The 72,089-nt window shown below is 44.2% G+C and overlaps 3 protein-coding genes across 3 annotated transcripts in view; 2 read left to right on the top strand and 1 right to left on the bottom strand.

Moving 5' to 3' along the window:
- Nucleotides 1-35,242: 35,242 nt before the first annotated feature.
- LOC133446504 (mucin-5AC-like) lies at nucleotides 35,243-49,085 on the bottom strand. Its single transcript, XM_061724548.1, has 5 exons — nucleotides 48,753-49,085; nucleotides 40,730-40,908; nucleotides 40,541-40,607; nucleotides 37,545-40,447; nucleotides 35,243-37,442 (listed from the first exon to the last, which is right to left on the bottom strand). Exons 1-5 carry the CDS (start codon nucleotides 49,003-49,005, stop codon nucleotides 35,685-35,687), a joined length of 5,160 nt encoding a protein of 1,719 aa, XP_061580532.1. The 5' UTR covers nucleotides 49,006-49,085; the 3' UTR covers nucleotides 35,243-35,684.
- Nucleotides 49,086-53,582: 4,497 nt separating this feature from the next.
- Nucleotides 53,583-64,463, top strand: si:ch73-109d9.2 (uncharacterized protein LOC565042 homolog). Its single transcript, XM_061724537.1, has 4 exons — nucleotides 53,583-54,164; nucleotides 58,193-58,317; nucleotides 59,631-59,736; nucleotides 62,192-64,463. The coding sequence occupies exons 1-4, from the start codon at nucleotides 53,903-53,905 to the stop codon at nucleotides 63,316-63,318; spliced, it is 1,620 nt and encodes a 539-aa protein (XP_061580521.1). The 5' UTR covers nucleotides 53,583-53,902; the 3' UTR covers nucleotides 63,319-64,463.
- Nucleotides 64,464-67,246: 2,783 nt separating this feature from the next.
- LOC133441241 (zinc finger and SCAN domain-containing protein 12-like) overlaps nucleotides 67,247-72,089 on the top strand; it is a 10,237-nt gene continuing 5,394 nt past the window's right edge. Inside the window, exons 1-3 of the mRNA XM_061718616.1 lie at nucleotides 67,247-67,385; nucleotides 68,044-68,496; nucleotides 70,647-70,744. Of these exons, the coding sequence (XP_061574600.1) occupies nucleotides 67,247-67,385; nucleotides 68,044-68,496; nucleotides 70,647-70,744 (690 nt within the window). The remainder of the gene's footprint in view (nucleotides 67,386-68,043; nucleotides 68,497-70,646; nucleotides 70,745-72,089) is intronic.

The raw sequence follows: 72,089 nt of genomic DNA, 5'->3' as shown, positions 1-72,089 counted from the left end.
AAGTTAGACGTCGAGTTCTTGAACGCTGAAATGACCGTTTGTTTAGGCAAACAATGAAGACACTGCATATTGTAGCTGGTGTTTCCCACCGTTTTTAAGGTGAACATGGTTTTAATCTGAGGCCAGGGGTGTTCCTTTTCGTCTGCGTCTGCATTGCTGATGAGTGACATTTTGGATTAATTTTAACTGTAGACAACAATCCTCTCCCGCCGACTGAGAATGAATATGGTCACGTGACGAGACTACACGGCGCAGCTACGTTTGATTGGTGAAACACAGTCACGTGGTAGAGCCTGGCGGACCCCTCTCTCGCTGTGACTAAACCTGAATTATGGTTCCGCGTTAAATCGACGGCGTAGGTTACGCGTCGCCGCGTACCCTACGCCGTAGGCTCTGCGTTGGTGTGACGCGGAACCATAAATCAGCCTTCAATAAATGCGCCGCTCTCTCACTGAGAGAGAGGGATTGATGCGTACGCGGATAAAAGGGATAAAAGAAAAGTAACGAGCTCAACGTTGCCTAATGTAGCGGAGTAAGAGTACAGTTTCTTCTTCACAAATCTACTCAAGTAAAAGTAAAAAGTATAGTGATTCAAAACTACTCCTAAAAGTACAAATTTTCCCAAAACTTACTCAAGTAAATGTAACGGAGCAAATGTAACTCGTTACTACCCACCTCTGCACTGGTCACATCAGAAACTGGGCTATAGGGCATTTGAAACTCAACCTTGTATTTGTGCAACTTACGGTTTCTTGCCACAACCACACCTGGTATCACAAAATGTTTCTGTGAGACTCTGTGATGGGCACTCTTCACCCTGACCAACACATGATCATGTATCCTATATATCGAGGGGTTAAACTTCCCAGATAGGGTCTTACGTCTTTCGACGTATGCAATGTTGGGTTGCTTTTTTTGCCCTTTTCCTGATCCTATTTCGTTTGTCCTCAAATAAAAGTCTCTGCCTTTGGGTGGGCAATGCTTTGTTGCCTGGTGGACAGGGTTCTTCAAGAACTTCCTGATTGGTCCATGCAGGACTTTGCCTTCCATAATAAACCTGAAAAGGAGACATCCAACTCAAAACTTCCTTTGGGTCTTCATTCATTATCTTTGCATAAATTGGCAAGTGGTTAACCCAGTTGACTCCTCCTCTTTGGTATTGGACTAGGTCATACATTATCTTCTTCCTTAGGACACGGTGACTTCTCTCCACTTTACACTGGCTCTGAGGATGGTATGGCGAGCTGAATTATTTTCACTTGTAAGAAGTTTTTTTACAGCACCTTTGAGCTCATTGTAAATTTCCTCAGGGTGTCTAGCAATCTCTGCACTGTGTTTACCTTTCAGTGGTCTTAGCCATACATATCTACTGAACACGTCTATTACAGTCAGGATGTACCTATATGTGACCCGGCCATACTTGACCCTCCATCCAGCCATGTCAACAAGGTCTACCTGATTTTACTCTTGAACTGCTTTGGCCCTGATCGATTTTGGAATGGATTTGTTCCGGAATGTTGCTTTGTGAAGTTGGTAACGTTTTGTTTGGTACAAGTTGTTTTTAACACTTGCTCGGCTGATGCCAAAGTACTTTCCCCTTAGGAGTAGGCTTAATGTTCTTACACCAGAGCCTTTTGTTTCATCTAGAGCCTTATTTACAAGTGCAGAGATCGATGACTTCCTGGGTACCAATTTTCCATCAAATGTAAGTGACTGAACATCTTCACTGAGCGCGTAACGTTGCTTGTTCCGCCACAGTTGAACAAGTGCAGTAGGTCTCATCGGACATTGGTCTCTGTCCATGTCCTCTGCATTCCAAAATGATGCAGGAGAGGATAAAGACTGTTTGCAGTATTCTCATTTTTTCCAGATATGTCAAATATCTGCAATGGCATTAGACTCACTCATCTCATCTTCTTCCGCTTTATCCGTTCCCGGGTCGCGGTGGCAGCAGCCTCAGCAGGGATGCCCAGACTTCCTTCACCCCAGACACTTCCTCCAGCTCATCCGGGGGGAGTCCTAGGCATTCCCAGGCCAGCCGAGAGACATAGTCTCTCCAGCGTGTCCTGGGTCTTCCCCGGGGTCTCCTCCCGGTGGGACATGCCTGGAACACCTCCCTAGGGAGGCGTCCAGGAGGTACAGGTACAGATGCCCAAGCCACCTCAGCTGACTCCTCTCAATGTGAAGGAGTAGCGGCTCGACTCCGAGCTCCTCCCAGGTGACTGAACTCCTCACCCTATCTCTAAGGGAACGTCCAGCCACCCTGCGGAGGAAACTCATCTCGGCCGCTTGTATCCGGGATCTTGTCCTTTCGGTCACTACCCAAAGTCCATGACCATAGGTGAGGGTAGGGGCGTAGACTGACCGGTAAATCGAGAGCTTCGCCTTTCAACTCAGCTCCCTCTTCACCACGACGGTTCAGTACATCGACCGCATAACTGCGGACGCTGCACCGATCCGTCTGTCAATCTCACGCTCCATTGTTCCCTCACTCGTGAACAAGACCCCGAGATACTTAAACTCCTCCACCTGAGGCAGGACTTCTCCACCCACCCGGAGAAGGCACGCCACCCTTTCCCAATGGAGAACCATGGCTTCGGTTTTGGAGATGCTGGTTCTCATCCCTGCCGCGTCGCACTCGGCCTCAAACCGCCCCAGCACATGCTGAAGGTCCCGGTCTGATGAAGCCAACAGGACAACATCATCTGCAAAAAGCAGAGATGAAATCCTGAGGTTCCTAAACCGGATCCCCTCCGGCCCCTGGCTGCACCTAGAAATCCTGTCCATAAAAATTATGAACAGGACCGGTGACAAAGGGCAGCCCTGCTGGAGACCTACTGCCGGCAATGCGAACCAGACTCCTGCTTCGATCATACAGAGACCAGACAGCCCTTAATAGAGGGCCCCGGACTCCATACTCACTTAGCACCCCCCACAGAATGTCACGAGGGACACGGTCAAATGCCTTCTCCAGATCCACAAAACACATGTAGACTGGTTGGGCAAATTCCCACGAACCCTCGAGCACCCTGCGGAGGGTATAGAGCTGGTCCAGTGTTCCACGACCGGGACAAAAACCGCATTGTTCCTCCTGAATCCGAGGTTCAACTATCGACCGTATTCTCCTCTCCAGTACCCTGGCGTAGACTTTCCCGGGGAGGCTGAGAAGTGTGATCCCCCTGTAGTTGGAACACACTCTCCGGTCCCCCTTTTTAAACAGAGGGACCACCACCCCGGTTTGCCACTCCAGCGGTACTGTCCCCTTCCTCCATGCAATGTCGCAGAGGCGTGTCAACCAAGACAGCCCTACGACATCCAGAGACTTGAGGTACTCAGGGCGAATCTCATCCACCCCCGGTGCCCTGCCACCGAGGAGCTTACGAACCACCTCGGTGACCTCGGCTTGGGCGATGGATGAGCACGCCTCCAAGCCCCAACCCTCTGCTTCCTCAGTGGAAGGCATGTCAGTCGGGTTGAGGAGATCCTCGAAGTATTCCTTCCACCGTCCGACAATGTCCCCAGTCGAGGTCAACAGCTCCCCACCCGCACCATAAACGGTGCCGGCAGAGTACTGCTTCCCCCTTCTGAGGCGCCGAACGGTCCTCCAGAATTTCCTCGAGGCCGACCGAAAGTCTTCCTCCATGGCCTCCCCGAACTCCTCCCAGACCCGAGTTTTTGCCTCCGGGACTGCCCGAGCCGCGGCTCGCTTGGCCTGCCGGTACCCATCTACTGCGTCAGGAGTCCCACCGGCCAACATAGCCCGGTAGGACTCCTTCTTCAGTCTGACGGCATCCTGTACATCCGGTGTCCACCACCGGGTTCTAGGATTGCCGCCACGACAGGCACCGGAGACCTTGCGTCCACAACTTCGAGCCGCGGCGTCGACAATGGAGGCAGAGAACATGGTCCACTCGGACTCAATGTCCCCCGCCTCCCCCAGGATCTGAGAGAAGCTCTCCCGGAGGTGGGAGTTGAAGATGTCCCTAACAAAGGGCTCAGCCAGACGTTCCCAACAGACCCTCACAATCCGTTTGGGTCTGCCCGGTCTGTCCAACCTCCTCCTCCGCCAGCGCATCCAACTCACTACCAGGTGGTGATCAGTTGACAGCTCTGCCCCTCTCTTCACCCGAGTGTCCAAGACATGCGGCCGAAGGTCAGATGAAACAACAACAAAGTCGATCATTGACCTCCGGCCTAGGGTGTCCTGGTGCCACGTGCACTGATGGACACCCTTATGCTTGAACATGGTGTTCGTTATGGACAAACTGTGACTAGCACATAAGTCCAACAACAAAACACCGCTCGGGTTCAGATCGGGGAGGCCGTTCCTCCCAATCACGCCTCTCCAGGTATCACTGTCATTACCCACGTGAGCGTTGAAGTCCCCCAGTAGAACAATGGAGTCCCCCGTTGGAGCACTATCAAGTACCCCTCCTAGGGACTCCAAGAAGGCCGGGTACTCCGCACTGCTGTTCGGCCCGTAGGCACAAACAACAGTGAGAGACCTTTTCCCGACCCGAAGGCGCAGGGAAGCGACCCTCTCGTTCACCGGGGTGAACTCCAACACATGGCGACTGAGCTGGGGGGCTATAACCAAGCCCACACCAGCCCGTCGCCTCTCACCCTGGGCAACTCCAGAGTAGTGGAGGGTCCAGCCCCCTTCAAGGAGCTGGGTTCCAGAGCCCAAGCTATGTGTGGAGGTGAGCCCGACTATCTCTAGCCGGTATCTCTCAACCTCACGCACAAGCTCCGGCTCCTTCCCCCCCAGCGAGGTGACATTCCATGTCCCCACTGTGAGGGTTTTGGTCCAGGGATTGGGTCGTCGAGGCACCCCGCCACGACTGCTACCCAGCCCACAATGCACCGGCCTTTCATGGACCTTCCTGCGGGTGGTGGGCCTACAGGAAGGCAATGGCATTAGAGACAAAGTTATTCCCTTTTTAACTCTAAGCAGAGGGTGATACAGTATGACCTGATACTGCTACAAAAGAAAGTTAAATAAAGTATGCAAGACACAGGCCCAATATACTGTTAAAGTCATCAACTATATAGACTCTCTCCTTCAATTTTCTGACGTTTTCAATAGCTTGCCTTAAAAAATCAGAAGGTAAAACAGTGTTTTCACAGAAATCCGCTTTTTAGCTGTATCTCAGCATTTTTCATGGTAAAGCAGGCTGATGAACCCATCAGGTTATCGTACATATTTTTCACTTAGTCTTCATTTTGTTATTAAGTTTCATTTTTGTACCAGGTTTAGCTAATGTGGAATGATTAATCTTTGAATGTACATTTAAGATAGACTACACATAAACATACACACAAACATAACTCTAAATTAATCTTCAATACACATTATAATACAAGTATATGCACATGCATCATATCATCATATCTTAAGAGTTGTAACACTAACACTATTTAATTCATTTTCCTACACTGCAACACCTGTTGGATAAACCTAGCCTCATTTAGCCATCTTATTGCAGATATTACTTGCAATAATACACAAAAAAACACAATATTTACTGATATATCTTATACGGTAGCCTACAACTGTGCACATGTGATGTTAGCATTTTTGCTAGCTAGCTATTTTTCTGTTGTTATGCTCTCAATGTTTATATGTCCTTAGCTTATTATATTTATGAAGAGGGGTTCCAACGAAATTAAGAGTATTAACTAGCTAAATCATATAATTATTTACCTACCTTTCCACACAGTGCAACAAGTTCCCCAAGTCTGCAGAGAAAGTCTAATGTCAGTCACATCACCTGGTTATCGTGACATGACTTTGCGACCTAGTGGTCAACCATGGGTACTGTGAAAGAAAACTGTTTCTTTGAGAAAGAAATTTCTGAATGTGTATTTGTGCTGCCAATTTATTTGGAACTTCAGATACTATAGGTGTTCTGGAGATAACCATCAAGTTGGACAAAAAAACAAATCAACTCCATTGCTCCTCCGAGCCATGCTGGGATTATCACATTCCACACTGTATATTTCCAATGGTTTGTCTGAGGCAGGAAGTTGACTGAAACATAAACTGGCTGGCAGACACCATTCAATACACACATTTGGTTATGTTTTGGAGGTTGTTGATAGCCTACAGTGCTTACTTCGTCTGTTTGCAAACATATCATGATAGAAGTGAGTGAGAGATCGAGAAAGAGAGAGGTGAAAGTACATATCTTGGATGAATAAATATGATGACTGTGTCATCCACTATAGGCTACCTATTTTTGATTAGCAAACTGCACAAAAACTTCACAAAAGCCTTTATTTCCAAGAGCTGCTGTCATTTTTATGTGTTATTACATTATCGGCACCAGTTATTACATTTTGAAAGGTTTTTTTTTAATACCAGGCCAATAACGTAATAACCAGCCAATAATGTAATGCCTTATTACATTATCTTATTACATTATTATATTACATTATTGGCACATTATTACACTATTTGCTTTATTACATTTGAAATGGCCAAAATTATTACGTTATTGGCAGTTATTACGTCATTGGCCGTTATTACGTTTTTGGTTGTAACAGGGTTAAATAAGTCTTTTATATAAATTATATTTTTGTCGATCCAATTTTGTAAATAGAGTGATTTGTTCCTTTTGTTCCTTAAGGATGATTTATGGTTCCGCGTACACCAACGCAGAGCCTACGGCGTAGGCTACGCTAATAAATAATATCACTTTTTTCAGTTATTAGTATGGGGCTTCAAATTTCCACAAGCAGATTCTCAATTTCTGGAAGATGCTGTTCAAACATAATTTTTTCTTTGGAATAAGTAAGGGATAATCCATATATTTATGTTAATGTTCACCTCGAAGGGCATTATCCCGCTTATACCACGGTTACCCAAAAACGTAAATATGAAATCAGTTAATTATGCTTTAAAGGGGACCTATTATGAAAAACATGTTTTTTCTTGTTTTAACATATATAAAGTGGTCTCCCCTCACCCTGCCAACACAGAAAAGATGATAGGCTACCCCATGAAAATCTGCAAGGTCTGCCCCCCCCCGCCCAACTGAGTCCCCCAGTGTCATGTGGTTTCTGTGAGCCGTTTCGATTTGTGCTTTTTTTTTACGTAAGCAAAATGCAAACCACGCCCTCGGTCTCCTCCGCTGCTGAAACCACGCCCACAACCAGCTCAGCCGGCCGGGGCGTCCGCCCTTGTTTACAAGCGGTGACTGTTTTCCCCCGGTTTGAACAGCGAGGGAGAGTAGAAATGAGATTTTGCATCGACATTTACCCTCATAAAAGGATCAGATCCCACAGCACGGACCCGGCAACTGCACACGAGTCCGCGGTAAGTTCCTTTTTTTTATATTTGTACATACATTTATATTTGTATGATCTTTGCATGGGCTAAGTATTTAGCTTAGCTCCGGAGCCCCGGCACCGCATACGGACCGGACCGTCGAGGAACTCCGGGTTACGAGCTCCAAACCCGGAGATCCGAACCTGGGGGCTCCGGGGGAGCTGGGGGAGCTGGCGGCTCAGTACCGTAATACATTTTTCTTCTGTGGTTTCAGATCTTTCAAGCACCTGGAGCTGTTCACATTCAGAAGACGCGCGGTCCTTCCTTGAGCCAGCAATAGTGCATACATTTTATTTATATATTTTAACAATAAAGTTGCCATTTGTGAAAATTCAGTGTTGTGATTTCTTTAGTGTTACATGATTCATTTGTCTTGTAACATAAGAAGTGAAATGATGAGGAATCGGAGTAAATAACTGTGGTGTAACTGTTTAGAATTAAATTCAATCTTCCTGTGTGAATTAGTGTGAAGACGAGGTGACTAAAGGCTGATTTATGGTTCCGCGTTACACCAACTCAGAGCCTACGGCGTAGGGTACGTGTCGATTTAACGCAGAACCGTGGACACGCTTTGCTACGCAGCAGCTGCTATTCTCCCCGGAGCGACGCTTTGTCTCCTCCCCTGCTACACGTCATTCAAGCAGCCAATCAGCGCAGAGCCTCATTATCATACCCCCCCCCTTCCCTTAGAATGGAGCACAGAAAAAGGGGTTAGATAGACCCTCCAGAAAAACGCAGGCAAAAATCCTTGATTCTGCGGGCTAAAATCATTGATTCTGCGGGCTAAAATCATTGATTATGCGATTAAATGTGCGGGTTTTTTATGTGCTTTTATGCGGTGAAATTGCGGAATATGCTGGAAGTTGCGGAATATGCAGGAAGTCGTGGAATATGCGGAAAGTTGCAAAATATGCGAAATATGCAGGAAGTTGCGGATTTCTTCCCTCTTAAATTCAGCGGGCTGTCTCGTCTGATCTGAGGTCGTAGGAGAAAAAAAAAAGGAGAGCGCAGGTGGAGAGGAGAGGGGCGGTGGCGGCCCGGGGGCCGGCCGTCTCTCTCCCTCCAGCCCGCGGCTCAGTGCTCGGGTGATTGCCGGGCGCGCCGGCGCGGCCAGGGGACGAGCCAGAGCTCCGTCACCCCACGCGTCCGCCGCCAAGATCCCCCAAGTGGATGGGAGCGTGCGTCCGCCTCCGCCGGCCTTCGCAGGCGCAGTGGTACGCGGTCAGCACGGAGACCTGAGTCCACCGGCAGCCGCGCCCACCGCGCAGGCGGGGGGCTCGACGGAGACGGCACTCCCTTTTTCCTCTCACCCCCGCGGGTGAGAGCTGCTGTTTGTGGGGGTGGCGGTTTCTGCGAGGGGTGCGGAGGTCCCCGGGCGGGTCCCGCACGTCGCGACCGGGTGTCCCGACATGTCACTCACAACACTTCCCCCTTTCTCCAAACTTTATGCGAAAATGTGCGGCGATGATGCGGTGAAATCAAGCGAGCCCCGCATAATCCCCGCATAATTCGCATATTCAGCGTGGACATATGCGATCATCGCGGGAAATATGCGCCCTTTCAGGAATAAATGTATCCCCGCGTAATCTGCGCCATTTGGCTGATTATGCAATGAATTATGCGATCGCGCAATCGCGTTTTTCTGGAGGGCCTAGTTAGTCGCGGTAAAACTATAGACACGGCCCACAGGCTGAATTTCTGATTTATGTAGAAAAAACAAGCTTTAGATTGTTTTTAAGACATTCAAGGCCTGTTTAAAATATACATTAAATGCCATAATATGTCCCCTTTAATGTGCTTTCAGTTGAAATCATTAGTTTTATAACAAGCCACAGCGGAGCGGCTGAGCGACTATTTAATCTCTCGTCTGCAGCCGTTGTAACCTGAAATCTAAACCAAATCCACTAACCAGCTCCAAGGATCAGCCAAAACAGCTTCAGAAAAGAAAGGATGGCAATGTCTGTCCTTCTACACATGGAAAAGAACGACATACGTCGACTGGGCCTCTGAGACCGGAATCGGACACAAGGGTGTTGAAAAAGGCTGTTTCTCTATTGGATCTTACGACTGCAGTTATCAACCCTCTCAAGTTGGACTATCCTTCACAGTCCAAGCTGAAGCCAGTACAAAGTAAACCAGCTGTGCCGCTGTTTTCAGTTGATCAGGTTACTGCAGGTCCACCACCTAAGGTCACCCCATTGTTTCCACCCACAAACTCTGACAACTGATTCTAATGCTTAGTGATGATATATGTCTGATACATGTTTGTTTTAGAGATGAATGAAATACATTTAAAAAATAAAACAACTCTTAGTTACAAAAATGTATAGTCTTGTGTCTGCTTTAGGTAAACATGTGTGAGAAAGTATAAATTTGGATTTTACAGGAGTCTGACACTTTCCATGCTCTCTCTGTATTGGCAGTACACAAGTTTTTACAGACTGTTTTTACAGTGTGAAAGTAAATGTACAATAAAACAGTCTGAACAGTAACACATCCACTAATATTAAAATACAGTATAATTTAATGCAGATCTTTTTAATAGAAAATTTGGACTGTGAGGCTTGTTTACACTTGGAACAAAGTTATTACTCCAGATACAATGTTGGATAATCTGGATACAGAAGCAAAACGAACCTTGAAACTTCTGTTGGATTAACACATAACTAATGATTTTACTGACGTGTCATACAACTTAAATATTTGGTATAAAATGACATTATGATTGTATGCTGTCAATTGTAGATTTACAGAGTTTTAAATGCGTTAAATGTGAAACCCTGATTGTTTTCCCTTTATAACGTCAGAAAGCTTTTAAAATTATAGGGAATCTTGTGGACATTAAGATATGGTAAATATATCCACAGTGAAATGTACTTGTTTTCAAAGGAACCACATCTTACCTCTTCACTGGTTAAGTAGCTTGATGTCAGGCAGCTGATGTCAGGAGAGAAAAACATGATTCTTGAATTGGTGTTTTATTCAAAATAATTACTCAAAGAAAAATATTACTTGTGCGGTAGCTGACTTTGAAGTTGTTAAAGGGTAAAATTGACAAATAGGCAACGAGACAGTGTTCCAGTCATCGGGTATACTATTCTGGAAGTTCTCTTTGAAGGTTAGAATATTCTGATAGTCCCTTTGACATCAATCAATCAATCAATCAATCAATCAATCAATCAATCAATCAATCAATCAATCAATGTTTATTTATAAAGCCCTTTACAACACACAGGGTGACCAAAGTGCTTTTCATAAAAATCCACATTAAAACAAAACAATTTAAAAACGACATAATTAAACCATAATCATCATAATACAAGCCAGTTCTATACTTTTATACCATTAATTATGGCATCTTTAATAATGCGTACTGGAATATTTTTGTAGATTGTTAATTTTTTTATCATAAAAACTGCTTATAATCAAATTGCTGTGTTCATTTGCATTTGTATATTTAAATGTTTGCTGTATATCTAGATATTACAGCTTTTTCTCAATATTGGCTGCACAAAAGTGACTTTTTTTTATCAGAATCTGATTTAGATTAACAGATTTATTTATTAATGTAGTAAATTAGTGAGCTTCTAGTGGGAGACTAACCATCTGAGGGCACATGAGAACAACCTGAAGCTTAGTGCTTTAAATACAGCAGTGAGATTGGTGAGGACTGCAGGAAGAGTGTGCCCACACTTTCAAATCACCCCGTATGATTCTCAAATAGGCAATGTAGAGACCTTCTGCTTCCTGGACTCCATCATCCCCCAGGACCTGAGGTGACAGCTGAACATCAGCTCCCTCATAAAGAAGGAACAAAAGAGAGTGTAACCTACAACCTGGGGCAATTGAGGAAATTTAAACCAAAGATAATTGGTTCATTTCTACGCTGCCACCGCTGAGTCCATCCTCACCACCAACATCCTTGTTTGGTAAGCTACTGTGCTGCAACTGCAAAGACAAATGCAGGCTGCAGAATATGATTATTTCTGCAGAGAGGTTGATTGCCTCAGTCCCTTTTTCCCCTCCAAGACCTTGAGGAAGGCAAGACAGATTCGTGAAGTCCCTTTACAGGTATGACAAACTGCTTGAAATACTCCTGTCTGGCAAGGGGTTGGAGTAAATTAGGGTGAAAACTTCCTACCACGAAAGCAATTTTTTTTTCACACTCCTGCATCCCCCAGGTGATGGATGGATGGATGGATGGATGGATGGATGGATGATGGATAGATAGATAGATAGATAGATAGATAGATAGATAGATAGATAGATAGATAGATAGATAGATAGATAGATAGATAGATAGATAGATAGATAGATAGATAGATAGATAGATAGATAGATAGATAGATAGATAGATAGATAGATAGATAGATAGATATTTGTTCACCAAAAAAAGATCGGGATCTTCATAAACGGGTGCACACCCCTCTGATGATTCTGAACTATGGATTAAATTTTATATTATGTTCTCTGGTATAAAGAAAAACCCTGGGAAGATGGATTTTACACTAATTTATACAAAACCCTGCCGGGTTATTTGCAGGCTTTGTAGTAACACAGACAGAACACAAGATGCCCCTATTTCTTAAGTAGGATCTGAAGATATTGTAATCTACACTTCCATACTCTTAACAACATGGACATCAACCGAACCAACTCACCAAAGCATTTATAACATTTAAGATGGCACGTATGCTTGTGTGCATTGGTTTTTATTACAGCTCATAATGCCAGAGAGGCCCCTGAGCCCTAATCATAGACTGTATAAACGCCAATGCACAGACTGCTCATGCAACCCACCTTGCTCAAAGAGGAAGCGCTGACAGAGAGGATGGAGTTTTTTTTTGTACATCTCTTTGTGGATTCCCTGTGGGAGTTTTTTTGGTTTACAATTAAACTACGCTGTGTTTTTGGCTAAGTTTAACTCGCTCGGGTTCAAAGAAAGAAATCCATAACAATTATGCAATTTGGTTGTTAGGGTAGCACTTTGACCTGATTGTTCAAAGATTAAGAGATTCATATTCTGTGTTAATCATAAACTGTCGTGTTTGTCGGGTATTGAGACAGAGAGGATGAAGTTTCTTATCAAAAGAAAGCCTGAAAGTCAGGGAGAAAGCAGCCGAAGTTCGCAGGCACCAGCGCCACAGCACGACGGTCAACAACAACTCCAGTACCAGTCTCCTAGTCCAAGTCATTCCTCACCAGGTCAGAGTAAAAACGATGTAGCAGATAAGGCAAAACCAGATGGCCACAAACAGTACTACCAGGGCTCTAAATGAACACCAGCCAACCAATTAACATGGCCAAATGCTGGTTAAATTCAGTTTGGCTGGTAGAAAAGAAAGTTTACACACTTTGACTGATAGTGATTGTATGTTCGGCTAGTACAATTAACATCTACCAGTCAAACTTGGCTAATGATGAAGAAAAAAGTTAATTTATAGCCCTGAGTACAATGTACAGTATGTACGGATGTCCATCCATTCCCAAATAGTTAGTACCCAAGTAGACTTGGTAAAGTGTTCAAATATTAAGTAGCCTATATAGTATGTATGTTGAACATACTATGTATGTTCAACTTTAGCTGTAATCCCTGTAGGTAATGATGCCATATGGATCTAGTTTTTATTTGTGTTTTATGTATCAAAATAAATAAATTGGTAAGGTCATGTGGCATTTTGAAAAGAAAAATGGTTTACAATAAGGCTATGATGGGTAAATACATTTAGTGAGACTATGATGGGAATCAAATTGGTTCAAGAATGAGTCCCAGCCTTGTGGCACACAGTCCACAGTAATTTCACACTAATTCCACAGGCCAGAGTGCTGTTTCATAGTCCAGAAGATGCTCAATGGCAGGGAATCAAGTATTCAGGGATGTAACCTTGTGTATAGTTGATGGACACTCCAGCCATAGATATAAAACACTGGATGTCACAGCCTTTTGATGCATGTTTCCTGTTTTTTCAGTCAGTCAATACGTTTTACGGCCACCTGCTGGATAATGCTTACTGCATTGTCACCAATTTATTTTTGGATGAAAATAGTGGTAATACTGTTGGCCCCTGAAGGTTACATTTGGCCTCACAATGGCCCCTGTTTCAGAAAAATCCTAGAACCGCCAGTGCATCTGCAGTCATCTGCTGGGGGGCCACAGCTATAACCCTCTACAATCACTTTCTGAAAAGACTGCAATCATGACTACTGCGACAATAAATTTCCCCTTGGGGATACAATTCAGTTCAATTCAATTTTATTTATACTGTATAGCGTCTATTACAACAGAAGTTGTCGCTTTCCAGAGACCCAGAACATGAACCCCGGGCAATTACTACATAAACAATGGCAGATAAAAAGATAGATAAGAAGATAAGATAAGAAGAAACCTTGACCAGGTCTTGGATCATAAGTGGGGACCTCCTGCTGAAGACCAGCTGGGTAGAGCAGGAAAAGGGAGATCAAAAAGAGAGGTGGAAAGGCACAGATGTATTGTCAAAAGTACAGATATATTACCGTATTTTCGCGACCATAAGGCGCACATTTTTTTTTTTTTTTTTTTTTAAATGTGCCGTGCGCCTTAAGAAACGGTGCGCCGTGTCTATTACCTAAATTACGGTAATGTCAGGCCGGCCACCATGAGAACGGTAAAAAGAGAAGGGGGCGGGTGAAGCTGAATGAGACCATCCACTGAGCTGATTAATGCGAAACAGATGATTAAAACTTTTAAGTATTTGCTTGATGTGTAAAGTGAAATAAAATACAATCAAACTAAGTTTTGCTCCGCTATATTTTTAAATAAGCACACTTGTTCTGCAGCGTGTGTTTTGCATGTCGGGAACCGAGCATGCACCTGCCGTGGGTTTGCGGGGTCCGATCGCCGGTTCCCCGCGGCAAATCCGGCTGAAATGCCGGTGGTCTTTCCCCGGGAGCCCCTACTACCAGTGCAGGCCGGCTCCTCCGGTCCCGGCCGGTCAGAACCGGTCACTTTCCCCGGTTAAAGCCGCGGTGATGGGCGCTGCTGCAGCCAGACTTCCTGGTTCCCAAAGCGGGTCCGATGACCTGGTTCCTGCCCGCTTTAAGAGCAGAGATTTCTGGGGTACGCGTCAGGTCGGATCAGCTTCCATCTCCGAGATTTGCAGCCAAATCTGTCGGTTACAAACCCGGTACCGGATCCCGACATGCGCGGGTGTGTGTGTTCGCGGAGCGAAACACACACATTCTTATTTATGTGGCGCTGGCCTGGCGCAGCTGATGGACAGAAACTGTATGGGGATTTTTAAAAGAAAAACTTTGCATAAGACGTTTCCAGCCAGAGTCATTATAAGGACGAATGAAAAGGGGTGTCTGGATGAAGGGATGATGATCAAGAAGCTGATTCCAGGTCTGGAAATTCGGACTGGCGCAGCTGAATTACCGGAGCGGAGCTCCGGATACAACCCGGTACCGGCTCCCCGACAGCGCGTGTGTGTGAGCGGGTCCAGCGCGAGGGTCCCGGGACGCGGGACCGCCGCGGGACCAGCGCGGGGGGGGCGGACCGGGACCCGGGACCCGGTCCAGCGCGAGGGAGAGGACCGGGACCGCCGCGGGACCAGCGCGGGGGGGGCGGACCGGGACCCGGGACCCGGTCCAGCGCGAGGGAGCAGACGGGGAGCGGACCGGGATCCGGGACGCGGGTCCAGCGCGGGGGAGCGGAGGAGGACCAGCGCGGGGGGGGGGGTGGGGGGTTGCGGACCGGGACCCGGGCCAGCACGAGGGAGCAGACGGGGAGCGGACCCGGTCCAGCGCGGTCGGGATCCGCAGCACAACGGGGTATGAAAAGTTTATTTAATCTTGTGCTGGCCTGCCACGCTGATGGACAGAAACTGCGGCTATGGTGATTTTTAAAAGAAAAGCGTTGCCTAAACAGACTTTTACAGCCAGAGTGAAATGAAAAGGGCTGGATGGATGAGGAGATGATCAGTGGCTGAGACAGGTTTATGTGCAGCGCCCCGGTGTTTTTTTTTAAATTCTTTAATGCAGAAACAGAATATGAACCTTTGAAGGGTTTGATTGATGTGAAAAGTGAAATAAAATATCAAACTAAGTTTTGCTTCCGCTCTATTTTTAGCGTGTGTGTGTTTTGCAACACGTGTGTGTGCAGCTCCGTCTCCGTAGACGGCGCCTTTTGGGTCGGTGCGCCATATGTGTGTTTTAAAACCAAAAATGACACACAAAACTGAGGGTGCGCCTTTCCACACAGTGCGCCATATGGTCGCGAAAATACGGTACAAGTAACACATTTTCACTCAATTTGAATTTGAATGTACTTGTTTCAAATGTTTCCATCATGACAACAGAAATACGGATAAATGAGTAGCGCTATTAGGCATCATAGGCTAGCTAGCATAAAACAATCCAAGGTACATTAGCTGGCTTGTGGTAACTGACTGGGGTCCAAGTTGTGACGGTTTTTGAATTAACGAAGGGTTGGATGGCATCTGCTGTGGTAAGATGGCAACAGTCAGAGAAGAGAATTTAAGACTTAAAACTCAGTCTTCAAAACCCATGGGTTATGTCACAGGTGCAGTTGTTCTTATACAGTCGACGGTGGTTTGCCACATTGTCTTTACATTTAAACTGCAGCGGTAAATACAATCAGATATTTAACCATTATGACCATCTTATCTCCTCAAAAACACATTCATTACCCTTAAAGAGCTTGCTATTCAATCAAGAAATATCAGCTTATTATCTGTGCCTCTAAAGCACTCCTTACATTTGTATATAATCATTTTTCTCAAGTCAGGCATCGACGGAGGCACCAAATCAAACCCGGTCAATGGCACCATAGGGCAAACCGTGACTTGGTAAACATTTTTGAAAATAAAGACTTTTTAATTAATTATTGTGAAATGGTTAACAACTAATTTCAAACAATAAAAGCAAAAAACAATATTTGTCAGAAGCCTGTTTGAACCCTCAGGGCAGATCCTTCATCTCCGCGCTGCAGTCTGTCAGGAGCTGCTGGTTCACCTGTGAGGCTCAAAGGCAAGACTTCCACTTGTGTCATTCATATCTAAAAATACAACTCCGATGTCGAGCAAATTTCCGTCTTTACTGTCAAATGCTCATGCCAACAGCAGCTGTAGCCGTCTGCTGCATCAACAGTCAGAGACAGGGACGTTTGAAGCTCAGCCTCTCATTAAAAACTCATGAGGGGGAGATAATATTACTACATCCTGCAATGTTACCGAACTCAGCACTTGGCATTTGTGAGCAATCTTAGCAGTCAGGTGATGAGTTATCTATATTGGCAGGGGGGGGAGAGAAAGTTGTGTACAGTTGACGTGAAGTTGGTGTTAGAAAGTGCTGCAAGTGCTGAACATTCAGTTGCAGTAACTGTGGGTAATGACATCTTATATATTATATCAATCGATCAGGCTGGGTTGGAAACTGTGGTTAGGTTTTAAGCATGGTTCCGGAAGTTAGCTGTTCAACTTAAAATTCTAACCCTGGGGGAGTTGAGGATACAGGGATTGTGCGAGTGTTTTTATTACGTATTCAGTATTTTATAATGCGCAGTGGGCGCATGTGCAGTTTTAAATGTTTTTTGTGAACAGACTGTGGAGGCGTGTAGAGCACAGCACAATGAGTCAGAAAGAAATTTCCCTATGGGGACAATAAAGTGTTATTGTATCGTATATATCAATTTACTGAGACCATCAAGGATGCGATAACGGCTTCATCTAGTGGCGGGGCCTCATACTTGCAGGTTCAGTGCTGCTAAAGTCACTGTTTTCTGTGCATGTTTATGCATTTATTGTCTGACATTCGAAATGATCTTACTTCACTGCATCAGGGTCTGGTCCACTTTTTGCCATGAAGGTGAAAACGAATTGTCAAGGTTATGGAAACAACCTCCAGGAAAATGTCAAGGTTCAAGATGAATAAAAGTTGGGTGATGAAACAGGACGATGGCCCTATAAATGAAAGTAAATCCAACAGCTTCAAATAAAACAAAGAGAAAAGAGAAAATTCACCTTTTGGAGTGGCCCAGTCAGAGCCCAGACTAACCCTGTAGAGATTTAGAGATGCTCTGGAATGACATCAAGAACCGTTCACACCAGACATCAGGAGTGTTAACGGTGATCGGATTCAGCCTTTGCGATTCATATAAAATATATGGCAAATTAATTCAATTAAATTTTATTCATATAGCATCAATTACAATACAAAATGTGTTGTGAGATCTAGCCTGTTGGCCCGTTGGGCAACAGTCGGGAGATGACGTCACTGGATGACGTCACTTTGTGAACGTTGACAGTTCGCGGGTGTTACAATTAGGCTGGGGCTGTTTTCTGTTTTTCTGTTAACGGTTAGTGCTAAATAAAAGCCTTGTGAGGGATACAAGTCGTGTCTTCCCTCATATAATGACAAAATGTATCTAGACACTTTTCAGAGACCCAGGACATAACATTGAGTAATTATTTAAAGAAACATCCATCCATCCATCCATCCATTTTCTGCCGCTTATCCGGATCCAGGTCATGGGGGCAGCAGTCTCAGCAGAGATGCCCAGACTTCCTTCACCCCAGATACTTCCTCCAGCACTTCCTCCAGATCTTCCGAGGGGAGTCCGAGACGTTCCCAGGCCAGCTGAGAGACATAGTCTCTCCAGCGTGTCCTGGGTCTTCCCCGGGGTCTCCTCCCGGTGGGACATGCCTGGAACACCTCCCTAGAGAGGTGTCCAGGAGGATCCGATACAGATGCCCAAGCCACCTCAGCTGACTCCTCTCAATGTGAAGGAGCAGCAGCTCGACTCCGAGCTCCTCCCGGATGACCGCTTGTATCCGCGATCTTGTCCTTTCGGTCACTACCCAAAGTTCATGACCATAGGTGAGGGTAGGTGCATAGATTGACCGGTAAATCGAGAGCTTCGCCTTTCGACTCAGCTCCTTCTTCACCACGACGGTCCGGTACATCGACCGCATAACTGCGGACGCTGCACCGATCCGTCTGTCAATCTCACGCTCCATCGTTCCCTCACTCGTTAACAAGACCCCGAGATACTTGAACTCCTCTACCTGAGGCAGGACTTCTCCACCCACCCAGAGAAGGCACGCCACCCTTTCCCGGTGGAGAACCATGGCCTCGGTTTTGGAGGTGCTGATTCTCATCACTGCCGCGTCGCACTCGGCCTCAAACCGCCCCAGCACATGCTGAAGGTCCCTGTCCGATGAAGCCAACAGGACAACATAATTCGCAAAAAGCAGAGATGAAATCCTGTGATTCCCAAACCGGACCCCCTCCGGCCCCTGGCTGCGCCTAAAAATCCTGTCCATAAAAATTATGAACAGGACCGGTGACAAAGGGCAGCCCTGCTGAAGTCCAACATGCACTGGGAACAAGTCTGACCTACTGCTGGCAATGCAAACCAAACTCCTGCTCCGATCATACAGAGACCGGACAGCCGTTAATAGAGGGCCCCGGACCCCATACTCACTGAGCACCCCCCACAGAATGGCACGAGGAACACGGTCAAATGCCTTCTCCAGATCCACAAAGCACATGTAGACTGGTTGGACAAATTCCCATGAACCCTCGAGCACCCTGCGGAGGGCATAGAGCTGGTCCAGTGTTCCACGACTGGGATGAAAACCGCATTGTTCCTCCTGAATCCGAGGTTCAACTATCGGCCGTATTCTCCTCTCCAGTACCCTGGCGTAGACTTTCCCAGGGAGGCTGAGAAGTGTGATCCCCCTATAGTTGGAACACACTCTCCGGTCCCCCTTTTTAAAAAGAGGGACCACCACCCCGGTTTGCCACTCCAGCGGTACTGTCACCTTCCTCCATGCGATATCGCAGATGCATGTCAACCAAGACAGCCCTACGACATCCAGAGACTTGAGGTACTCAAGGCGAATCTCATCCACCCCCGGTGCCCTGCCACTGAGGAGCTTACGAACCACCTCAGTGACCTCGGCTTGGGTGATGGATGAGCACGTCCCCGAATCCCCACTCTCTGCTTCCTCAGTGGAAGGCATGTCAGTCGGATTGAGGAGATCCTCGAAGTGTTCCTTCCACCATCCGACGATGTCCCCAGTTGAGGTCAACAGCTCCCCACCCGCACCATAAACGGTGCCGGCAGAGTACTGCTTCCCCCTTCTGAGGCACCGAACGGTCCGCCAGAATTTCCTCGAGGCTGACCGAAAGTCTTCCTCCATGGCCTCCCCGAACTCCTCCCAGACCCGGGTTTTTGCCTCCAGGACTGCCCGAGCTGCGGCTTGCTTGGCCTGCCGGTACCTATCTACTGCGTCAGGAGTCCCACAGGCTAACATAGCCCAGTAGGACTCCTTCTTCAGTCTGACGGCATCCTGTACTTCCGGTGTCCACCACCGTGTTCTAGGATTGCCGCCACGACAGGCACCGGAGACCTTGCGTCCACAACTTTGAGCCGCCACGTCGACAATGGAGGCAGAGAACATGGTCCACTCGGACACAATGTCCCACGCCTCCCTTGGGATCTGAGAGAAGTTCTCTCGGAGGTGAGAGTTGTCAGCTGACAACTCATCCCCTCTCTTCACCTGAGTGTCCAAGACATACAGCCGAAGGTCAGATGAAACGACAACAAAGTCGATCATTGACCTCCGGCCTAGGGTGTCCTGGTGCCACGTGCACTGATGGGCACCCTTATGCTTGAACATGGTGTTCGTTATGGACAAACTGACTAGCACAGAAGTCCAACAACAAAACACCGTTCGGGTTCAGATCGGGGAGGCCGTTCCTCCCAATCACGCCTCTCCAGGTATCACTGTCATTGCCCACGTGAGCGTTGAAGTCCCCCAGCAGAACAATGCAGTCCCCAGTTGGAGCACTATCAAGTACCCCTCCCAGGGACTCCAAGAGAGCCGGGTACTCCGCACTGCTGTGACCTTTTCCCGACCCGAAGGCGCAGGGAAACGACCCTCTCGTTCACCGGGGTAAACTCCAACACATGGCGACTGAGCTGAGGGGCTATAACCAAGCCCACACCAGCTCGCCGCCTCTCACCCTGGGCAACTCCAGAGTAGTGGATGGTCCAGCCCCTTTCAAGGAGCTGGGTTCCAGAGCCCAAGCTATGTGCGGCGGTGAGCCCGACTATCTCTAGCCAGTATCTCTCAACCTCACGCACAAGCTCTGGCTCCTTCCCCCCCAGCGAGGTGACATTCCATGTCCCTACTGCGAGGGTTTTGGTCTAGGGATTGGGTTGTCGAGGCAACCCGCCACGACCGCTACCCAGTCCACAATGCACCAGCCTCTCACGGTCCTTCCTGCGGGTGGTGGGCCTACGGGAAGGCAGGCCCACGTCACCGTTTCGGGCTGAGTCCGGCCGGGTCCCATGGGCAAAGACCCGGCCACCAGGCACTCGTCTTCGAGCCCCAACCCCAGGCCTGGCTCCAGGGAGGGGCCCCGGTGACGCTGATCCGGGCGACGTAACGGTCCTGGGTTTTTTCTTCACCATGATTAGCTTGTGAACCGCTCTTAGTCTAGTCTTAGTCTTAGAGAAACATTGGCAAGTAAAAAAAATTAACAAAAAGAGGAGAGCAGAGTCACAGACACATTATCAAAGGTACAAAAGAGCAGATATATTAGTGTAACGAAGCGCATTTCGTTACTTGTACATTTTGCACATGTGGGTTATTTTCTGTGGCACAATAACAATGTATATGAATAACGGCACTTTGCACTTTAGTCACGATAGCACTTTATTTACCAAGGCTTACACAGTACAGTTTGCACATTGCGTATTTGCACAGTTTATGCAGATATTGAACTTGCTTTATTTATTGTATATTTATTGAGTTATTAGGTGATTGCATGCCTTCGGGCAGGTGCGGCACTCGGCTCCGCCTGCAAGAGAGTAGAGCAAAGTTCAGCTTCAACAGAAGACTGTGTAATTGCAAGTATAAGTCTGAAGCGTGTGCAGAGTATTGATGAATATGTGTGGTGCAATATCGTGTGGGATAAGTGGGAATGCTGTGTGTGTACGAAGTTGTTTGTGTTAACACTTACCTGTCTGGTGCTGTGTCTGCTCCAGGGTGCGCGTCCAAAAGATTCCCCCGGGTGCATTGGCACGGTGATAAAGGTTCCGGGAGAGACCAAGTGGCCGGATAGGAAAGGGGGGGAATTCTTGAAGTGTTAATGGTTTTGCTTATTTATTGTAAATATATTTTATAGGTATTGGCCGGAGTAAATCAGTAACAGATAACTAGTGGAGCTTAGAAGCTAAAGGTAAAGGGGAAAGTGTCACTTGGTAAGTTAGCCATTGGACAATATTTTAAGTTTACCTCTGTAGTGGAAGAATCTAGTGTAGGTGATTGGGAGCACAGTATAAAAGGCACCATTTTACATCTGACTGTTGGACTGGTCGAACCTATGGTACTAAGCTACATCTTGTCTGTTACTGTCATCAACGTGAGTGAATAAAAAAAAATGTGAATCTGGGGAAACCTGACCATCTCGTCAACCTTTGTTCAACATCATCCAGCCGCTTACCGGTCGCCTCTCACAAGTGGTGTCAGGAGTTGGGGCCCACACCAAAAAGAAAAAAAAATAAGCATGTTGACAAGGAAAGGAAAGACAGATGAACAGCAGGAACCAGATGATGGAGCGTGCACATCAGCTGATACAGGTCCTGGGGCAGAGGCTACAGCAGAAGAGAAGCTGGAAGAGCTGACAGGTCTGTTGAAAAACCTTGTTCGATCTCAGACTGTAAAAGAACGAAAGATGGAAAAAGAGTCTGCTCGGCAAGAACAGCGATGGAAGGCCATGCAACATCAATTTACAGCACAAATACAGCAGCAAGTAAACCTCATGAGAGAAGAAAATGGACATGAGCATGAGAACCAAGTCGACGATGACGATGATGATGGTGATAATGACGATGAAGATGATGGTGAAGTTCTAGGTGAGATGACCAGCCAAAGTTTCAGGCCAGTGAGGGAGTCCCTAGCCCACAGGGAGCCTAAACTGCTTCCTTTGTCAGCAGAGGATGACATCGAACAATTTCTGACTACATTTGAAAGAATGGCCTATGTTTGCCGCTGGCCCAAAGGGGGATGGGCCATGCGCCTTATTCCCCTACTCACTGGCAAAGCTCGTAGTGCCTATGTTCTTATGGACATTAAAGACTCTGAAAACTATGACAAAGTTAAAGGGGCAATACTGACAAAATACGAGATTACTCCAGATACCTACCGAAGACGATTCCGTTCCCTGAAGATTGATCCAGGTGAAACTCCACGAGAACTGTATGTTCGGCTGAAAGATTTGTTCTCCAAATGGGTGAAGCCAGAAATATCAACTGCAAAGGAAATTGCAGAGACTATTATCCTGGAACAGTTCCTGAGGATGGTCCATCCAGAGCTGGAGATATGGCTTAAAGAACATGACGCCAAGACAGCAGAGGATGCAGCTCGCCTTGCAGAGGTCTTCATGTCGGCCAGAAGAGGGAGCCGGAGTGCCACGTTTGGCTGGGAGAACCACCAGACCTATCCAAGTAAGTCCTATGGGGGTGAACAGGGGTCTGGTCAGCCACAAAGTAGGGGTTTCTCTAGTAATCAGCAGTTTGCTCCCCAAGCCCTAAGTCCTGTTAAAAAGCCAACACCAGGATCAGTCAAACGGGAAGTCAGGTGCTACCACTGTAATGGCTTAGGCCACAGCAAACAATTTTGCCCAACAATGAATCACACTAAGCCAGCTCTCCTGGGTTCAGTTCCAAGGCCAGCCAGAGTAGAAACTGTGAGTAAGGCAGGCAGAACAGCACCAGTCCTGATAAATGGGCAGCGGGAGATAGCCTTGCTGGATACAGCATGCTACCAGACAGTGGTTGTGTCTAGTTTGGTGCCCAGAGAAAAGTGGAGTGAGGACAGGTCGAGGATAGCATGCATTCATGGAGATGAACATGTTTACCCCACAGCTGAGGTCTATCTGACAGCAGGAGGCCAGACATTTCTTCTGGCTGTAGCTTTAGCGCCAACACTGCCTTATTCAGTAGTTTTAGGCAACGACGTGCCCACTCTCTATGACCTGGTGCAGCAGGCAGATGTTGAGATGGACATGAGGGCTGATGAGGTTCAGAGGTCCCAGGCAGAGTGTGGACCTGACAGGTGTGAAGAGGAGGTCAAGAGCTCAGAAACAGTCAAACCCTGTAATGTCACGACAAGAGCACAGAGTGTAAAGGGAATCCTCAGGGAGTTGCCTTTTTTGGGGGAAGACTGGGAGGCAGGCCCGGTAAAACCATCAAAGCCGAAAGCACAAAGAAGGAGAGAAAAGTTGCTCGGTGCCCCTAGGAAAGAGACAGAGGGCCCAACCAAACCCCCTGGTATGCTAGATTTGGACTTTTCCCCAGATCTGGAGATGTTGCAAAAACAGGACTCGACACTGAAACAGTGGTTCGACAAGGTGACAGAGGTTGAGGGGGTCAAGCAGGGTAACTCAGGCTGGCTAGATGAGGCTACCTATGTGCTTAAAGAAGGACTGTTGTACCAAAGGAAGGGAAATACTGAGACTTTAGCACTTCCACAGCAGTTCAGGAATAAAGTCATGGAGCTTGGTCATTCTATCCCATGGGCCGGTCACATGGCGTTCCAAAAGACCCTCAATAGAATTGGTGGTTGGTTTGTTTGGCCGGGGATGTATAGCCAAGTCTCCCAGTTCTGCAGTTCTTGTGAAACATGCCAGCTCACCTCAGCTAAAGGAGTAGCACGTGCCCAACTACAGTCATTACCAATCATAGACACTCCGTTTGAGAGAATAGGCATGGACATTGTGGGACCCTTAGAGAGAAGCTCCTCAGGTCATCGCTATATATTGGTGATTTGTGACTACGCAACCCGTTACCCAGAAGCTTTTCCTCTTAAAACCATCAAGGCCCGACAGGTAGCAAACTGTCTCTTACAGTTCTTTTCCAGGGTAGGCATCCCTAAGGAGGTCCTCACAGACTGTGGGACAAACTTTCTGTCAAAGCTATTGGGGCAAGTGTATCAAGTGTTAGGAGTAAAGGGCATTAAGACCACCCCTTACCACCCCCAGACGGACGGTCTGGTTGAACGCTACAACCAAACACTGAAAAACATGCTGCGCAAGTTTGTCTCACACACAGGTGCTGATTGGGACCAGTGACTGCCGTACCTGTTGTTCGCCTACCGAGAAGTTCCACAACCGTCGACAGGATTATCCCCATTTGAACTTTTGTATGGCCGCCAAGTGAGGGGGCCCTTGGACCTGCTGAAGGACTATTGGGAGAGCCCAAAGCCAGAAAGTGACAATGTGGTGGCATATGTGGTCAAAATGAGGGAGAAACTGGAGGAAATGACAGCATTGGTACAGGAGAACATGAGGTCGGCTCAGCAAAACCAGAAGGTCTGGTATGATCGGAAGGCCAGAGAGAGGGTCTTCAAGCCTGGCCAAAAGGTGCTGTTACTGTTGCCAACCAGTGACAGCAAGTTGCTGACAAAATGGCATGGGCCATATGAAGTCTCCAAACAAGTGGGTAAGGTCACTTATGAACTGTATATGCCAGAAAAGCGGAAAAAGTACCAGAACTATCATGTTAACCTGCTTAAAGAGTTCCAGGGTCGGCCGGAGCCTGTGATCCAACAATTGTTTGTGCGGGCTGTTCAGGATGAGGACACAAATGAGAAATTTTTTCCGACAAACACCACTGCAGCAGAACCCCTGGAGGTTGATATGTCACATCTGTCTCCCACTCAGCAGGCAGAGGTAAGGCCACTACTGAACCCAGAACTTTTTAAGGAGACACCAGGGTTCACCTCGTTGGTCCAGCACAACATACGGCTGATGGAAAATGTTCCAGTCCGGCAGAAGAGCTACAGGATCCCGGAGCGATTGATTCCTGTTCTGCAAAAAGAGATCAAGCTGATGTTGGAGCTGGGGATAATCAAGGTTTCCTGTAGTGAGTGGTGTAGTCCTATTGTGCTCGTGCCAAAGAAAGATGGTTCTCTCAGATTCTGCATTGACTTCAGATACCTGAATACAGTTTCTAATTTTGATCCCTACCCCATGCCCCGAATCGATGATCTGGTGGAGAGAGTGGGCAGAGCTCAGTACATCACCACGCTGGACCTGAGCAAAGGCTACTGGCAGCTAGCCTTGGCACCAGAGGCTAGGGAACTGACCGCTTTCAGGACGCCTTTTGGGATGTATCAGTTCAGGGTCATGCCATTTGGGCTCCAGGGGGCGCCAGCCACATTCCAAAGACTGATGGACCACGTGCTGAGGGATGTTGGTGACTTTTCGGCAGCGTATTTGGATGACGTGGTGGTTTTCAGCCAGTCTTGGGAGGAGCACAGGTTCCACCTACAACAAGTCCTACAGAGAATCCAAGCAGCTGGCCTGACAATTAACCCTCGCAAGTGTGCTGTGGCACAGAGAGAAGTAGCTTACCTTGGTTACATCATTGGGTTTGGGAAGATCAAGCCACAACTGGGGAAGGTTGAGGCCATCCATTCTTTCCCGGTCCCCACCACGAAGAGGAAGGTTAAAAGTTTCTTGGGCCTGGTCGGTTGGTACAGGAAGTTTGTGCCTCACTTTGCCGACAGGTCAATGGCATTGAATGACCTGACCAAAGCCTCAGCACCCAACAAAGTGCGATGGACAGAGGAGTGTGGCAGAGCCTTCCAAGACCTCAAGGATGCCGTCTGTGCTTACTCAGTGCTCCACAGTCCGGATTTCGACAAGCCTTTTACCCTGCAGACAGATGCTTCTGGAGTCGGCCTGGGAGCGGTGCTGCTGCAGGAGGTGGAGAGAGAGAGCAGACCGGTGGTGTTCTTGAGTCGGAAACTGTTGGACAGGGAGACAAGATACTCAACGGTGAAGAAGGAGTGCTTGGCGATGAAGTGGGACACCCTCAGATATTATCTGCTGGGACGACATTTTTGGTTGGAGACTGACAACCGAGCTTTGCAGTGGCTGCACCGCATGAGGGATGCCAACATGCGTATTGCAGGGTGGTACCTGGCCCTGCAGCCGTATGACTTCACGGTTCAGTATAGGTCAGGGAAGTTCAATGTGGTGGCAGACTGTCTGTCAAGGATGTCTGAGGACTAACCCCTCGTTCACACTGAAAGAGTCACGGGCGTCCCGACGCCAGCATCTCGCCGCTTGGTGCATTCACACTGAAAGCATCAGTGCCTGCAGCGGGGCGGGGGTGGGCGGGGTTTCAAGCTGCGCTGCAGAACTGAAGGGAACAGCCTTCCCATATAACGTACACATCTTAATTTTACTATTTCACCATAGATCACACTTTGGGAAGCCTTCTTTATATCTTAGCGTTATTTCCGCGTAGATAAGAGTGAGTTTGATGCTCCTTAACAAGTTTGGTCCGCGGATCAACATCAACCGCCATAGCCCACTCCCGGTGAACCATAAATCCGCCTAGGCTGATTTATGGTTCCGCGTCACACCAACGCAGAGCCTACGGCGTGGGGTACGTGGCGACGCACACCGCACCGCACCACAAATGAGGCGAAGCTGCAGTCTGTGCGGTGAACACAGACACACTGGGTCGGAGCGGATTTAGTCATGATGTTTAACCTGTGTTTTGTGATTAATAAGCACGGGTTTTAATTATTTTTTGTTGGATCAATGTAGCAAATAAAATCGTTGGGACCATCCAGCTCCTCACCCATCAGATACGTGTTTCACATGGGCAGTTCAGGTAAAAACGGCAGTCAAACCAGCAAAATGTCAGTTTGCTGGATGAAATATATGAATTCCTGATAAAATTAGTTTGTTAGTGCACATGTCTGCTCATGTACGCATGTGAATCAGTGTACGTTTGTGTGTACATGAAAGTACAATCTGCATTGAGGTTTCTCGCTTCGGGAATCCTGGTGTGTGATTGGACGACGCCTCGGCGTCGCCGCTGCTCATTTGCATAAAGTTCAGATTTTTCAACTTTCAAATTGACGCGCCAGTCCCGCCGCCCGACGCTCCTGCCGCTCCCGCCGGTCCCGCCGCCCCCGCCGCCTCTCGACGCCCGTTTTTCATAGACAATGAATGGCAGCCAGACGCCTATGACGCCTGTGACGCTTTCAGTGTGAACGCAGGGTAAGGTACTGTTCTCCTTCGGGAGAGGGGGGAGGAAATGTAACGAAGCGCATTTCGTTACTTGTACATTTTGCACATGTGGGTTATTTTCTGTGGCACAATAACAATGTATATGAATAACGGCACTTTGCACTTTAGTCACGATAGCACTTTATTTACCAAGGCTTGCACAGTACAGTTTGCACATTGCGTATTTGCACAGTTTATGCAGATATTGAACTTGCTTTATTTATTGTATATTTATTGAGTTATTAGGCGATTGCATGCCTTCGGGCAGGTGCGGCACTCGGCACCGCCTGCAAGAGAGTAGAGCAAAGTTCAGCTTCAACAGAAGACTGTGTAATTGCAAGTATAAGTCTGAAGCGTGTGCAGAGTTTTGAGGAATATGTGTGGTGCAATATCGTGCGGGATAAGTGGGAATGCTGTGTGTGTACGAAGTTGTTTGTGTTAACACTTACCTGTGTGGTCCTGTGTCTGCTCCAGGGTGCGCGTCCAAAAGATTCCCCCGGGTGCATGGGCACGGTGATAAAGGTTCCGGGAGAGACCAAGTGGCCGGGTAGGAAAGGGGGGGAATTCTTGAAGTGTTAATGGTTTTGCTTATTTATTGTAAATATATTTTATAGGTATTGGCCGGAGTAAATCAGTAACAGAGAAGTAGTGGAGCTTAAAAGCTAAAGGTAAAGGGGAAAGTGTCACTTGGTAAATTAGCCATTGGACAATATTTTAAGTTTACCTCTGTAGTGGAAGAATCTAGTGTAGGCGATTGGGAGCACAGTATAAAAGGCACCATTTTACATCTGACTGTTGGACTGGTCGAACCTATGGTACTAAGCTACATCGTGTCTGTTACTGTCATCAACGTGAGTGAATAAGAAAAAAAAAAAAAGAAAATAAATAAACAGAAAGAAAAATGCTTTAAACAGCTGGCCCAAGGAGGAACCGGAAAGCAAATGAATAATTAACCAAAAATAAACAAAAGAAATAAACCAGTAAAACAACAACCAAAGAGACAACACAACAATTGCGATGGGGCTTCAGTCTGATGGTGCGTGGAGAGCTGCAACCAGAATTAAAACAATGGCGTAGAAGACAGAGTGAAAACGAAGCGGCTGCACCAAGGCTGGAGGACGGAGGTTTAACTTGGATGGCCGTGATGGTCAGCAATAAGCGGTGCAGTGCATCTTCAGAGTGCAGGAGGAGAGACAAAACCGCTGCCAATTCCGCAGCGATAAAGAGAGCTTCAACACTCACGATCCAGTCTCAGCTGCAACCCAACTGACATGGCCAACACTTGCGAACGACCAAACAATAATCACGCCAGCACCAAGCGAACAGCACGCCAAACAACCGGAGCACGCCGACACAGAGTCTTTCCAGTTCAAAGCCAGGGAGAGAATGCATCCTGCAGGAGCGCAGTGCTTAAACAGGTGCTGCCAATTTGCAATCAAGCACCTGTGATGCCGATTGAGTGGGAGGGGGTGGAGCAGAGCAACACCCGACCTGCCACAGACTCATTCTAAAGTTGTAGGGCAAAGACAAAAAAAAAGCTTGATCTCTCTTCTTCCTCTTTGTCGTCGTGACGACAAGCAATTGATCTGCCACCCAGAGAGCGAACTGGCTGCAGCCCTGAATACAGCGTCAGACTTAACCCAAATACAGTATATCACGGTAGTCCAAACAAGCTGTGATAAAAGCAAGGATTACAATGTCAAAATGATGCGGTTAGAGAAATGGCTCCACTTTGGTCAGTTGTCTCGGATGAAAAAAAAATCTGCACTGGACTACTGGAACTGTTAAACTACAAAAAACAATGGAGCACAGATAGAGCATACTCCGAACTATGGATTGAGCTGAAGAAAGGAAAGAAGAGGAGGGAATAAAGGCAAGGGGCTCTGCTCTGTGGATCATGCTGGTGTCCCCCTGCAGTGGTAAAGCTGTTAGATACAGCAATAAACAGCAACAGTGGTAGTTATAGGAATAAACAAAACAACTAGACCCTTTTCTTTTGTTCTTGAAGAACCGTCAGAACCAAGTAGGAAAATAAAGCCATGCACAGCTAGATGCTTAAAATACTAATTAATTAGGGCCCGAGCACTTACAGTGTGAAGGCCCTATTGTATCTGTAGGAATTGTTGCTTTTTTCCCTCATTTTTGTTTTTATCCTCGTTTTTCTTCCGACAAAATTAGGGCCTTTTTGCCCCCCTAAACGTGCCCTAAAAGTCACCAAATTTTGCACGCAAGCCAGGCCTGGCAAAAAATGTGATATTTAATGGTTTGCATTAATGAGTGTGGCCTAATGGCTCAACAGCACCCCATGCACGAAAATCTTTACACACCTGTATCATGTCGCAACATAAAGAAAAGTCTCTTGGCGCCATGGCTGAAACCGAACAGGAAGTCGGCCATTTTGAATTAATCATGTAATTTTGGCGCAATTTATGTCATTTCTTCGGCTGTTAATGCAGCCCGAACCGTAACGTGCACCCAGGTGTGTTATACATCAAAATGTGCGTCTCCATCCTGCGACGATGCGCATTACTTTTCTCAGTCAAAAGTGTTACTGTGGCGATAGACGCCAAAAAGCGCGCCCCCCCTTCATCTGGTTGGTCTATATTTGATAGTTCCTACTTTCTGCCATAACTTTTGAATGGCTTGACATAAAGAGTCGTGGGTGATGTCATTGGACTTGGTTTAGAGCCCTCAACCTTCATTGGTGTAAATTGGCTCCGCCCCTTTTTCTGACTGGTCGATATTTCATAGTTCCTATTTTTTGCCATAACTTTTGAATGGTTTGACATACAGAGTCGTGGATGGTGTCATTTATGATATGCTTATGATGATAAGTTGGGTTTTATGTGAACAGCAAAGGCACTTTTTATAGTATTGTTGACCTAGGAATGTGTGGGGAACCCGGGGTGGGGGGGAGGCTTAATTCAAATTACAACCTCAGTCTTATCAAAGTTTAGGAACAGGAAATCAGTTGTCCCCCAGATCTTTGATATGTTTGTGGTCCAACTAACGGCTTTGATCAGGCCTTCAGGATATCGGGTGCAGCCGAGTTTCATGTGAATAGCAATGAAAGCTACGTTGGGGCCAAAAAGTTTTTAGTCGGACACCAATCGTGCAAGTTCTCCCACTTAAAAAAGATGAGAGGACTGTAATTTTCATCGTAGGTACACTTCAACTATGAAAGACAGAATGGGGGGAAAGAATCCAAGAAATCACATTGTAGGATTTTTACTGAATTAATTGGTAAATCCCTTCGTAAAATAAGTATTTGGTCTCCTACAAACAAGCAAGATTTCTGGCTTTCACAGACCTGTAACTTCTTCTTTAAGAGGCTCCTCTGTCCTCCACTCAGTATTAATGGCATCTGTTTTAACTGGTTATCAGTATAAAAGACACCTGTTTTAACTGGTTATCAGTATAAAAGACACCTGTCCACTACCTCAAACAGTCTCACTCCAAACTCCACTATGACCAAGACCAAAGAGCTGTCAAAGGACATGAGAATCACAATTGTAGAGCTGCACCAGCTGGGAAGACTGAATCTGCAATATCTAAGCAGCTTGTTGTGAAGAAATCAACTATGGGAGCAATTATTAGAAAATGGAAGACATACAAGACACTGATAATCTCTTTCCATCTGGGGCTCCAGATCTCACCCCGTGGGGTAAAAATGATAACGAACGGTAAGTAAAGATCCCAGAACCACACGGGGGACCTGGTGTGGTTCTAGTTGTCTATTTTTATTGCTATTTTAATGATCACCCTAGTATATTAGTGATTTCATTGTTTCTGCACTTTGTATTGTATTTTTTTTTGGTATTGTTTCATTTTAATGTATAGGCTACTGTACAGCACTTTGGTCGACCTCGGTTGTTTTTAAATGTGCTATATAAATAAAATTGACCTTGACTTTGACCTTGAATGACCTGCAGAGAGCAGGGACCAAAGTAACAAAGGCTACCATCAGTAACACACTACGCCGCCAGGGACTCAGATCCTGCAGGGCCAGACGTTCCCCCTGCTGAAGACAGTACATGTCCAGGCCCGTCTGAAGTTTGCTAGAGAGCATTTGGATGATGCAGAAGAGGATTGGGAGAATGTTATACGGTCAGATGAAACCAAAATAGAACTTTTTGGTAGAAACACAACTTGTCGTGTTTGGAGGAGAAAGAAAGCTGAGTTGCATCCAAAGAACACCAAACCTACTGTGACGCATGGGGGTGGAAACATCATGCTTTGGGGATGTTTTTCTGCAAAGGGACCAGGACGACTGATCCGTGTAAGGGAAAGAATTAATGGGGACATTTATCATAAGATTTTGAGTGAAAACCTCCTTCCATCAGCAGGGCATTGAAGATGAAACGTGGCTGGGTCTTTCAGCATGACAATGATCCCAACACATCGCCTCAACCAAGGAGTGGCTTCGTAAGAAACATTTCTAGGTACTGGGGCCTCATTTATCAACCGTGCGTATGCACAGATGTGTGCGTAGAACTGGTAGAACAGTGAAACTACAAATAGAACCGATTAAAAGAGTCACAGTGTTCACCCACCAGAGCAGACAAGCCAATGCCAAACGCAGAGCCTTTCCCACCCCTAATGCCGCAGCCATTCAAACAAGAGAGAGGATCATACAGAGATATTAGGTAGGTCTGCCTGTTAGCCGATCTTTGAAAAGTGAGAAATTTCAGATCGAAAGTGTGCGTGGGAAAATAATGTCAACATCATTCAACATTTTAAAGCGACACTACGTAACTTTTCCACCTTAATATAATATTTCCAGAGTCATTGTGATGGTACATCAACTTCCAACAGGTTTAATGACACATCTGTCATGGTCTGAGGGGGTCTGTATCGCCTTCACTGGCACTATGTAACTTTGAGGAGCATGGTAGGAACCCTGCCACACTACTGGTAAAGCACTACCGCTTTTGTCCAAAGGAGACGCCAAACTCAACAAAAGCTGAAAGTTACGTTGTGCTGCTTTAAGGTTTATTTATTTAACATCTGTGATGTGCATGCAGCAATCTGTTTAAGTGACTCGTTCATCTGTGTTCATCTTGTGCTGGCCCCCCCTTCTCCTCCCTTTTTTCTCTTTTGTCCATGTTGCAGCATCCTTTGCCGGACACCGGAACCTGCAGCGTGGGAGTGAGAGGGGCAGGGTAACGGCCCGGGCAGGCGGGGGAGAGGTTTGTCCGTCAAGACTCCTCTCCCTGGCCCTGCCCCTTCTCAAACCTTTCCCCGACCCCGCACCCCAACCTGGGACTTGATGATTGGGCCGGAGCTTCGGGAGCTACATGCTGGCCTGCGGTCCCCACCCCTGGTCATCCCGTTGCTGGCCCCCCCTTCTCCTCCCTTTTCTCTCTTTTGTCCTGCAGGTGGTCGTGGGTGGCTTGTAGCTTGCATTACGGAGCACAAGTCTTTCCCTGACCCTGCTGCTTCCACCTGCCTGCTGTGCTGCTGCCTGCTGTGCCACCAGACTGGTGGGTCTGGTGGAATTCTGAATTTTATTGAATTTTATTGAATTCAATTCAATAAAATTGAATTGAATTGAATTGAATCTGCAGTAAGGTATTTGCGATGTTGGTCAGTTGATCCCTTATTTCATTTATGGATTTGGTGGTGTCTTGTTGATTTTGCAGCACTGCCTCTGTCAGCACCCTCGCCCGAGTTATTAAAGAAACTCAATTCAATTCAATTTTATTTATATAGCGTCTAATACAACAAAAGTTGTCTCTAGACGCTTTGCAGAGACCCAGAACATGACCCCCGAGCAGTTATTACATAAACAATGGCAGGTAAAAACTCCCCTAGTGGGAGAAAAACCTTAAGCCAAACAGTGGCAAGGAAAAACTCCCCTTTAGGAGGGAAGAAACCTTGAGCAGGACCAGGCTCATAAGGGGGGACCCTCCTGCCGAGGGCCAGACTAGGGGTCGGGGACGTCAACAGTACAGCAGGCAGGTGGAAGCAGCAACGGGATGACCGGGGGTGGGGACCGCAGGCCAGCACGCAGCTCCCGAAGCTCCGGCCCAATCATAATTACGGATTTTTTTGTACTTACACACATTCTAAATTTCATTCCTACGACAGAATTTAGAAACTTTTCTATGCACGGTTGATAAATGAGGCCCCTGCAGTGTTCTAGCCAGTCTCCAGATCTCAACCCCATAGAAAATCTTTGGAGGGAGTTGAAAGTCTGTGTTGCCCAGCGACAGCCCTAAAACATCATTGCTCTAGAGGAGATCTGCATGGAGGAACGGACCAAAATACCAGCAACAGTGTATGAAAACCTTGAGAAGACTTACAGAATATGTTTAACCTCTGTCATTGCCAACAAAGGGTATATAACAAAGTAGTGATGAACTTTTGTTATTGACCAAATACTTATTGTCCACTATAATTTGCAAATACATTCTTCTTCTCAAAAAAAAAAAAAAAAACACACAAAATGACTTTATGGATTTTTTTTTTTTTTTCATTTAGTCTCTCATAGTTGAGATATAGCTTGCACAATTGGTGTCTGACAAAATTGTGTCCCACTGTATATTGCCTAACAGACCTTCATAACATGAATATTCAGAATGATTTTGTTTTTTGTTGTTCTGGCAAAGTAATTACTGATTACTCTAACCATATACGCCTGAAAAAGGGGACCTATTCTGAAAAACACGTTTTCTCTTGCTTTAACATATAAAGTGGTCTCCCCTCAGCCTGCCAACTCAGAGAAGGAGGAAAGCAACCAAATTCTGCAGTGTCTGTACAGCCGCCCGGATGAGCCATCCAGTGTGATGTGGATCTACGAGCCGTTCAGATTCTGCTCCTGTGGTGACGTCACGACAGAAGCAACGCGTGAAACCACGCCCACAACTAACTCTGCCGGCCGGAGCTTCCACCATTTTTTCGTAGCGGTGTATGGCGTCATTCAGCACAGTGCCTCATTATCATAGCCCCACCCACTCAGAATCCCACATAGATAATGAGGTTAGAAACTGGGAAGATAGACATGACTCAAGAGGCTGAATTTCTAATTTATTTAGCAAAAACAATCAAAAGCTTGTTTTTAGGACATTCAAGGCCTGTTTAAAATAGGTATTAGATGCCATAATAGGTCCCCTTTAACACTTCTCAAAAAACTTCAGACGTGATTTTTTTTAAAAACATTTTTGCATTTATTTTCAATTTTCTCAAAAGAAAAAAAAGACATCTTGCTTTAAGAAAAAAAGTACTCCTCATTCAATGATTTGAGAAAACAATGAGACCGTGTTCATATTTATCTAGTAATTTTACAAACATGTCAAAAGCAAAACAGTATTACATTAAGTCACAGCAGAAGCCCCCTTCCGATTTCTACACGTGAACGCAAAAAAAAGATATCACATCAAAAGAAACTTACACGTGGAGCCATTTCTAATACATACATATTTGAACAAAGTTGAAGTCATTCACCTCAGATCTTCAGTCTTGCACAAATCAATGTGCAAAGACTATATGACATACCACCTTAAAAAAATATAAAATAGGAGATTCTAATAAATTAGATTCATGTATTAGCAATCAAAAATGAAATTTTCCCATTTAAACATTTTTACATATTCACTCATCTAACCTTCTTAAGTTGCACCAACAACTGACGTCTTCTTTCCACATTTGCACTTTGTAAAATGAAATACTTCTGCTCATTGACATCAAGAGTCACCAATGATGTCACAGGTGCACATTTACGTACGTTCCCGTGTCTAAAACAGTTGTGAAAATCCTACAAGCAAATCAGAAATAAAATAGTAAGATTCAGTAGCTGTAAAATGCGTTTTAAATTCAACCATCTACACAAAAGTTTAATTCTGATCCTATGCAATCCTTTTTCAATGACAATACAGCAAATCACTATCATTAAAACAACCAAATCCCATTCAAATTAAAAAGTATGCATAGAGTATATTTTTTTTACTAAGGCATAGTATAAAAAATGAATTGAAAAAAAAGTATTATTTCCTACACTTTTTAGTTTCTTAAATAGTCACCTGTTAAAAGAAAAAAAGAAAATGCACCTTTCAAACAATTTTATTTTGAACATTAAAGAAAGACGTCTGAATGTTTTCCTTTGCAGTTACAAGACACTATCTTCATGCCAAGTTCATGTTTTATATGTACATAAAAAAAAACAAAAAAAACTTTTAAACTATTGACGAAAGATAGAGATCCTGTTCTTTATCGCTTGTACCCATCACTATCTTGTTGGTGCCCCAGAGGTATGTCAGACGTCGGAGATCCAGTCGTCTTCATGCGCATTCCTTATATGCTTCTTCATGTGGCCTGTCTGTGCGAATTGCTTGGAGCAGTGCGGGCAGGAATACGGTTTCTCCCCTGTGTGGGTATATTTGTGCCTTTTTAAGTTGTTGTAGTCTAAGAATCCTTTCTCACAATATGGACACCAGTGTCTTTTTTCTCCATTATGCCACCGCAAGTGCGTATTCAGCTCAACTCTCCTTTTAAACTTTTTCTCACAGAGGTGACAGTGGAAAGGTCTCTCTCCGGTGTGACTCCGTATGTGGACTTCCACTTCTCGTTTCGAGTAGTAACCCTTGTTGCATAACTGGCAGACGAAAGGCTTTATCTTGCTGTGGACCATCACGAGATGTTTGGTGAGGCCGAAACGGTAGACGAAGCCCTTCCCGCACTTGGGGCAGATATGGATTCTCCCGTTGCGGTGAACCCTGTGGTGCCGATTGAAGCTCTTGGAGTCTGGGAATGACTTCCCACAGAACGTGCAGTAAAACGGATGATGTACTGCATGGAGACCAGCATGGCTCTCCAGGGCAGAACTGCTGCTGAAGATCCGGCCACATTCCCCACACTGGTTCCTCAACAGATACTTTCCAATGACAGCAAGTGGCTGTAAGGGTGATATCATGGGTGCTTTCTTGTATGGTATCACAGGAACCTTATCTTCCACCGGGATAGGTTTTGGCCTCCTTCGCTCCAAGGAGGGCACTTCGTTGGGTGGAAGGGTAGGAGGATACCACACAACAGCTCGACATTTTCTCCCATCCCTAGATGCGGCAAACTCTTTCTTCGTTTTTGATTGAATACGCCTTCTCTTTGCAGCCTTCTCTTTCCTTTTACGAGTCTTTGCAGTTTTAGTTGCATTAACTTTCAGGTCTGCTTCGGACCCAGAAGTTGGGGTAGATATTTCAATATCAATATCATCAATATCATCTTCTGCCTTGACACTTGGCAATATGTCTTCTCCATTGCTTTCTTCAGTTTTACCACTGACAGTTGTTTCAGGATTCTTCCCAGGACTTAAAACATTGGACTGGCTTTTAACTGGTTTAATACTGGTGCTGGCTTTAGTGATGGTGAAACTACTAGGATAGCTCAAAAGGTCTGGAATCTTCTCAAGACAAACAGATAAAGTACTCTGAAGCCCTGCACCCTCTCTGGGTGATATTTTAGAGCTCATAAAGGGAGATTTTGTATTTATGGTACTAGTAATTTTAGGATGACTACTCTCTTGAGTACAGCTAGTCATCCTTGGACTCGCAGGTGGGGATCTCTTATTCATTGCAATATTGATTATTTGATTGATTATTGTTGGGCTCGGACACTTTTCTTTTGATTTGGATCGCTTGGCAGATGGGGATTTGATATCGTTTGAGCCTACAGTATCGCTTTCTGGGCTGAACCTCTTAACACTCACAGCAGCAGGATCACGAGTAGTCTTCCCAGACTTGACCGAAGCAGCTTCACAAACACTTATTGCAGCTGTGCCTCTACATACTCCAGATTGAAAGCTATTCGACAACGGCGTATTAGTGATCAAATTAGAAGTGGTAGTTTCCCTTGCATAATAGGAATGGTCATCGTCTAACCTTGATTTCTTTGGACCATTGGTGTTTATATCTGTGTCTGCTTTGCATTTTTTTGCAGCTGCTTTTGTTTCCAAGTCTTTTAGGTGATTTCGCAGTCGGGCAACAATTGATGTTTTTGGTTGGGAGTTCTTCTTCCTAGACTGTAACAAAAAATTAGGAAGAAAAAAAGAATGAAAAGATGTAGCAAATTATATAGAAAATACAATGACTGAGTTTATTGCAACAGAATAAGGGTTGTTTACCTCTTTTTCTTGGGCTGGTGACAGCAACAGTTTTGTCAGGAACTGAGATTTAGTAATTTCCAAATTAGGCTCAAGGTTGTTCTTGACCGCCATGAAAGCTGCTTTGTTAGGAGAATCAGGTACAGGCAAGGGCTCCTCCTCTTTCATCACAGTGCCTACTGTGGAAGATACTTCAGGCTTTTCTGAGGTTTTAAGATGGGATAAAACGGGCATCTGTGAAACCAAAACTGGTCGTTCTGATGGCTTCTGCTTCCCCATGACTTTAGGAAGCTTTGACACCAAGATGGATTCTTTTGTTGTTACTGGAAATGGAAGCCTCGTTAATCTAACCACAGCATGGAGTTTCTGTTTGGCATTTGGCAGCAACACTGAAGATGCAGGTGTCGGCACTTGCCCAGTGACCACTTCTGGACTCAAACATGTGTCTGTGGAAGCATTAATCATTTCAGAAACACAGGCAGCTTGCTTGGAATCGCCTAGGTTGTCAATTGTTTTACTGGTACTTATTTTCTCAAATAATGGCGTTAGCGGGGCAGAGATAGATGAATTTGACTGTTGTGATGTGGAAATCAGCTGAATTGATGAATCTGTACAAACAAGGTCATAGTTGGGGTCAGTATCAGGATTGTGGTCATAAGTAAGATCCCAATCAGAGGCAGGACTGAGGTCAGGATCAGGAACAGAGACGGGAATAGGGTCAGGAACAGAGGCGGGAATAGGGTCAGGAACAGAGGCGGGAATAGGGTCAGGAACAGAGGCGGGAATAGGGACAAGATCACAGGCTGGAGTTGGGTTCAGATCAGATGCGGGAGTAGGAACAAGATCAGAGGCGGGGGTAGGGTCAAGACCACAGGCGGGAGGAGGGTCAAGACCACAGGCGGGAGGAGGGTCAAGACCAGAGGCAGGAGGAGGGCTCAGATCAGAGGCGGGAGGAGGGTCAAGATCAGAGGCGGGAGAAGGGCTCAGATCAGAGGCGGGAGAAGGGCTCAGATCAGAGGCGGGAGAAGGGCTCAGATCAGAGGCGGGAGAAGGGCTCAGATCAGAGGCGGGAGAAGGGCTCAGATCAGAGGCGGGAGAAGGGCTCAGATCAGAGGCGGGAGAAGGGCTCAGATCAGAGGCGGGAGTAGGGTCAAGATCAGAGGCGGGAGTAGGGTCAAGATCAGAGGCGGGAGTAGGGTCAAGATCAGAGACGGGAGTAGGGTCAAGATCAGAGGCGGGAGTAAGGTCAAGATCAGAGGCGGGAGTAGGGTCAAGATCAGAGACGGGAGTAGGGTCAAGATCAGAGACGGGAGTAGGGTCAAGATCAGAGACGGGAGTAGGGTCAAGATCAGAGACGGGAGTAGGGTCAAGATCAGAGGCAGGACTAGGGTCAAGATCAGAGGCAGGACTAGGGTCAAGATCAGAAGTAGGGTCAGTGTCGAGATTAGGACCGGGATCAGTATCTTCAGTATCTGCAGTAGGGTCAAGATCAGATGCGGGAGTAGGCCTCAGATCAGAGGCGGGAGTAGGGTCAAGAACACAAACAGAGTCTGTACTAGAGCCAGGATCAGGAGTAGGTACAGGAAAGCCAGCAGCAGATGCTCTATCCGTTTCTGAATTAGCAACAAGCTCGGGGTTTAGGGATACCGCCACTGGTGGTGGTGGAATAACAATGGCTATTCTTTGTTTCTGAGGGGTCTTTGACTCCTGATGTGATGTTATGGTTTTAGCGTGTATTGGAAGGTAAGGGAGACATTTCTGGACGGTGCCTTTGACAGATTTGGGAACGGGGGAAGGGGGATTTGTTTTAGGAAACACTGCAACAGCAGGTTTGGGACTTATACAGTTTGCTGTGGCAAAAGTCAATCTTGGATGAGACTTTAGTGTCATTTGAGGAGTTGCAAATGTCTTTCCAGGTCCTGGCACAATAATGATTGTTTGGGATGTTTTCCTGACAACTTTACCACCTAAAAAAGCAGCCACACCTGGTGATGTTGAATTCTCCTGTTTAGTACTACACCGAGGAGGGACACTATGTTGTTTTGGAATAACAACTACATTGCAAGCTTTAGAAGAAGTGGCACTTTTAACACAGAGAGTAATATCAGGCGTTCCTGCCTTCGGATGAGTTCCAACCGTGGTAATACATATCTGTGGTTTCACTGGGGGTTTGTTCAACATTTGTGTGGTTCCCGCAATGAGAGATAAGGGGGCCGGAGGTTGTGCCGTGCTCACTGATGGGGAGATTGTCCTTTCCACTGGCGACTGATTCATGGCTTCAACCAGCAGCATTGCATCCTGAAGACTTGCAGAAGTGTAGTGTCTTTTCAGCACTCCTGATGCTGCTTGCGCAGTGTTCTGTGTTTCACTCACATTCTCCTGAACTGATGAAGTGGTGACAGTTGAAGTTTCTGTGGATATTTTATCTTCTGTATTACCAGAAGATGCCTCCATCGCCTTCTCTGCTACTGAAGAGGTATTCAAGTCCTTGTTTTTTAGAACTTTAGCAGAGGATTTCCCTTTTTTCTTTGGTGGTCGACCTCTTTTACGGCGTGGTGGCTCATTTGGTTCAGAACTTGCTTTTGCACTACCATGATTCAATTCTTCACAAGCACTTTGTTTCTTGACCAACGCAGACTCTTCCACCTGTTGCTCTGTGCTTTGCGCTTCAGTTTGCTCATTTTTGGCCGTTGACTCATTCTGGCAACATTCTGGAGGGACAAGATTTTCAGATGTTCTGTGTTCATCCTGCATGTCTGTTTCCTCCGCCATCTGAACATATTCAGGTTCTTCTTTAATATCATCACTGAATGCATCTTTAAGTGATATAACCAAAGAAGGCGTCACATTCTGTACTGGGTTCCCTGATGTTAATTCTTCTGATGTCCACCTCTGGAAAGTAGGAAGACTTGCGCTTTCTGAACCTGGGCACAGCAAAGAGAAATACCCATAGGGTCAAATTGTTTTAATATGCGTTATGAATAAGTGGGAGAGGTGGCTATTAAAAACCTTCTCACCCATATTGTCGCTAGAGACTTGTTTATAGGCACCAGAAGACTCAACTTCCTCTTGCTTCAAGACACACTGCAAAAACAAAACAAAGCAAGCAAATCAATCACAGCATTATTTTTTTGTCGGAAGACAATTTCAATTTATAGAAAGCATTAAAACAGAAATTATATTTTTCCATCTTTTTCCACACGCACCGTCTGTATGGCATAGTTACACATCTCATTAGAATCGCTGTTGCCTTGACAGACGTAGTTGTGTTCCTGAGAACTGTCGGCTATCTGCTCATTGGTGAGCTGCTGGTCTTGGTTTTGCAGCACAGAGGTCCCAAATTGCTGACATTCGTCCACCAGACCTGTTGGGATAGGGGAAAGGTCTACAAGGGGGACACACAAAAGGGGGGTTTAGCAGTGAATTTTTCCAGTTTTATTCCTTAATCAGGGTTGAATAATGTCTACCACACTAGCAAATTAACATCCTTAATGCAAAAGACTGATATAGGCAGGGAAAATGGGATTAAAGGTGTCAAATGAATGCAAAATTGGCCTGGAAATATGCAATTACATTTAATCAAAGTGTAGACTTTCAACTGCTTCTAGGCCTTCCTGCTTTCAGTTTAGCTTGGCTTCACTTTTCCAAAGAATATGACTCCATATTACTGGAGGCTTTTTAGAGTGTTTTTCCTGTTATCCCACTAAGGCAAAGAAAGAAAAGGAGAAACGCCGCTAACTCCGCTGAATGTAACAGAGACCTATAAACGACAGCAAGAAAAATAAAGAACTACATCATAAGGTAATGGATTCATATGCCTTGCTAATCAGCCGCTTTCTGTTGTAGATAGACATTGGGTTTAAACACGTCTTTAGCTGCTTGGATCTGCGGTACGCGCGGCCGCGTCGTAAATATTTCACCTATGAATGTCCGCCGGAGTTATACCAAATTATGTACAGTCACATCCAAACCCTCATGCAGGACGACAGTCATGTTAGTCGGCTTCACTGGTGACATTTGGAGTTCTAGTGTGAAGAGTTGTGTTTCACTCACAAAAGTTTCCTCACACGCGGCGGATGCTACCGCTAAAGCTTTCACAAAGCTTAATAACTCATTTTTATTTTAAGATGTAATTCCTCTTTCCACAGGAAAACTAAGGTTTATAGTTTACGACTTGTATCAACGTTTAGAGAGTGACATGTCTGCTGTTGTCTGTGTTGGTGCACTGCACATGTTGTATATAAACAGGAAACACAGGAAAGCTTAAGTTAATAAGCTACACTTCCTCTTTGTAAGCCGAGTCTAAGAGAGTCTAAAGCCGGGCATACACTGTGCGATTGTAGGCTCGTTTTGAACCGACTTTCCACTCGTATGACTATTTTTTGGATCGGGCCGGATTTCGACCCAATCGTTGGTCGTGCCTCGTGCAGTATACGTGGGGTAACGAGAGTGTAGCACCTCACGACGAGCTCCCGATCACAAATCGCGTGCTCGCAAGAAAATCAAACTTGTTTGAAATCCTGGTCGCTCCTCGTGAAGGTATCACACAGTTGAAGCAGCTACAACCCGATTGGACTCATCCTTTCGCAGAGACAATGTGCAATCTCTGATGTCATGTCAAAAACTATTATTTGTAGTTTAAAGTGTTGCAAATTCACATTACAAATCATGTTTTAATAGCAGAAAAAAAGGCCGCATTTCCCACGTCTGCATAGCCAATTCCTTGTCCAATCCCGACGTTGTCTAATCTTTTTTCATTTATCGCCACACAGAATGGCACAAATTGCTATTGGCTGATTTATGGTTCTGCGTTACACCAACGCAGAGCCTACGGTGTAGGGTACGTGGCAACCCGCACTGTACGGTTACGCCGTTGATTTAACGCGGAACCATAATTCAGGCTTAAGGCAGCGCTTTTGTTTTTGCAGAGCCTCTTTGGTGTCTCCCACTTCGGGGTTCCTCCTCTTCCACTTCTTTTTGACGTTGTAGTACACAGAAGTCCGACGTGAGGATTATGAACGTATAGTGTGAGCAGACGGGTCGCATAAGAGCATCGGGACGTACAGTGTGAGACCAAAAATCGTGGGCTGCGAACTTTTGAACTCAGCAATCTAGTTGTGCAGTGTGCGATGGGGCTGAATCAAACAATTTAAAATATTGCACAGTGTAAGCCCAGCTTTAGACCATTAGCATCTTTGATGCTAATGTTATTTGTTAGAAAAAAAAAAACAATCTAGAATCAAGATTAAACAGTTAACTGATTCATATAACCTTAAACCATAAAACCTGGAGAACAAACCCAAATCAACAATCCAGCTGGAAAGAATTTTACATAAAAAAGCACAAATTGTATTTAGCACTCAGCGTAGATTTGGTTTTGGAGAGCCGTTCATTGACTGGATAAGAACACTTTACACTTAACCCACGGCCACAATAACCACCAAAGGGGTTGCGTCAGAAAGTTTCACACTTTTTCGGGAAACCAGACAAGGGCGCCCACTCTTTCCATGTTTGTTTGCCATCTTCATTGAACCACAGCAATACATTAGAACATAAATAGATATCAACTCACTGCATAAAATTAATTTATATGCAGATGATTTATTATTAACAAGATTCCTATAATTCTGTACAGGAAACCTTGAATACCATTAGCGTGTTGTCTAAAATCACAGATTACACGATAAAGTGGCAAAAATCTACTGCACTACCACTGGTTGACGGAGCATGGGATTCTACGGCTCAACAAAATTGGCCGTCACTTATCAATGGTAATATCAAATATTTTGGCATTAATATTTCCCCCAGGCTGTCAGAGCTCTTTAAATACTAATTATACTCCTCTGCTAAAAAACATTGAACCGGATCTTAAACGCTGGACTAATCTTCCACTATCGCCCATTGGCTGAATTTCTAACCATTTTTTTCCAGCCCTTCCAATAATTCCAACGGACAATTGGTTTAATTCTATTAACGCACTCACACACAATTCTATTGAAAAAACCAAAATCCTAAAATCTCCATTTCAACTTTACAAAAATAAAAATCCTCAGGAAGTCTAGATGTACCAGACTTTCATCATTACTAGGCAAATCAACCTTCGGGACTGGTTTCAAAATTAAAATTGCAACAACTTGTAGATATATTTAGAACAAAACCAATTGAAAGCTACATCACTCCCAGACTTACCACCCTTCTTAATCCAGATGTTTGAAGTTGGGGGAACACTGACAATTACCCCCATGCCCCATCTCACCAGTTCACACACTCTGGACATTAACCGAGACTCTCACCAGAGTTGCATAATTCCTCCATCCCCATCACTCTGTTTGCTTGGTAATCTGACAGAATAATTGACAACCTTCCAATTAAATATAGAAAACCACTCCTTATTTTTCCCAACTATTGAATAGAATGCATTTTTTATAAATTGGAAGATAGAGATATCTATATATATATATATATATATATATATATATATATATATATATATATATATATATAAAATTACACCAAAACAAATTACATTAGAGAAAAATGCTTTTATTTTCGATATTAAAACATCTGCCTTCAGTGACACCTGGAACCCATTCTTACCTTACTTCCATTTAAACCCATTTAAACACCATCAACTACAGCTGTGAATATTCCTGCAAACTATGAAAGTAAGGCTGGGGATCGATTCAAATTTCAAGAATCGACTCGATTCCGATATGGGTTAGTGTTATGAAAAATGTTTTTTGAACTGTTGCATGAATTATATGCATGTATAGTTATGCAACATATTAATACTAGTATTATATTGAGATTCAACAGCAAGTATTGGCAGCGTAATATGGCTGCAAGGACCAATCACCTCCCAGAATGCTGATAGAACTGCTTACAGAAACATCTTGTGGGACAGAATTATCAAACAGATCCAGGGCCGCAAACAGAGGATTTATGAAATCTATTTTATTTTTCCCCCACATTCTGTTTTTATTTTTTCCATTTTCTGCATTTTTTGGTTTTTAAATGTTTGAGAATTTGGTTTTTAGCATTTTATGCAAATGTAACCTCATTACAATTTATGCAATTATAACTGAAATTTCTAATGTTTTCATACTTTTAAACATATTTAAAGGCAAAAACATAGCACTAGTTATTTTGGTGTCCAACAATACATTCCTTTTTTGGGCATAAAAAAATTCCAAAAGTTATTTGTGCAAAAAAAGAAAGAAATTGCAACAGCCCATACAGTAAACAAATAATTTTAGCTTGTCTAATTTATTCTGTCCCCAGACATACAGCTTACGATGAAGCACCCAGCATTTTTCAGGTATTTCATGACAAACTGTGTGTCCGATAACAGAAGAAACCAAACAAGTTATAGTAAATATAGATGCTTCATTGAACTAATATAACATTTTTAAATTTAAGCTGAAATATCCAAAGGACTGAACACTGGTTGTGCACGGTTGGGCGTGTGTATGAGTGTGTCTGTGTCCGTGTGTAACGTGTCTGATGATTCAATGATCTAGAAGTTTTGCCAGCACACAGTTGACTGGACAAGGAAGGATACGTACGAGGATCACTTACAGACTGAAAAACTAATAAACTTTATAAACACAAAGAGGCTGATGATCATGTACTTTAACGGCGATGTCTGTAATAGGTGGAATTGTAATTTTGTATCACAGTACGACGCGTTCTCCTCGCATGGTTTGTGAATGAGGTCCATTTCTTAACGCAGCTGGTTGTCTGCGTTATGGCAGTATAAACACACGCACAAACAGCAAGTATTTTCTGGGGAAGCTGCTCTGCCCGGTACCTGGAAGTAAACCGGTCGTTCTGTAACTTCTGCGCTGGTTTCTCAGACGGCTGCTTCAACATGTTTGTTTTATTTATGAGGGAAGCGGGGGTGGGATGGGGCAGAGAAGCACGCAGTGTCCCCAGCTTTTAGTGACGCCTCTTGGAGCATTTTCTCAAAAGAAAACTTTTACGCAAATTTCAAGACCTTTCAAAACCGGTACTTGGTTAACGCTACCGCTACTCTAAGACGCCATGTTCATTGTTTGATAGTTTCACACCATGCATGTGTGAATTAAATGACGTGACTGGGATTAAAGTTCACCGGGTGAAAATGTGATGATGGGGGATTTTTTTTTTTTTTTTTTTTTTCCCAATTCAATCTTTGGACATACGAATCGATTTTTAGGAATTAATATGAAAAATCGATGCAAGTAAAATGATCCCAGGTCCCAGCAGAACTCTGCTAGTCCTCATTCTAGCTCTGGCAGCACTTGTTTCAGATCTTCTTTCACATGTCCTTTCAGTAGCAACACTTGAAAGAAAACTGTTTGGACAGATCTGTAATTAATATAAAGTGATATTAATTACCATCATGAATTAGCTTAAGATCGGACTGTTTCAGCCATCAACCGTAAAAACAATGGACGAAGCATAATATCACATTATCCATTGGTTTCTGAGTGATTTTGAAGTATCTTTTTCCTCATACTGTGCACAGCCATTTTGCCTGTTAAGACTTGGGGAACCTGACAGGAACACGCCCACAGCATGTCAATCAAAGTGAACTATGGTGGACAGCTCTTTCAGCTGATCCCCGCCAAAATAAATGCAGAGCTGCCGCCAGATGTTAATGGCTAAATCAGTACGTTTACATGGGAAATTTAATTCTTCTTTAATTCAGAATTAAAGTTAAATCCGATTTAAAATAAGTAAAAATTACCATGTAAACACCTAATTCCGAATGAAAATGGCCATTCCGAATTAGACTTAATTCCGAAGTAAGTGACTGGTTTATTCCGATTTTAAATCCGAATAGAATAATTCCGCGATCATGTATACACTCATTCCGCCTTAAATTAATTCCGGTCTTTCTGCGCTGCTCGTTCCCTCGTCCGTCCGTCGCCATGATGCTTATATTTCGCGCTGGGCCTGTTTTCCAAACAAAGTTTCAAGATGGCAGCACGCAGTAAACGGTGGTCAAGAGCAGAGACCATTTATTTAATAAATAGCTTAGAGGACCTGGAAATAATTAAAAGAACAGATGGCAGGAAACATAAAAATGGTGAGCTTTTCAAAGTTGTAGCGGCTAAGTTTGTTTTTCTTCCGGTAGACGTAACTTCTGGCGGAATTGGATAAAGCCGATCAAACGTGTTTTCCATGTAAACCTCAATTCGGAATTACTATTTTCATGTAAACTCGAAGGAAAAGAGTTTAAATCGGAATTATTTAATTTGGAATAATTAATTCCGAATTAAAAAACATCATGTAACCGTGCCCACTGGGTTAGTACCAGTTGCAGATTGCTTAGTAAGCTTGGTTGCACAACAATTACAGATGGGGAAGTGATAAAGGCTGGATTAGGGTTCTGTGTTAAATCGACACGGAGCGTGCGCTGCAGTTTGCGCCGCAATGAGCACCCCACGGCGCACGCCACGCCGTGCACCTCCCAAAAATTGTAACTATGCGTCGAGAGGTCGCAGACCCAACGCAGACAGAGAGGGATGTGATTGGTTCGCTTGGTAGCAACGCATTTCCGGTTCGTGAAGCAGTTGTGAACTTTCAGCGCTCTTTTCTTCGTGTATGTGTGATTTTTTTGTGTGTGGGTTTTTTGTACAATAGTTGCCCTTATCTCTTGTATTCACTGTGACCGGAAAAGTCGGATAAACCATTCAGGAAAAGAACGCACCCCCCGAGCGCTCTGGGGGGGTACTGCACTGCGGCGAAATGGAGTGACGGAGAAGTCCGAAGGGTTCCCGACGGCGTCACAGCAACGGCGTAGGCTCTGCGTTGGTTTGACGTAGTGCTGGGTGGTATACCGGTTCATACCGAATACCGGTGTTTATTTTTCTTATGATATGAATTTTTCATATACCGTAATACCGGTGAGTATGTACAGTAGCGTACACAACGTTGGGAACGCCGCGCGGCTCTACGTTCCGCTGGACACTGTTTGTGAGGGGACTGTTTAGCAGTAGTGATGCACCGATTGTTCGGTAACCGAAATTTGGGCCAAAAATGGCAAAAAAAACACTTCCGGTGTTTGGTGGAATAAGTGGGGGAAAAAAACGAACAATTAATAACGGCGTTGTAATATAAGGAAATAGACTGGCCGCTCCCGTACCGGTTGCGCACCACAAACATAAATCGTTGGCCAACCAAAAAGTAACCACATAAGAATTTTACCTAACATTCACCAGGAGGTGGAACCAAGACAACATAATGCTGGGAAATTAAAAAATGTTTTTTTTAGGTTCAATAAATATTTTCTACCTCTTAATTTTGTAAAAGATTTTTTTCTCTGAAAAGCATGCCTATTTGATTTATGCATCCTCCTCATGACAGTAAAATAGGCCATTCTAAGCCAATTTACTGCAGCAATTCCTTTCCAAATCATTAGAAAATTTGGTTAACACCCAGTTGTGCATGAAAAAAAAAATACCGTGATATACCGTGAAACCGATATAATTTTGAAAAATACCGCGATATAAATTTTTGGTCATACCGCCCAGCACTAGTTTGAGCAGAACCCTAATCCAGGCTCAATGGCTAGCCATCAGCTGAGATGACTGTCAATCAATCATAAGAAATAATACGTTGGACATTTTACCATGGGAGCCAATGGAAATGGACTAGCTTTTGGGGAAAATAAAATATATAAAATATCAGCAGAATAAATTGTCCATCAGTTGCCCTGATTTCATCAGTCTAAGCCCCCCCCCCCCCCCCCCTACCCGACAACATCCGGGGCGGCTCAGCAGCGCATGGATCAACTGTACAATTCACTCTTTGTAATAAGGGCACGTAACCGTCATCATGAAGTGTTGTTAATATATGCGGGGGGCGGCTTTGTTTTGTTCTTCATCTTTTTTTTGTTACAAGTCCGCACCATTCTACAGTAAAAATGCGGTTGTCGCTGAATCGCACTGTAATGGTTTCCTTACGGCTAATTTATGGTTCCGCGTTACACCAACGCAGAGAGCTACGGCGTAGGGTACGCGGTGAGGCGCCCCGTACGCCGTAGCCTCTGCGTCGATCAAACGCGGAAGCATAAATCAGGCTTTACACGAGGAGACCACGGTACGGTTTCCCTCTCGTTCCGGGCCCGTACACTGAGCCGCCACACGACACCAGATACGCGAGCTAGACGACGCCAAAGCACTCACAACTAAACAATAAACACCTATTAATATGTATTTGAGTGTGTAATGCGGTACTCACCGCACTGGACCGCGGAGTCGCATTTCCCGGCCCCGTGGCCCCGCTCCGGGGTCCGCTCCGCCGCCTGCCCCGGCCCCGGCTCGCTCTGGCCGACTCTCGTCTTCAGGTCCTCGTTCTCTTTCCTCATCTGGGTGATTTCGGCTTTCAGGTCGTTCACCATACTTTCGAAAAGTTTGGTGGTTTCCGCCATGGCGCTCTTCAGCATGCTCTCCATGGTGGAGGCGTACATCGAGTGGATATCCTCCGCCGACATGTTTGTGATGTTTGAACCGTGTAAGGCGGTGCAGCGGCGGGACGGGAGAACTATCCCAACATGGTTCCTCTGCCTGCTTTGTGTGACGCAACTGGGGAGAAGAGCTTAAGCTCTTTTTCATTGAGTTATTTGGCGGTTTGCGCGCTCGTTACCGCCACCAACTGGACAGACCTTGTAATAATATTCTATACTCCCTAATGTATATGACTAGTACTACATAAGTACTAACTAAATATTTTAGATTATATATATATATGTCTTCTTTTAAGTCACTTTTAAAAACTCACTATTTTAGACTTGCGTTTAACTGATTGTATTATTTGTCTGTTTTTATCTCTCAAATGTGTCTTAATATTGTACTAATTGTTTGTTTCCTGTTTTTAATTGCATGTAAAGCACTTTGTGACTTGTTTTGGAAAAGTGCTCTATAAATAAAGGTATATATATATATATATATATATATATATATATATATATATATATATATATATATATATATATATATATATATATATATATAATTACATAAAGACAAGACTGTTTACTGAAGCGTACTCTTAAATGAAATACTTGCTGTATTCTACTGCCCTTACTTTTTAACAACTTGTGATTTTTATTATTTTAGCTCTTTTCTTATTATTTTATTTGTTATTTACTGTTTAATTGTGTCTTGCTGCTTTTAAAGTTGATGTAAAGCACTTTGAATTACCTTGTGTTGAATTGTGCTATACTACGGAGCCCCTCTGGTGACATTTAAAAAAAATAAAATAATGCGTGGCCACGTATTATTAACTCGTGGCCACGCATTAATAACTCGTGGCCACGAGTTAATAATGCGTGGCCACGCATTATTTTATTTTTTTCAAATGTCACCAGAGGGCCTCCGTACTATACAAATCAAGTTAAAGTTAATTTTATTTGTCAAAACCATATGTACCGGTTTATACATAGGATTCAAAATTGCAATGCTCCCCAGGCCCACAGTGTATATACATTTGGACAAGACAGTGACAATATAGACATAACACTGACAATATAGACGTACACTGACAGGACACATAACAATATGTCATTGCAGAAAAACCATAAAAACCAATATAAAAACACAGGGCAAGTATAAAAGAACAGACTTCTAGGCGGCAGTGCTATTGGTTAAAAAGTTAAAGTGCAACAGTTTTTTACTTTTCCAGATCATCAATTCATCAATTCCACTGGGCAGTGATAGGGGGACCCCACTGGAGAGAGACTCAGACTCAATGGGGGCAGGGGGTGATGTGTGTGTGTGTCTGTGTGTGTGGGAGGGGGCAGGTGTGTGTGTGTGTGTGTGTGTGTGTGTGTGTGTGTGTGTGTGTGTGTGTGTGTGTGTGTGTGTGTGTGCGTGCGTGTGGGAGGGGGCAGGTGTGTGTGTGTGTGTGTGTGTGTGTGTGTGTGTGTTGTGGGGGGTGGGGGGGGGCAGAGGGTTGAGGGAGGGCAGGGCAGAGAGAGAGTTCAGCATCCTGACAGCTTGGTGGAGAAAGCTGTCTTTCAGTCTGCTAGTCCTGGCCCTCTCAGTCTTTTTCCGGACGGCAGCAGACTGAAGAGGCCGTTGGATGGGTGGGTGGAGTCTCTTGCAATGTAGAGGGCTTTTCGGGTGAGGCGGGTGCTGTAGATATCCTGGAGGGTCGGGAGAGAGACTCCCAGGATCCTCTCAGCTGCTCTCACCACACGTTGTTTGCGGCAGGACACGGTGCAGGTGCCATACCACCAGTGATGCAGCTGGTGAGGATGCTCTCTATGGTGCCTCTGTAGAAGGTGCACATGATGGAGGCTGGAGTTCTGGCTCTCTTCAGCTTGCGGAGGAAGTAGAGTCGCTGTTGGGCTTTACTGGCCAGTGCTGCAGTGTTCTTTGACCAGGAGAGGTCCTCACAGATGTGCACACCCAGGAACTTAGTGCTGCTTACTTTCTCCACAGCAGCTCCATTAATGGTGAGGGGGGCATGCTTTGTGTGTGTTCTCCTGAAGTCAACAACAATCTCCTTTGTCTTCTTCACATTCAAGGAGAGGTTGTTGTTGCTGCACCACTTGGCCAGGCGAAATAAACTGGCCTTGCCCTTGCCTTTATTCTGCGCTGCTCGTTCCCTCGCCCGTCTGTCACCATGACGTTTATATTCCGCGCTGGGCTTGTTTTCCAAACAAAGTTTCAAGATGGCAGCACGCAGTAAACGCTGGTCAAGAGCAGAGACCATTTATTTAATAAATAGCTTAGAGGACCTGGAAATAATTAAAAGAACAGATGGCAAAAAACATAAAAATGGTGAGCTTTTCAAAGTTGTAGCGGCTAAGTTGTTTTTTCTTCCGGTAGACGTAACTTCCGGCGCCCTCCTATCCAATCAGAACCTTCCCAACCCCCAGACCTTAAGAGGAATTGGATAAAGCCGATCAAACGTGTTTTCCATGTAAACCTCAATTCGGAATGACTATTTTCATGTAAACTCGAAGGAAAATAGTTTAATTCTGAATTATTTAATTCGGAATAATTCATTCCGAATTAAAAAACATCATGTAACCGTGGCCATTAACGCACATCCTAGGTCATCTTTGTACAGACTCATTACTCCGGCACTCCAACATGTTGTACATATTTTCTTTGAATATTATTTGTCCTTTTGTGTTGCACCAGTGACCACAACAAATTCCTTGCGTGTGTTAAACTTAGGGTCGCCACCTGTCCCTTGAAATACGGAAATGTTACGTAATAGGGAATTAAAAGTCGCATTCCGTATTGAACCAATACGGACATATATTATGCTCTTATTTATTGATGTCATAATCAGGGGTGCACACAAGCCGGGAATCGAGGGCCAGTCTACTGCATATTTTAGATGTTTCCCTGTCTTCAACACACCTGATTCTAATCACGGGTTGTCATCAACATGTCATCAAGGTTTACACAACTCTGTTGGTGACACAGCCTTGTCTATCAGGGTTGTGTTGAGGCAGGGAAACATCTAAAGCGTGAGGTAGACTGGCCCTCGAGTACTGGCTTGTGTGCACCCCTGGTCATAATATACAGGTGAAGGTCGGAAAATTTGAATATATTTCAAAACTTCATTCGTAGTAAATTCAACTAAAGGTGAAACACATATATAATTTCCCATTACATTCATTGAGATATTTCAAGCCCTTATTTGTTATAATTTTGGTGATTATTGCTCACAGTTTATGAAAACCCCACATAAAAAATCTCTATATTATGAAATCAATAAACAATTCAATCATCAATGTGATAACAAATAAAGGTTAAACACATCTTGCTTTGCATGTAATGAGACTATGTAATATATTAGTTTAACCTTTTAAGTTGAATTATTGAAATAAATTAACTGTTACACCATATTCTTCACCTGTAGGCTATAATATACATCTTGGCTGATGTGGACATACGTAGCATAGGAGGATATTTCAGTTGCTAGTATGGTTGTCTGTCTGTACAGTCATGCAAGTTCAATGCTATTAAAGCACTTTAAACTTTAAATCAAAGCATTTTGTTTTTTCATATGAAATAAATACATGTCTATGCAGTTTAGAAGTTTTGGGGATGTCCCTTTTTTTTGTGCCTGCGCTGCTGAAATCGGGGCGTCCCTTATTTCTATTTCTGAAAGGTGGCAACCCTAGTTAAACTACTTGGCAATAAACTTTTTTCTGATTCTGATTCTGAAAAAATGCTAACTACTGATAATTAAATATCCCACAAACTTACCTAAGGATATTTTGAGGCCTCTACCATCCCGCTTTAAGCACTGATTAACCAGATTTGGTAATCATACCCAGTTATTCATTTATCAATGTGTTGAAAATCTGGGACAAATGTGAGCTAGATCAATGGAGGGAAAATCTTTTTTTTTTCTTCTTTAAACACTTTGAACACAATAAAACAACATAGAACAGTAATTAAACATCATCTTGTAAGGATGATAGTATACTTAGTAGACATAATATGAGACGCTGTCAAATATAGAGCTATATAGAAAAAACAATGAACTATATATAGAAATAAAAGACAAACAGGGGTTTTTATAAAGTGCAAACTATAAAAGTATCACAGTATTTAAAACCAGGCATACAAAAGTGTCAAAAAGAGGAGCAAGGACTGAGGCATGCATCAAAAAAGCAGAAAACAAGATATATCGTCACAAATCTTTTTAGCCATTTTGTTGGAGTCTATTTTTCTTAGGGATAAGAAGAAAATGTTTAAATCATTTAAAAACCAATCAAAGGAGGGTTTGCTATTCCTCCACTTACTACAATGAATATCATATTTACCCATGAGAATAACTATATTTATTATGTCAGATACATTCGACTTTATCTATATAGTTATCTACGAAGTTATCTATATAGAAATAAATATGAGAGATATCAAACACTGGTACGTCCTCTATTCTAAGTAGTAACCAGTTTCTTAATTCTAACCAGAAGTTTTTGGACACAGATGGAGGGAAAATCTTGTAGAGGTGGTCGGCGAGCCGGGCGCAGCGCAACCCTGAACATTGTCCCGCGCGAGGATCCGTAGCTCAACCCCGGAAGTGCTGTTGTTGACGGAATAAAGGGAAAAGCAGCAGCTCAGCGGCGACCACCAATCTACACAGCCTCAGCATCCACACGCTGCCCCCTCACTTTTGATGATTTGTAAATAAACATTGCGTGGATGATGAATACGGTAACTCACATTTCAGGGAAAGCGCTCAACGTTAACGGTGAATTGTTTAGAAAACGCTGAAAACGACCTTCGTGACCTCAAAGTTGGTTTTCCTGCCGCGTGCAATGATTTAAATGATTTAAAGCGCCTCCGCAAGTCGAGGAAACCCACCGCCCCCCGTGCAGCCGCCCGTCCAGCGGTACCCAGACCAACACCGTGATGGCCGAGGCCATGAGGACGTTCCAGTCCCAGCTCTCCGTCGTCATGGAGACGGTGTTCAAGGCCGCCATGTACGAGATCACCAGGCTGGTGGAGGACAGCTTCGTGGAGGAGCTGACCCGCTGCCGCCAGCAGGTGGACACCCTGAAGAGGCGGGTCAGGTGTGCGGAGAGCCGGCGCTCGGAGCCAGCCGGCCGGTGCGCGGACTGCGGGGGAGGCGGCTGGTCCGCCCAGACAACACCGGCCCCCGGCCGGGAGTCAGGTACGCTGTTTCCAGAGCTGTCAAAAGTATTCACATTCATTACTCAGGTACAAGTATAGATACTAGAGGTTAAAAATACTCCTGTAGAAGTTGAAGTATCAACTCAAGTTTTTTACTCAAGTAAAAGTATAAAAGTACTGGTTTCAACTACTTAAAGTATAAAAGTAAAAGTAATGTAAGGGGAAAAAAAGCCATTAAGGACTAAAGCCATTGAAAATGAATGCATCTTAGTATAATGCAAATATATTAAAGAACCATATATGTGTACTATTGAGCATTAACATGTGTTTCAGAGAGCAGGAGATATGATGACTAGTTGCCTATAAGTATTGTAATGCTGCAAAAAGTCAAACTTCAGAGGCATGTTATCATTTATCCTAACCTTTATTGGAATGTACATCCAAGTTTAGTTGCAGGAATCTGAGGGAAACGGATGTAAGAACAAAACTGGACAAGAACATCTGAAACAACCACAACCAAATTCACTCTATCCGGATGGAGCAATTTAACTGGATAGTTTTTTGTTTAAACGCCGAAATGAAATAAAGTAACAAGGCTGTTTTTAAAATGTAAGGAGTAAAAAGTACAGATAATTGCTGGAAAATGTAAGGAGTAAAAGTAAAAAGTCGTCTGAAAAATAATTACTCCAGTGAAGTATAGATAACCAAAATTTCTACTTAAGTAAGGTAACAAAGTATTTGTACTTCGTTACTTGACACCTCTGCCTGTTTCTACAACTCATTAGTTTTGGTTGCCTTAATAATAGTTTATTCCCGTCCATTTTCTCATACATATTGATTGTACACTTTTCTCATAACCACTTCCTGTTACCTCCAATATAAATCCAGGATAACAGGCACATTTAAGCAAATCTGGGCTGTTTTGGCACCTTTGGTTCAGTCTGATTCAGGTGCAGTTTTAAACTTAAAACTTTAATTTATATAAGATAAGATAATCCTTTATTAGTCCCACAGTGGGGAAATTTGCAGTGTACAGCAGCAAAGGGGATAGTGCAAAACAAGAGGCATCAATAGAAATAATAATAATAATATCAGAGTATGACACACTATAAACAGTACTGGTATATACAACAATAATAATAATAATAATAATAATAATAATAATAATAATAATAATAATAATAATAAGAAAAATAAATAATAAGAAATACTGGTATATAAAAAATAACAGATGGATATTTACAGATGGATATTTACATAATTGCACGTTGCAGTGAATGATATTGCACATTATTTTCTAGTATGTACATTTATTGTCAGGTTGTATGTGGTCTACTGTGAGCAGTGCTGGTTGTGTAGTCTCACAGCTGCAGGGAGGAAGGACCTTTACCTATATAGCACCTTTCCTGCAGATAAAGTACAACACAAACGGTGCGTCCGAAATGCCATACTAAACAGTATATACAAAAAGTATACTTAAGTCCGGCACACTTTTGAGTAAATATCCGTAGTGTGCATTAATTCTGACGTACTACTCAGAGCCACACGTCACTTCCTGCCGTTGGGAGAAAGTGACGTGTCACAGCAGCAGTAGCAGCAAAAATACTCTAAACCAGGGGTGTCGGGCTTCAGTCCTCAAGGGCCGCATTCCTGCATGTTTCAGATGTTTCCCTGCTTCCCTGCTTCCGCACACCGTGATAAAAGTAGCTGTGACACCAACAGAGCTGTCCAGACCTTGATGACAAGCTGGTGACGACCATTAATTTGAATCAGGTGTGTTGATGCAACGAGACATCTAAAACATGCAGGATTGCGGCCCTCGAAGACTGGAGTCCAACACCCCTGCTCTATACAGAAACACAAACACCGCTGCATTGCATTGTGGGAAGTTTCTGCTTAGCCAGTGTCCATCAATCCATACTAATAAATTTCTCCGGAATGAGAATGGATAGCTCATACTATTGAGTACGTACTTATATTTCGGACGCACTAAAAAATCTCACATACTGTTTTTTGCATACTCATTAGGGTGGAAGTATGGAATTTCGGATGCAGCCAAAGTGCTTTACATTAAAAAGAGAAAAGAAACGACCCCCCTTGACCCCCCCACTCCCCGTACCTTCCTTCATACAACACACACACATACACGGCATACTATACTATACATACACCCCAGGCAACCCCCACCCCCACCCTTGTGATAAAAATGGAGTATGGCTGAGCACCGATAGACCAAGTTTTAAGTGTTACGGATCTTTTAGATTAGATTGTCCTTTATTCATCCTTCAGTGGGGAAATTCGCTTTGAGAAGCAGCAGTACACACAACACACACATGCAGTGAAAGAAGGATAAAAAAGTAAAAAATATATAATTACAGAATATAAATAGAGAATATAAAAGTACTGTATAAAGCAGTGGTTTTCAACCCTGTCCTGCATGTTTTAGGCGTTTCCCTGCTTCAGCACACCCTGATACAAATGACTGTCATTAACAGACTTGTGCAGACCTGGATGACAAGCTGATGATGACCATTAATTAGAATCAGGTGTGATGATGCAAGGCAACATCTAAGGCCCTGTTTACACGTAGCAAAAAACGGTGGTGTTTTCATGCGTTTTGGCCGTTCCTTTACACGAAAACGAAGCCCAAAGTCACCACAAACGATCATTTCTGAAAACTCCAGCCAAAGTGGAGATTTGCAAAAACTCAGTCTTCACGTTTGCTTGTAAACGGAGGGAAATTGACATTTAGGCTTCAGAACGTCACATTATGCGACAGAAACGTCACCAGCGTCATGTGTGCGACCTGTGTTTACAATTTGTTTGGCCACCGTCAATATTTTCTTGTATTCTACTTGATTTATATTCTAAAGTCACACTTAAAATTAACTCCACTTCTCTGTCACTACAAATGAAAGAGTCTCGTATCAGCGCCACCCTTCACCACGACGGCCGTTGGGGGTACTGCAGCCAACAGTGAAGCCGGCACGGGAGAACGGGGAGAACGCACATGCAGCGTCATGTGACGTCACATCCGCAGCCCAGCGCGGGAAATTCGGGACCGAATTGCAGCACATTTTGCAGCACACAGCCTGTTCAAGGCAAAGGAGAGATACACTAGAGGGCTAATTCTTTTGGGTTTGGAACGCTTCATCTGACATTATTACTAGAAAACTTCAAATGTATACAGATTTTTTTCATAAATCTTGCCACAATCCGGCCTCAAGCTCCTTTAAATTCGGTACACTTTTGAGTAAATATCAGTAGTGTGCAATGTGCATTAATTCGGACGTACTATTAAGAGCGCACACGACACTTCCTGCCGTTGGGAGGGGGGGGTTGTTACCATGGTAACCTGTCACAGCAGCGGTAGCAGCACTCCGCTCTTTCCCGTTTATTCTGGCCGAAACAAGATGACATTATATAATATTATTAAATACGAATATTATGATATTAACATTATATAATAATATTATTATACTTAATATTATACTTATGACATATACGTATCACTTAGCAACCAAACGCCGCTGCATTGCATTGTGGGAAGGTTCTGCTCGGCTAGTGTCCATCAATCCACACTAAAAAAATTCTCCGGAATGAGTATGGATAGAGCACACTATTGAGTACGTTCTAATGTTTTGGACACACTAAAAAATCTCACATACTCATTTTGCATACTCATTAGGGTGGAAGTATGCGATTTCCGACGCAGCCATTCACATGTTAAGCAGAAAGGAGCTGAATATGGGAGATTTAAAGCCCAGAACTTGACAGTTTGGTTAACTTTCATCATACCGATAGACTTTATGTTCAGAAATGGCACTAAGATGAAAGATTTTAGTGGAGCAGTCAGGAACAGATGATACCTTGAGGGAACCAACTCACAGCTCAAATGTTGATCTGAAACACAACTCTGACTCCTAAACATCCATGTCAGTTAACAGAGGAAATATTACTTTTCTTTTTAAACCACAAAAGTTGAGGTTTACTAAATTCTTTTGAGCATGAGTAGTAACAGTTTTATTTTGTTTTATTTGTTTTATTCTCTCTTTCCTTGTGCAACAGAGAAAAGTCTGAAACAGGAGAATGTTGGTCTGGAAGAGTCAGAAGGTTCCCAAGGCTCTGCTGGAGAAACACAGAATCAAGCTGTGGAGAAGGCAAAGCCAGAAGATCGCATGAACTCAACTCGGGTAAGATAACTTTACTTATTGCTTCCTTATCTTTTTTTAACACTTTATTTCAGTGAATACATACATGTGTTGCGTCCGTGATTTTACATTATTTTTGGTCTCATAAAGATGTAAAGACAAACATGTTGAAAGGTTATTTAGTGAATATGACTTTTTGCTGAGTTAGATTACTTTTGTTTTTGTTACGAGTAATATAAAAGTGTACCACCCCAAATCAAAATAAAAAAACAACAACAATAATATCCAACAGATAAATACTGGAGGATATTTTCAAGTTTCTCCTTCTACAGGACAGATTATTATTATTATTATTATTATTATTATTATTATTATTATTATTATTATTATTATTATTATTATTATTATTATTATTATTATTATTATTATTATTATTATTATTATTATTATTATTATTATTATCTCAGAAACCATCATTTATCAATAGCTGATAAAACCACATGGACAAGGCGTTACTGACAGGAACTTCTTTCTAGCATTACAGTACAGACTGCTTTCAGAAATGCCTCTCTGCCTTCCTGCAGAGAAAATAGGTTTTATATTTACCTTTCCAGAGGCAAAGACAACACGTCTTCGCTCGGAGGGACCTGGGGTGGACAATTCACACATTAAAAACCTGTATTGTGGACAGACGAATCAGAGGAGGGGGCAGGTAGTGGACTGACCTGTGGACAGTCCTGAGCCGAGTCCAACAGAGAATGTGTAGAGAAACCAAAAATGCGACAGCCTGAGCCTGTACGGTTGCAAGCACATTCAAGAAACAAAGGCGACTGCTACAGTTGGAGCTTTAATCAGCTCCATGTAGAGTGACTGAAAACTGTTTCACACTGATTGGTCTGAACTCTGGGCACCACTACCTGACCCTACAGATTTACTCGCTAGGCGTATATTATCTCAAGCTGTGTTTTCTGGAAGAATAAGGAAAGTTGACATCTGAGACTCCTCATGACTTCCTGTTATCTTAAGTGCCAGAAGGATTTAGTGTTTTAAGAAGGAATGACAAATTACATTACAAAGGAGTTAAAGGTTTACTCTCCCAGCTTTTTGGGAATCGGTTTCAGACCTGAATGGATGTATTTAAAAACAAGATAAAAAAAAAACATAAAATGTTTGGTTTCATGCTGTCTAGCAAATGTAAGAATCACATGCATTTAAAAAAAAATGTTATTCCCATATTGTCCTTACATTTTCTGATCCGGGTTTCTAAATCTACATAACAAAAGATGCAGTTATTTCTCACATGCACAAAGTATAGACTCCTGAGCGTGATTATTGTTTTCCCACATTTCTACCAGCAAACAGATGCAGAAAAGGAAAAGTTCCAGGGAGTCCTCAAGGAGGAATCTCTTCAGAGCATGCCTGAACTCCGGGAGTCACAAGACTGGGGTGTCAATGCGGACGGTGAGTCTCTGTGCAGGAAGACTCAGGCCACGTTTACACATAGCCGGGTATTTACAAAAACGGATATTTCCCTCTCTAGATTTTCAAAAAATATCCTTGTTTACACGAACCCGGATAAATACGCTGTTAAGGTGCTATGAGCAGCCAAACCTGCAGAGGGCAGTGTAACGAGAAGCGTAAAGTCATGCTAGCCAATCGGAATCCTGGAAAAAAACGTCAACAAATGACACGTGTAAAGCCTGAATAATATGGTTCTGCGTTAAATCGACGGCGTAGCCTACTGTACGTACGGTGCGCGTCGCCGCGTACCCTACGCCGTAGGCTCTGCGTTGGTGTAACGCGGAACCATAAATCAGCCTTGAATGCCAGTTACTTCCAAGACGGAACGAGAGTCTTTCGTTTGGAGTGACAGAGAAAATGGAGTTACTTTTAAGTGTGACTTTAGAATATAAAACAGGTAAAATACAAGAAAATATTGACGGAGGCCAAACAAATTGTAAACACAGGTGGCACACATGACGCTGGTGACGTTTCTGTCTCATAATGTGACGTTCTGAAGCCTAAATCTCCGTTTCCCTCTGTTTACAAGCAAACGTGAAAACTGAGTTTTTGAAAATCTCCACTTTGGCTGGAGTTTTCAGAAATGATTGTTTTTAGTGACTTTGAGCTTCGTTTTCGTGTAAACGAACGGCCAAAACGCATGAAAACGCCACCGTTTTTGCTCCGTGTAAACGGGGCCTCAGATAGCTGGATTTTACATTTAGAGCCTTTCACTACATTTCAAGCATGTTTATTTCTAGTTGAACAGTTGTGTAGAATTTTGTCCTTCTTCTTTTTGCGCGATGTTGGGTAATAAATATGCAAATACAACCTCAGGTGAACAACAATGTGTAATTTTTTCATTGTGCCATTAGCCATTTAACAAAAATGAATCCAGGAAAAAAGGCAAAAGAAAGTCTAATGTGTCTCCTTCTCTTGCACTGAGATCTCCTGGGACGTCATACTGGTAGCTCCACTCAAACAGCTGCCCAAATGTCAACTGAATACCTGATATAAATTCAATATATTTTACTGATGTACAGATGTTTTGGCAGTTTGCTGGTTTGGAGCGTTCAGGTGTCCATTAACACAAATCTAACAAGAAAAAAACATAAGCAGTGGTCTTAGAGAGTCAATCATTAATCCCTGAAAAGAACTGCATTTATTATGAGTTCACCTAACAAAATGTAGAATCTAAGCAAAAGTGAAATGATTGTTCCAGTTGTTATGGGTTACGTCTCTACGGAGACACTTACGGCTGTGGACAGGAAGGATCTCCTGGAGCGGTCTGTGTCGCAGCAGACCTGTAGACCCATCTGACTGAAGACACTCTGTCGTTGATTCACTGTGTTGTGAAGAGGAAGCTCAGGGTTGTTCAAGATCATCTTCATTTTATGAAGTATCCTTCACACAATCAGCTCCAGATGCTCCAGAACAAATATGGTTTTTCTCCCGGTCATAGACACTGGACCAGCTCTATACCCTCCGCTGGGTGCTTGAACACAAGTCAGACTTGTTTGCAGTGCATGTTGGTCTTCAGCAGGCCTGCCCTTTGTCACCGGTCCTGTTCATAGTTTTTATGGACAGGATGTCTAGGCGTAGCCAGGGGCCGGAGGGGATCCAGTTTGGGAACCACAGGATTTCATCTCTGCTTTTTGCAGATGACATTGTCCTGTTGGCTTCCTCGAACCGGGACCTTCAGCATGTGCTGGGGCGGTTTGAGGCCGAGTGCGACGCGGCAGTGATGAGAATCAGCACCTCCAAAACCGAGGCCATGGTTCTCCACCGGAATAGCGTGGCGTGCCTTCTCCGGGTGGGCGGAGAGGTCCTGCCTCAAGTGGAGGAAACCAAATATCTCTGGGTTTTGTTCACGAGTGACAGCGCGAGATTGACAAAAATGGACCCGGTATGGATGGATGGAGGCTCCAGTTCAGAGCCTGGATGGTGTTAAATGCAGGGGAGAAATCAAAGAACATGATCTTCACAGTGCTGCTACTTTGTCCAGGGGACTGTGGGTTTGTTGAGGCAGGTGTATGTTGGCATCTTCAACTCCAACCCCCACAATGATAAGCAAACTGCAGTGGGTCCTGGAAGGTGCTTGGTTGCTATGGTTGCTATGGTTAGTGATTATAAAAGTGGTAAACAATGAAAAATGCACTAAAACCAGGATGGAAAATACAGTAGTCATCAAAAACACTAACATGTCATGCAAAAATTTCAAACAATATATATATTTCAAATGATATGTTATCCTAAAAGAGACTGGGTTGAAAAACTTTAAAAATGTGTACAAAGCTAGTAATAACCAGCAGTGCTGCTGCAGCAAGCTGCCACTGCAAGGGGAGCTATTCTGGAGCACACATGCTCAGATGGTGAATATGTTTCTGATTTCTGAACATCCTCTCTTCTATTTCAGATATTGATAAATCAAGTCTACCTGGACCAAGTAAATGCTTCACTGAGCAAAAGATCCCAAAGTGGGAAACCGGCTTTGTCCAGAGAACGGAGTCGAGCCAAGACGGACACACGGGTTACCCTTCTGAGCCGCTGTTCCAGAGCAGGTACGGTGTTGATGGGCTGGCCGGCTTTGACAAGGCCAGCTACGGAGACACCAGTTTGATCGGCTCAGGCAGCTTTGAAGGGTTACAAAGTTCACCTTCCCACCTGGCCGGAAACCTGAGTTACGTGGCTCGGTACGATGAAGACGTGGAAGCGCCTGCAGACACCCCGCAGGAGAGCAGGGGGGCAGACTGTTCCCCCGCAGGCTCCCCTTCCAGGACTAACATGGATGTGAGCGGAGAGTTTAGCTGCTTGCTGATAAACGAGGAGGGGTTTCTGCAGGACACCAATGTCCTGTATCCCGGTCACGTGTCTGCCGATTCAGGCGGCAGACTGGGTTTTCGTAGCCAGGCCGTTCGATTCAACCTGCATCCAGAGGCCACAGAGGATGTGTACGAGGTCTCAAACACGTGTGGTGATGTCTTAAACCCAGAAGGGCCGCTGCAACATCAGACAGCAGGGTGTGGAGGGAGGAGAGACACCTGCAACTCCCTGTCCTTTCCAGACTCCGTTTCCCTCAAGGTCCACAAACAGACACACAAAGGCAGTGCACAAGGGCCTCCATACTCTTGCAAGCAGTGCGGTAAGACCTTCACTCAGGCTTGTAACCTCAAGGTCCACCAGAGGATCCACTCTGGGCAGGGGCTCCACCTGTGCAACCACTGTGGGAAAGGTTTCCCTTCCTTCACTGAGCTAAAGACACACAAATGTGGCCAATCTGGTGACAAACCTTATTGTTGCACCGTCTGTGGGAACAAGTTCAGCCGCCTCTGGAATCTGAAGCTGCATCGGAGAATTCACACGCAGGAGAAACCTCACCGCTGCACCATGTGCGACAAGAGTTTCACGAGGGCGGACATTTTAAAGGTTCACCAGCGCACCCACACGGGGGAGAGACCGTACCGCTGCTCCGTGTGTGGCCTCAGCTTCAAACGCCTGGATCACCTGAAGTCACACCAGCGCAAACACGTGACACACCTGTAAGACTGGCGGGCGAGAACGTCTGAGGTTTCAGGAGGTTCGACAGATAAATGTTTAATTCATGAGCTATATATGTGTCCTCCCAGGGTTGGAAACTAACTTTTTTCTTCCCACCTACCCAAGTGGCAGGCGGATTTTAAAATCTACCTGCCACTTATTTTCTTTTGCAAGCTACTGTTACCAGCAAGTAAATATTAAACAATATTGTAGAACATGTGTCATGTCAAAGGGCTGATTTTCCCTGGGTGATTTCATATTCAGTTCATATTCATAGACAGCCTTTGTCCCAACAACAAAGCTGTTACATTTGGTTCTGAACTGTCAGACTAGTGAACAACACGGTCCAGTTTGTCTCGTCATACCTTTGGTGGTATGGACCTTTACCATGGGACCTTTTATCTACACTTTTTCTTTTCTTTTCCTGTTTCTATTTCGGTGTTGGCTCCAACCTGGAAGTTAGAATTTTGGCTTTTTCGGCCCTCTAGTTTCAATCCAGCTGCAGCTGGTGCTGACGGATTAAAGGAGACCTATTATGGCATCTAATACCTATTTTAAACAGGCCTTGAATTCATAATAGGTCCCCTTTAGGTTTATTTGTTGAGCACCATAGGGAGACAGTCCATTGTTTTGGTACATGTCACCAGTCCCACCTTGTTCAAACACTTTATGTAATAAAAAAAAACGGAACAAACAGAACAAAGCTTAGACTGTAAAACTGTTTCAATTTCACATGTATGTTTAATGTGAATAGACTTTTGAGAGATTGTGATGAAAAGATACATTATTTGGTTGTCTTTTCTAATGAGTATTTCTTGAAAAGGGAGTATCGTCTTGCATTCTCTCTTTTATCCAGCTGTTTGAGTAGCTGGTGGGGTGAGCAAACCCAAACCCCTCTCCTTACACAAAATAACTGGCAAATTTCCAACCCTGTTTTCTGGTCAAATTCATGTTTTTAAAATCTCTTTCACACCTATTTAAACTTTTTTCTGTACATATCAAACATCAGTTTTTTCATGTTTTTCTCCTGCCCATTGTACTCTAAAAATACAGCTGCATATTGTTTTTTCTTAAAAATCTCTGGCCGTAAGTAAAATAACAAAATTGAGCAGCATTGTCTTTGTAAATATTAACTCGAAATAAAAGGGTCTTCAGCTGTTTGCGTGTTTTAAGTTTTTATTTTAGCAAGACAGAATGGCATAGGGATTGATTTTCAAAATAAAAGACTGTGCTAGGAATCTAACTTGCACATGGATGTTTTATCGTAACCTGTGGAGGAATTCCACTGTTGATGCCTGGAGTCTTGTTCTCAAAACTTTCCAGGTAAACCGTGATATCACAAATTCAGCCATAGGGCGGCACTCTGAAGAGCTCCACTGCTGAAATAGTCCATGTGGGATCTGCGGTCGTCCTGAGGACCGAGCACGGCGCTGCAGTGACATCCAGAGGTCACTGTCCCATCAGAGGAAAACCTTTCTGCAACATCAACATGGTTTATAATAATAATAATGACTTGGATTTATATAGTGCCCTTCAAGGCACCCAGAGCGCTTTACAGAGATCATTATTCATTCATACACATCCTCACTGGTGGTGGTAGCTACGGTTTACAAACTCAGGACTGATGCTTTGCTCTGCACATCTGGATAACTAAGAACTGAGATTGTCCCAAGAGGTTTCACAACTAACTAAAACCAGATTAAAAATCAGAATCGGCATCAAATGAGTGTTGACAATAAAAAAAACAGTGATCACTGACAACATGAGGGCATGTTTATCCCTATCACTGCCACAGTCAGCAGGTCTGGAAGGTGAATCACAGTCAGCTATTCTAGCTTGGCTGATTATGTGATTCTAGATATAACTTTACATTTATTCTGATCAACACTCCAGTCACCTTTTCAAGTTTCTCTTATCAGCATCAGAAACAAGTGCTTTTGAAGCTGAAAGAAGTACTAGCGGAGCTCCGCTGGGACCCGTGGTCCCTCGGCCTGCTCTTGTGTTGAACAGTGTCCTCCTTGCATTGGCGTTATTAAAGCTGCTCACTACCCTAAAACACTGGCAGTCATCAGAGACGTGCCCGAGGTGGGTGGTCAAATGCAGGACTGCATACAAAAGTTGTCATAATTAGGTTTTATGCTCATTATAAATGCAAGTCTCATGGACAAAATAGTGGAATTATTCACAAGATGTATTGTAACCATTTTTGCAATAAAAATGCTTTTTTTTGTAGTGTGTTTGAGCCATTTGTGCTGACGGTGCGTATTTTGTTTTATTCAGAATAAACTACAAATGGATGAGTAAGCACTCTTTTTTTTCATCTGCTGCACAACGCAGATGCAGGGTGGATTGAACCAGCCAGTTCCACTTTATGGCGCTTTTGCACTAGTACCTCCTCAGCTCGGCGCGGCTCGTCGCGGCTCCACCCGTTTTGTCCCCGTTTGTTTTTCCACTGCCAGGGGAGAAGTGGGGGGGTTGTGGTGAAGCTGCTGTGACGTACTCGATTGCGCAACCGCTTTGTTCATGTCGGCGCTGATCAGAAATCAGCTGGAGCCGTGAGCGGCTGAGGAAAAAACAGCCCATCTACATCCCTTTTTTAATTCTCTCCTCAGCCACCAGGTTTATGAACATCTGCACCTCAGAGTTGGATCACCAAACAGAAGTTTTGCGCTTTATAATAAAATCACCGCGAGCCGTTTGACGGCCCCGCCCCCCGACCAATCAGTGGTATGGAGGGTGATGACGTCAGAAATAGTCCCGGCTCAGCCCAGATAGAACCTCGCCAGAATGGTTACAGAAAAAGTATCTGCTTGGAGCGGCTCTACCCGCCTCAGCCCCTAGTGCAAAAGCGCAAGACGGGGCCGTGGTGGGTAGAAGCGAGCTGAGGAGGTACTTGGTCACACGTGCATCGTCACTCTTCAGAGCAAATGAATGGGAATTCCTGGGACACAACGGATTCCTTGTATTTAGTGGACACGAGCTGAAACTACTGACAGGAAAGGAAAAGCATCATATTATTCTGTGCTAGGAATGAATTTATTTTAGCCTTTGCAGGAGTTGCAGAGAATTGTGAGATAGATTAAAAAGGCCCAAACGTTTGTGTGTTGTGGCCTGGCTCACACTCTTACGCAGGCGAGCCTGCGTGATATGGAGGTATCACCCATGTCTTACTGTGTAGCTCTTAATCATTTGAAGTAGTTCCTTTATCTCAAGCAAACAGCGACAGTCAGGCCAGAGCGGTTGCTTTAGTACAAGGCCAATTCCACGATGTTTGGAGCGAAAGAAGACGAAGAGAGATGACTGATTGGGACCAATCAAGGCTGCACGAAGTTTACTTGTTAAAAACGTGTTAAAAACACTTAGAAGGTTTTTCACACGCAATTTTAGAATATCTAAAACCTGTAAGGTTTAGTGTGATATTATGAGCATGGCGTATTCTGAAAAAAACAAAAACAAAACTAAGAATGATTTTTTTCTATAGACAGGATAAACAATGAGACAAGGTATGTTATTATGAAATAGATGTAGACGGGTGGATGGATGTGTTCCAAATTGGTCCTGAAGCATAATAGTCTTATGTGTCTTTAGTCTCACGTGGTTCATAAATCGGACGGAAATCAGAATCAGAATCAGGATCAGGTTTATTGGCCAAGTCAGGTCAACAAATGTATTTTTGCTCACTGTAAAATAAATAGGCAAATGACAGCTCTTATTAACATATATACAATTTAAAAAAAGTGAAAGGTGTGTCACAGGGGTGGTTCAAGTCCCCAAGGAAATACTTTCGAGGGTGAGCAGCGCTTAGTAACCCACAACAAAAAGCAGGAGTGCAGCAACAGACATTTATTGCTCCAAGACGGTTATAAAATCAGGGGTGGGGGAGTCACTAAAAATAGAACTGTTCTAAAAATGGCCAATCCATAAAAGGTTAAAGATGAACAGTCTCAGTCTTTCTGGGCTCACTGTCCTCCAGTGCCCTCTCAGTGCCCCCTCCCTGTTGGCCCACGCCAACAGGGATCCCCGGTCCGAGTCCGCCGGGGGCTCCCCAACCACCTGGGCCCCCATGGGCCTCTGTACGTCAGTCCATCCACTCTTGTTCATCAACTCTCGTCCCTCATGGGCCTCTGTCCGTCCGTTCAATCTCCCAGCTTGAATGTCTGCCTTGAATATATAAGGGGAAGGAAACCCTCCCCTCGTTCACCATTGGTCTAGGGGGGCCAGCCTGCAGTGGTTTATTGGCCACCGCAGCTGTCTGTCAGGATTCAGTTGATTGTGTTCAGCTGTGTCTAATCAACTCAAACAAAAAGGTAATTGCATGTCAACTCAAAAACAGAAAAGGTTACATTTCAAACAGTAACTAGACAAAGCAACAAAACATGCATGCAAATAAAATGTTACACTAAAATTCCAAAACAATAAAACGATTAAACACAGCCTGACACTCAGCATGACAGGTGCAGCAGTAGGAGGTAAACATGAAAGGTGCATTGTTACAGCATATGATTGTTATTATGATTATTGCACAGTGTTGATTACTCTAAGACTTTATGAGTGATGAGAGTTCATCAGAGCAATGTCTGTTTCATGTGCATACATTTTCCCGCAAAATTACAATCAAACTGAGCAGTGGGCGCATCCACTGGGTTTCACCACAAAAAAGAAAAAAAAAGAAACGAAGAAAGGAGAAAGCGGTTTCAGTAATTTTGTCCCTCCACGCCGAGGCCACCGTAGCCGTCGGCCGTGACGTCACGGGCGAAAACAAGCAGCGGAAGCGGGGCTCGGTTCAGAGATGGACGCTCGGGGATTATCCTCCTGAATTAACAAAAACACCCACTTCTGCCTCACATGACGCCGTGTCCCCGTCCCCGCATGTAGCAGGGCGGCTCTTCTTCCCCCCCAGCGCGGAGCTCAGCCCCGGCCAGCCCCGCAGAGCCATGTCGGACCTGGACTCCCTGGTGCTCAGCTTCCAGAGCCGGCTGCAGGACGTGATGGAGGCGGTGCTGCAGGTCGCCGTGTTCCAGGTCACCAAGCTGGTGCAGGACGTGTTCCTGGTGGAGGCGAAGCGCCGCGGGGAGGAGCTGGAGGCTCTCCGGACCGAGCTGCAGCAGCAGGCCGGGCGGAGGGAGGACCAGGGCGGGGGGGACCCCGACCCCGGGGAGGGGGGCACCGCGGACCCCCGGGACGGTGAGAGCAATAACATTACAATACATGTTCAATAATATAAAAGACAAACATACATAGGCATCATTATAGTCCAAAAATATACAAGTGTTCTCTTCACAAAAAAAGCTACAATAAAGTGCAAGTAGTTCGTGACATTAACAATTACACTAAATAATAAAAGGAAGGCAATACATTCAGATATCCGTAAACATTTATTTTATGAGGTTGACACTGGTATTACATATTTTGTTATTAACCAATTGTATTGTCTCAAAATACATTTTGAAATCAACTTTAAAGGGAACTAAGGATGGACAGGATTTGGAGAATTTTGCCTTATGAATGTGAAACTTAGCAACAAGAATCATTAAAGGAGCTGTATGTAAGAGCAATAATAAAAGGAATCATAAAATGAGCCCGATATGTCAACAGACATTTAAAAATCATGTTCATTTCAAATACTTATGTCACTGACAACAGCACTCAAGCCAGGATATTCCAGTTTAAAAAGAGGAGTTGCAGCCCTCAACTGATGTTTATGTTGTCATTTTTTGTTTTGGCCTGAAGCTCCACCCTCCACCTATCTCCCAATCACCAAGTCAGTATTGTTTCTGAAGCTCCACCCTCCACCTATCTCCCAATCACCAAGTCAGTATTGTTTCTGAAGCTCCACCCTCCACCTATCTCCCAATCACCAAGTCAGTATTGTTTCTGAAGCTCCACCCTCCACCTATCTCCCAATCACTAAGTCAGTATTGTTTCGGCATCCGGGTTGCCAGCTCGGCTCTAATTATCGTAGCAGCCGGTACGAACGTGTTGGATGAAAAACCTGGCAACCTCTGGTCGGGGGGAGGAGGGGGAGGGTACACGCGACTCAACAATATTTTGAAAGTGACTGCAGTACCAGTTTTGGACATTTCTTACAGACGGCTCCTTTAAGTTGACCAGTTGTTGAATTTTGTAATTTTGGTTTTCGTAATATAGTAAGATATCTTTAGCTTCTAATTTAATTACGTTATTAGTTTGTATGTCAAAAAATTCTTCAAATTTTTTCCAGAAACTTAAAGTATGTTCACATTCATAAAATAAGTGTATGATGGTCTCTTCGTCACGTTTACAAAATACACATCTGCTATTAATGTCTACAAATTTGGATATAAGTTGGTTGGTGGGGTAAATATGATGTAAAATTTTATATTTGACTTCTTTTAATTTGTTTGAGATTGCAAATATATAGGGAAGGAGCCACGCTGTTTTCCATTGAATGGCTTCAAGCCTTATTTATGTATAAATCAGCCTTTAGAATGAAGGCAAACATGCTGCATGTATCTATATTAGTTATAACTGGGACAACTTCTCACTACAGAGCAATCATTCAGGCAATGAATGCAAATGATTCGCTCCAAGAAACGTTGAATCCTCTACGCAAGAGTATCAGGGGCCATGCAGGAGCAAACATATTTAAAAGGGGGAAAGATTTTTTTTATTTTGTCGTTTATTTTGTGTTTTATTAAGTCGAAATGTCGAAATTAATGTTGAAATACAATTTCAAGAATAAAGTCGAAATTTCGCCATTTTTCTCAACATTTCAACTTTTTTATCGACATTTTGAGTTTTTTCTCGACATTTCGAGTTTTTTCTCGAAGTTTAAACTTTTTTTTTCGACATTTTGACTTTTTCTAGAACAATTCGACTTTTTCTCGAAATTGTATTTCAACATTAATCTCGAAATTTCAACTTTTTTCTCATCATTTCGACTTTTTTCTCGAAATTTCAACTTTTTTCTCGACATTTCGACTTTTTTCTCGAAGTGCACAATAAAAAAAATCTCCCCTTCTCAAATATTTTTTCTCCTGCATGGCTCTTCCGTATAAATCTTTGTTAACAGAAATGTTGAAATGTAATATTTATTCTACACATTTTTACAGCATTGGAAAACATTCAGAATGTTTGTGTCATGTTTGTCCTGCTACAGAAACCATGTTAAAACAAAAAATATATTTCCCTCCCCCATCTATTTCCATTTTCAAACATTTTTGAAAAAGCTCCAGTGAGCCACTAGGGCGGCGCTAAAGAGCCTGCGGCTCTAGAGCCGCGGGTTGCCGACCCCCGCACTAGAGGCTTCACACACGCTGCTGGGATCTGGTGCATTTATTTACCTTTGCTTTCAGACGCGTGGTCGGGCTGGAAATCGGGCTGCAGGCGTGAAGGGAAATCGGGGTCACCGGGTGACCCTGCAGCCGCCCGGAGCCCTGGACAGGAGGCACAGGTGAGTCACATGACCGGGACACGTGAGCAGAATAAAGCCCTGTACGCAGTAGGGGTGTACGATACACTAATCTCACGATACGGTACGATCAGGGGCGGAGCAGGGGTCCCACACCCAGGGGGGGCGAAGCATTTTTGATGGGCCCTTGTGGCCTAAACATCCCTGTTAAAACATAATCGCTAAAAAGAAATAAAAAAATTATCAGCCACTCTGACACACAACCAGTGCTTTAAGTGGACAAAAATAAGTGCCGGTACTCCCCTTATTCAACTGATGTCAGGCAAATTAGGCGGTGGGTAAAAGCAGATGATTAAGTGATATAATTAAATACTAGGACATGATCCTGATTTTTAAAAAGAAAATTGTTTTATTGAATTTTCCAAACAAATTATGTGTACACAAGGGAGGTCTTCGGGGGGGGCATCAGGTAGCAGAGAGGCTGATGCACAACCGAACTAACTGGCCCCTAGAGTTCCCTGTGGACAGACACATGAGAGACACAGAGATACAATATGGAGACAAGGCATGGAGAAAATTGGAGAAGTGAGCTATGCAGTTGATAAGTAAATCAATTAAATAACATACTCCTGTGTTTGTTTCTATCATAAAAAAAAAGGTTGACAATGACTGTCTATTATTTCAGACTTAAATATTTGATTGTAGTGAAACTTAAAAGGGCAAATTCACATATTTAGGAGGACCAACAACATGATATTATTGATGAATAAGATCTTCATATACTTACAAAAATGCAACCACATCTTGAACAGGAGGTTGACAAACAAGGCACTGGTACTGAACATACCTGTGGACAGACACATGAGAGACACATAGATCAAATATGGAGACAAGACATGTAGAAAATAATAAACAGACCCATAATAAACATAAAGAAGAAACATTACTTTTCAGACAACAAATGTTAAAAACTACGAAGCTTTTTAAAGTAGAATTCATAGCAGTGTTGCTGTTCTGGTTTGCATTATATTGTACAAATGTGTCAAAAGAAGTGGACTGTGAATATATAAGACAATTGTGATTATATTTCAACCTACTTAGGAAAGGCTCCAGCAGGTCTTGGGGTCATCTTTGCTCCAACGGCTTGGAGCTTCACATTCCCCGTCTCCTGCGCTTCGTCTCCCCTTCGCCAGCCGTGACATCACATAGCTTTGTGGACTGAACTAATGGTGGCCCATTACATTTCAGAAAGATCAGGTTTGAAAGTCTGGTAACAGCAAGGGAGTTCCTTCTGTCTGTAAGAATGTTGTTCATACAACTGAAGGCACGCTCACGTTCACTGGTAGACACAGCAGTGGTATGGACAGCTTTCAGCAGAGGCTTCGGA

The sequence above is a fragment of the Cololabis saira genome, chromosome 1 (genome assembly GCF_033807715.1).
Source record: "Cololabis saira isolate AMF1-May2022 chromosome 1, fColSai1.1, whole genome shotgun sequence".
Taxonomy (NCBI): domain Eukaryota; kingdom Metazoa; phylum Chordata; class Actinopteri; order Beloniformes; family Belonidae; genus Cololabis; species Cololabis saira.
The sequence above is the reverse complement of the archived record's forward strand: the minus strand, read 5'-3'. Positions and strand labels throughout refer to the sequence as shown.

Coding starts and splice junctions, on each gene's coding strand:
- LOC133446504 (XM_061724548.1), bottom strand. CDS start 49,005: ATGTCGGCGGAGGATATCCACTCGATGTACGCCTCCACCATGGAGAGC. Junction 40,909..48,752: donor CGACTCCGCGGTCCAGTGCG/GTGAGTACCGCA, acceptor TCCCCCTTGTAG/ACCTTTCCCCTATCCCAACA. Junction 40,448..40,540: donor AGTCTCTAGCGACAATATGG/GTGAGAAGGTTT, acceptor TGCTGTGCCCAG/GTTCAGAAAGCGCAAGTCTT.
- si:ch73-109d9.2 (XM_061724537.1), top strand. CDS start 53,903: ATGGCCGAGGCCATGAGGACGTTCCAGTCCCAGCTCTCCGTCGTCATG. Junction 54,165..58,192: donor GGCCCCCGGCCGGGAGTCAG/GTACGCTGTTTC, acceptor CTTGTGCAACAG/AGAAAAGTCTGAAACAGGAG. Junction 59,737..62,191: donor CTGGGGTGTCAATGCGGACG/GTGAGTCTCTGT, acceptor CTTCTATTTCAG/ATATTGATAAATCAAGTCTA.